The sequence below is a fragment of the Scyliorhinus torazame genome, chromosome 2 (assembly GCF_047496885.1).
Source record: "Scyliorhinus torazame isolate Kashiwa2021f chromosome 2, sScyTor2.1, whole genome shotgun sequence".
Lineage (NCBI taxonomy): Eukaryota > Metazoa > Chordata > Chondrichthyes > Carcharhiniformes > Scyliorhinidae > Scyliorhinus > Scyliorhinus torazame.
This window is the reverse complement of record NC_092708.1, coordinates 177,282,755-177,354,843: the sequence shown is the minus strand read 5'-3', so window position 1 is coordinate 177,354,843 and position 72,089 is coordinate 177,282,755. Positions and strand designations below refer to the sequence as shown.

At 47.2% G+C, this 72,089-nt stretch overlaps 1 protein-coding gene across 1 annotated transcript; it reads left to right on the top strand.

The window, feature by feature from the left end:
• Positions 1 to 18,402: 18,402 nt before the first annotated feature.
• Positions 18,403 to 55,943, top strand: LOC140407812 (uncharacterized). The gene is made up of 6 exons (XM_072495061.1): positions 18,403 to 18,486; positions 18,614 to 18,738; positions 27,418 to 27,540; positions 33,010 to 33,519; positions 42,803 to 42,909; positions 54,843 to 55,943. Exons 1-6 carry the CDS (start codon positions 18,420 to 18,422, stop codon positions 54,847 to 54,849), a joined length of 939 nt encoding a protein of 312 aa, XP_072351162.1. The 5' UTR covers positions 18,403 to 18,419; the 3' UTR covers positions 54,850 to 55,943.
• The last annotated feature ends 16,146 nt before the right edge of the window (positions 55,944 to 72,089 follow it).

Genomic DNA, 72,089 nt, shown 5'->3' with positions numbered 1-72,089 from the left:
ATAGACACGCGTCCACCCGCAACTGTGTGAGCCCGGCCCGTTGTGCCGCAGGTGGATCGGCAATGGGGGGGGGGGGGGGGGGGGGGGTGCATGCGGGTGGGGTTGGGGAGGGGGGTGAGGGTGCTGGGCGGGTGGATGGGTGGGGGGTATGGGTGGTCGGCTGTTGCCATCGTGTGCGGTCTGTGGCCATACTACCCGATTCCCACGCCCATCTAGTCAGTGAAGCGGGCGGCTATCAGTCTGTCCCGTGCCCGCTGGGCCAGCCGGTAACGGTGGACAGCCACCTGCCTGTGTCTACCCCGTCTGCCCTGACCATTACCCCCATCCCCCTCATCTGGGGAGGACTGCGCCTCTTCCTGCTGCTCCTCCACTCCGCCCTCCTCTGCCTGCGGCACATCGCCCCTCTGCTGGGCTATGTTGTGCAGGACGCAGCACACCACAACGATGCGGCCGACCCTATCTGACCGATACTGGAGGGCGTCCCCAGAGAGGTCCAGGCAACTGAAACGCATCTTCAGCACGCCAAAGCACCTCTCTATCACTCCCCTTGTCGCTACATGGGCATCATTGTAGCGGTTCTCCGCCTCATTGCGTGGCCTCCGTGTAGGCGTCATCAACCACGATCGCAATGGGTAGCCCCTGTCGCCCAGCAACCAGCCCCTCAGCCGGGGATGGCGTCCCTCGTACATGCCGGGGATGGATGACCGTGACAACACGTATGAGTCGTGTACACTGCCTGGGTAACGGGCGCAGACGTGCAGGATCATCATGTGGTGGTCGCAGACCACCTGTATGTTCATCGAATAGGTCCCCTTCCTATTGGTGAACACGGCCCTGTTATCTGCAGGTGGCCGCACGGCGACGTGCATCCCATCGATCGTGCCCTGGACCATGGGGAACCCGGCCACGGCAGAGAACCCCCCCAACCTCCACCCCGGCACAGAACCCCCCCAACCTCCACCCCGGCACAGACCTTCCCCATCCCCCTCCCCGGCATGGACCCCCCCATCCCCCTCCCCGGCACGGACCCCCCCCCATCCCCCTTCCCGGCACGGACCCCCCATCCCCCTCCCCGGTACGGACCCCCCCCCAACCTCCACCCTGGCACGGACCCCCCCCCCAACCTCCACCCCGGCACAGACCCCCCCCCCCCAACCTCCACCCCGGCACGGACCCCCCATCCCCCTCCCCGGCACGGACCCCCCCCCCAACCTCCACCCCGGCACGGACCCCCCATCCCCCTCCCCGGCACGGACCCCCCCAACCTCCACCCTGGCACGGACCCCCCCCAACCTCCACCCCGGCACGGACCCCCCCCCACAACCTCCACCCCCGCACAGACCTCCCATCCCCCTCCCCGGCACGGACCCCCCCCCATCCCCCTCCCCGGCACGGACCCCCCATCCCCCTCCCCGGCACGGACCCCCCCCCCCCCCATCCTCCACCCCGGCACGGACCCCCCCCCAACCTCCACCCCGGCACGGACCCCCCCCCCAACCTCCACCCCGGCACGGACCCCCATCCCCCTCCCCGGCACGGAACCCCCCCCAACCTCCACCCCGGCACGGACCCCTCATCCCCCTCCCCAGCACGGACCCCCCCCCAACCTCCACCCCGGCACGGATCCCCCCCCAACCTCCACACCGGCACGGACCCCCCATCCCCCTCCCCAGCACGGACCCCCCCCCCAACCTCCACGCCGGCACGGACCCACCATCCCCCTCCCTGGCACGGACCCCCCCCATCCCCCTCCCCGGCATGGACCCCCCCCATCCCCCTCCCCGGCACGGACCCCCCCCCATCCCCCTCCCCGGCACGGACCCCCTCCCGGCACTCCCCCGGAGCCCAGCCTACTCTAACCACCTCCCCCCCCGCCGCACACACGCACACACAACCCGAGACACACCTCTCCTCACGCATTCAGACTGCGGCCACGCCATCGCCTGCCCAGAGCCAACCCCCCAGGCCGTCACTCACCTCCACGCTGGTCGGCATGAACCTGGAGCACAGGGTCACGCCGATGAAAAGGAGGTTTAATTTACGTCGACGTGAACGGTCATCACGTCGACGGGACTTCGGCCCATCCGGAAGGGAGAATATCGGCAGGCCGAAAATCGGCTGCCTTGCGCAGACCCGTGACATTCTCCGACGGCATCGTAGCCATTAACGCCCCGCCGACTTTTCTCCCTTCGGAGACTTCGGCAACCGGCGGGGGCGGGATTCACGGCGGCCAACGGCCATTCTCCGACCCTCTGGGGGGTCGGAGAATGACGCCCCAGGGGTCACAGTCTGAGGATTCAGGGTAAACCATTTCGGACAGATATAAGGAGACATTTCTTCGCATAAAGAGTGGTGAGCCTGTGGAATTCATTACCACAGGAAGTAGTTGATGCTAAAACATTGACTATATTCAAGAGGCGGCTAGCTATTGCACTTGGGGAGAATGGGATCACAGGCTTTGGGGAGAAAGCAGGATTAGGCTATTGAGTTGCATGATCAGCCATGATCGTGATGAATGGTGGCGCAGGCTCGAAAAGCCAAAAGGCCTCCTCCTGCTCCTATCTTTTATGTGTCTAGTATGCATGTATCAAATTCTTTGCAGTGAGGAATTGGTGCTTCCAGAAATAGTAAGAGGTGAATACTCTGTGATAGTCATCTCTGTACCCAACGCCCCATGAGGTTGGACGTGGACCTCTTAGCTGACAAGGTCTTCTGCCAGAAATTGATTTATTGATTGATTGATATTTATTGTCACATGTACCAAAGTACCGTGAAAAGTATTTTTCTGTGGCCAAGGGAACGTACACAGTACGTACATAGTAGACAAAAGAATAATCAACAGAGTACATTGACAATGTTACATCAACAAATAGTGATTGGTTACAGTACGGAACAAGGGCCAAACAAGAGCAGCATAGGGCGTCGTGAATAGTGTTCTTACAGATAACAGATCAGTTCAAGGGAGAGTCGTTGAGGAGTCTAGTAGCTGTGGGGGAGAAGCTGTTCCTATGTCTGGATGTGCGGGTCTTCGGACTTCTGTATCTTCTGCCTGACAGAAGGGCCTGGAAGAGGGCAAAGCCTGAGTGGGAGGGGAATCTGACAATGCTGTCTGCCTCACAGGCCAAAGGCAAGTACATTACTAACAATCAGGATGGGGAATTCTCACCTTCCACGTTCTGGGAGGCTCTAAAGGCAGTGATTAAGGGACAGGTTATAGCCCAGTAGGCAAGTATTCACCAAAGAGAAGGACTTGGTGTTTCGGGTAGAGTGTGTAGATATTCTGAGTCATGTTGTTATTAATAAAGAGGAGGTGTTGGGCATTTTAAAAAGCATTAAAGTAGATACGTCCCCAGGGCCTGATGGGATCTACCCCAGAATACTGAGGGAGGCAAGGGAGGAACTTCCTGGGGCCTGAACAGCAATCTTTGTATCCTCAGCGGCTACAGGTGATGTTCCAGAGGACTGAAGAGTAGCCAATATTGTTCCATTGTTTAAGAAGGGCAGCAAGGGTAATCCAGGAAATTATAGGCCGGTAAGCCTTACATCAGTGAGAGGGAAATTATTGGAAAAGATTCTTAGAGCTAGGATTTACTCACATTTGGAAACAAATGGACTTATTAGTGATGGACAGTATGGTTTTGTGAAGGGGAGGTCATGCCTCACTAATTTGATCGAGTGTTTCGATGAAGTAACAAAGGTGATACCTGAGAGAAAGGCAGTAGATGTTGTGTACATGGACTTCAGTAAAGCCTTTGACAAGGTACCTCATGGTAGACTGGTACAAGAGGTGAAGTTACATGGGATCAGAGGGAAGCTCGCAAGTTGGATACAGAACTGGCTTGGGCACAGAAGATAGGGTAATGGTGGAAAAGTGCTTTTCTGAATGGAAGGCTATGACGAGCGGTGTTTCACAGGGATCAGCTCTGGGCCCTTTGTTGTTCATGGTGTATATAAATGATTTGGATAAAAATGTAGCTGGTCTGCAGACGACACAAAAATTGGTGCAGATAGCAAAGAGGATTGTCAGAGGATACAGCAGGATATAAACTGGTTGGAGTCTTGGGCAGTGAAATAGCGGATGAAGTTTAATCCGGACAAGTGTGAGGTAATGCACTTTGGAAGGTCCAATGCGTGTAGAAATTACACAATAAATGGTAGAACTCTTGTGAGTACTGACACGCAGAGAGATCTGGGCGTGCATGTTCACCGATCACTGAAAGTGGCAACGCATGTGGATAAGAAGGCATACTGGCCTTCATCGGTCAGGGCATTGAATATAAAAATTGGCAAGTCATGTTGCAGCTGTACAGGACTTTAGTTAGGCCTCATTTTGAATATTGTGCACAATTCTGGTTGCCACATTACCAGAAATATGTGGATGCTTTGGAGAGGGTACAGAAGCGGCTTACTAAGATGTTGCCTGTTATGGAGGGCATTAGCTATGAGGAGCGGTTGAATAAACTCGGCCTGTTCTCACTAGAACGACGGAGGTTGAGTGGTGACCTGATAGAGGTCTACAAGATTATGAGTGGCATGTGTCAAAACATAATTTTCTTTACCCGTCAGTCTGGCCTCAATAAAAGTTGAGATGGATTTGCAGGTATAGCATTAGCTATTTTATTTGACTGGCAAGTCTGTCTCAATTCACAGTGGTACAGAACACATCCTGCTTTCTGCACCCCCGGAATCGAGTGAGTCTGTAGGACAAAGGAATCTCTACTGATACATTCAAATGGCATCAAGTTTCACATACACGATTCCCATAGGTCATCCTATACCCCTCCTGACCTGGCCATACATCCTAATTGGCTCACTTCCAATCCTTTCCTCTGGCCCCCTATTACCCAGCATCCTTTTCTCCTCCGTAGCTGGCCACACCTCCTCCTTACTTTGCCATGCGTTCTGAAATCCTTTGTCTGTGAACTAATAAAATCAGACCGGCCTATCTACATTACAGTAACTAATATCTCTAAACAAATATTTTATATCACATTTGTCACATGGACAGGGTGGATAATCAGGTGTCTTTCCTAGGGTAGCAGATTCAAGAATTAGGGGACATAGGTTTAAAGTGCATGGGGAAAAGTTTAGAACAGATGCGAGGCAAGTTTGTTTACACAGCGTGTGGTAAATATATGGAACGCGCTGCCTGGGGAGGTGGTGAGAGCAGGTACGAAAGCGGCATTTAAGGGGCATCTAGACAAGTATATGAATAGGGTGGGAATAGGAGGATACGGACTCGATAAATGCAGATGATTTTAGTTTAGGCAGTACCATGGTCGGCGCAGGCTTGGAGGGCCGAAAGTCCTGTTCCTGTGCTGTATTGTTCTTTATTCTTTGTTCTTTGTTCACGGGAAGATAGGGAAGAGAGGAGGCTAGGCAGAAACTGATCAACTCCATCCTGGAGTATCATCGACAGATGATCATCGACAGATGATACTCCGAGACCCCGACTGTAGAGCTTTTGGAGCAGAGGAAAAAGCTACAAATGGACTTTAACCCGCTATCCACCAGGAAGGCAGTACACCAACTCCGTCAGATACAGGGGATCTTTTATGAACACGGAGAGAAGGCTAGCCATCTGTTGGTTCACCAGCTGAGAAAGCTGGCAGCCACAAAGTAGATAGCCCAGGTAAAGGACAGCAGAGGTGGACTGGTAGCCAAACCAAAAAAGGTCCAAGCATTTGAGGGCTTCTATCCGAGACTGTATCTCTGAGCCCCCCGAAGAGGGCGGACGACAGACAGAGTGACCTGAAAGCACCAGTAGGACTGGATGAAGTCATGGAGAGCATCAACTCCATGCAGGCGGGGAGGTTGCCGGTACCCAATGGGTTCCTCGCGGACTTCTATAAAAATTTCACACCAGCTTTTGCCCCGCACGTAGGGGTGATGTTTACAGACTCGTTAGCAAGGGGAACTTTGCCTCCTAGGCTAACACAGGTCACCATATCGCTGGTACCAAAAAAAAGACAAAGACCCAATGGAATGCGGATCATATAGACTCATTTCGCTACTTACCGTGGATGCAAAAATACTTGCGAAAGTCCTGGCCAAGAGACTGGAGAACTGTGCACCAGAAGTGGTCACAGAGGACCTGCAGAATGGTTTGAAGGAAATCCTGAACTCCTGGAAAAGTTTGGGGCCTTCTCAGGCTACAAACTCAACCTGGTGAGGGATTCCCGGTGAACCCAAATGGGGGTGGGACAGAGCTGGAGGTTCTACCATACAAAATAGCCACTACCACGATTGGACACAGATACACAAGTGGAATCTGACAAGTCTGGCGGAGGAAGTTAAAAAGGACTTACAGAGATGGGATGCACTCCTGCTTTCCTTGGCAGGGAGGGTACAGACGATCAAGATAAACGTACTGCCAAGGTTCCTCTTCGTTCTTAGATCCCGACCGATCTTCATCCCAAATCCTTTTTCCAAAGAACAGATAAAATGATTGTGGATTTTGTACCGTCGGGGGAGGGGGAGTGGGGGGTGGAGAGAAGTGGGGGTGGGTGGAAGAATCAAATACTACCACTGGATAGCTACAGCGAGAGGGTGAGGGGATGGATAAAGGAACCGCGCACGGAATGAGTGAGGATGGAGGAGTCCTCCCGCACGGGAACGACCCTCCGAGCTATCACCATGACAGCACTCCCATCCCCGCCAGCAAAGCGCACATCCAGACCAGTGGTGGTGGCAACGCTAAACACTTGGGACCAGTGAGACAACACTTAAACTGAACCAAGGTGTCCACCATGACCCCCATCTGCGCTAACCACAGATTCTCACCAGCAGTACGAGAGACCACCTTTACGAGATAGAAACAGAAACAGGATGGGGCGACGGTAGCGATTAGGGACCTCTACACCAGGGGCAGACTTGCAACCTTGGATGAGCTAACGGAGCGACTGGAACTACCGAACGTTTACAAGGCGAAAACTTTCTCTGCAAGGGCTCGGATCGGGAGACGGGAGTCGCCGAGGGACAGGCTTTCTGCTTTTAGAGGAAACAAAAGCATTGACCATGGTGTTGGTAATGGCATGGAAACAGATGTTTTGGTTTTACTACCAGTATCTGTTGGTTACAACACTGCACATTTTCGAGCCCTGGGAAAGGATCATATTCAACTCCCTATTGATATCTATTGTTAGGATGGTTGCATACACTGGTTATGTGTTGATGCCTCAGCACATTATGGCAATATTGCACGACTTTGAGATTAGAACAAAAGAACAAAGAACAAAGAAATGTACAGCACAGGAACAGGCCCTTCGGCCATCCAAGCCCGTGCCGACCATGCTGCCCGAGTAAACTACAATCTTCTACACTTCCTGGGTCCGTATCCCTCTATTCCCATCCTATTCATGTATTTGTCAAGATGCCCCTTAAATGTCACTATCGTCCCTGCTTCCACCACCTCCTCCGGTAGCGAGTTCCAGGCACCCACTACCCTCTGCGTAAAAAACTTGCCTCGTACATCTACTCTAAACCTTGCCCCTCTCACCTTAAACCTATGCCCCCTAGTAATTGACCCCTCTACCCCGGGGAAAAGCCTCTGACTATCCACTCTGTCGATGCCCCGCATAATTTTGTAGACCTCTATCAGGTCGCCCCTCAACCTCCTTCGTTCCAGTGAGAACAAACCGAGTTTATTCAACCGCTCCTCATAGCTAATGCCCTCTATACCAGGCAACATTCTGGTAAATCTCTTCTGCACCCTCTCTAAAGCCTCCACATCCTTCTGGTAGTGCGGCGACCAGAATTGAACACGATACGCCATGTGTGGCCTGACTAAGGTTCTATACAGCTGCAACATGACTTGCCAATTCTTATACTCAATGCCCCGGCCAATGAAGGCAAGCATGCCGTATGCCTTCTTGACTACCTTCTCCACCTGTGTTGCCCCTTTCAATGACCTGTGGACCTGTACTCCTAGATCTCTTTGACTTTCAATACTCTTGAGGGTTCTACCATTCACTGTATATTCCCTACCTGCATTAGACCTTCCAAAATGCATTACCTCACATTTGTCCGGATTAAACTCCATCTGCCATCTCTCCGCCCAAGTCTCCAAACAATCTAAATCCTGCTGTATCCTCTGCCAGTCCTCATCGCTATCTGCAATTCCACCAACCTTTGTGTCGTCTGCAAACTTACTAATCAGACCAGTTACATTTTCCTCCAAATCACTTATATATACTACAAGCAGAAAAGGTCCCAGCACTGATCCCTGTGGAACAACACTGGTCACAGCCCTCCAATTAGAAAAGCATCCTTCCATTGCTACTCTCTGCCTTCTATGACCTAGCCAGTTCTGTATCCACCTTGCCAGCTCACCCCTGATCCCGTGTGACTTCACCTTTTGTACTAGTCTACCATGAGGGACCTTGTCAAAGGCCTTACTGAAGTCCATATAGACAACATCCACTGCCCTACCTGCATCAATCATCTTAGTGACCTCCTCGAAAAACTCTATCAAGTTAGTGAGACACGACCTCCCCTTCACAAAACCATGCTGCCTCTCACTAATACGTCCATTTGCTTCCAAATGGGAGTAGATCCTGTCTCGAAGAATTCTCTCCAGTAATTTCCCTACCACTGAAGTAAGGCTCACCGGCCTGTAGTTCCCTGGTTACTCTTGCTACCCTTCTTAAACAGAGGAACAACATTGGCTATTCTCCAGTCCTCCGGGACATCACCTGAAGACAGTGAGGATCCAAATATTTCAGTCAAGGCCTCAGCAATTTCCTCTCCAGCCTCCTTCACTATTCTGGGGTAGATCCCATCAGGCCCTGGGGAGTTATCTACCTTAATATTTTTTAAGACACCCAACACCTCATCTTTTTGGATCTCAATGTGACCCAGGCTATCTGCACACCCTTCTCCAGACTCAACGTCTACCAATTTCTTCTCTTTGGTGAATACTGATGCAAAGTATTCATTTAGTACCTCGCCCATTTCCTCTGGCTCCACACATAGATTCCCTTGCCTATCCTTCAGTGGGCCAACCCTTTCCCTGGCTACCCTCTTGCTTTTTATGTACGTGTAAAAAGCCTTGGGATTTTCCTTAACCCCATTTGCCAATGACTTTTCGTGACCCCTTCTAGCCCTCCTGACTCCTTGCTTAAGTTCCTTCCTACTTTCCTTATATTCCACACAGGCTTCGTCTGTTCCCAGCCTTTTAGCCCTGACAAATGCCTCCTTTTTCTTTTTGACGAGGCCTACAATATCTCTCGTTATCCAAGGTTCCCGAAAATTGCCGTATTTATCCTTCTTCCTCACAGGAACATGCCGGTCCTGAATTCCTTTCAACTGACACTTGAAAGCCTCCCACATGTCAGATGTTGATTTGCCCTCAAACATCCGCCCCCAAGCTATGTTCTTCAGTTCCCGCCTAATATTGTTATAATTAGCCTTCCCCCAATTTAGCACATTCATCCTAGGACCACTCTTATCCTTGTCCACCAGCACTTTAAAACTTACTGAATTGTGGTCACTGTTCCCGAAATGCTCCCCTACTGAAACATCTACCACCTGGCCGGGCTCATTCCCCAATACCAGGTCCAGTACCGCCCCTTCCCTAGTTGGACTGTCTACATATTGTTTTAAGAAGCCCTCCTGGATGCTCCTTACAAACTCCGCCCCGTCTAAGCCCCTGGCACTAAGTGAGTCCCAGTCAATATTGGGGAAGTTGAAGTCTCCCATCACCACAACCCTGTTGTTTTTACTCTTTTCCAAACTCTGTCTACCTATCTGCTCCTCTATCTCCCGCTGGCTGTTGGGAGGCCTGTAGTAAACCCACAACATTGTGACTGCACCCTTCTTATTCCTGATCTCTACCATATAGCCTCACTGCCCTCTGAGGTGTCCTCCCACAGTAAAGCTGTGATATTCTCCCTAACCAGTAGCGCATCTCCGCCACACCTTTTACATCCCCCTCAAGCTAGAATCACAGACAGGCTCTCGGCGGTTGTGGCAAGGACTAAACAACATAACGGGCTACAAAGCGAAGCCGAACAGTATCTCTGGCAGCAGCGCACCCCTTCCCGATTAACTCAATGCATTCTATGCTCGGTTCGAGCAGGTAACCAACAATCCGCTGGCGAGTGCGCCAGCAGCCCTAATTCACCCATACCCACCATCACAGCTTCCGAAGTCAGATTGGCCTTCCTGAAAGTGAACCCTCGGAAAGCGACGGGCCCAGATGGGATCCCTGGTCGTGCACGCAGAGCCTGCGCGGACCAGCTGGCAGAGGTATTCACGGACATCTTTAACCTGTCCCTACTCCACTCCGAGGTCCCCACCTGCTTCAAGAAGACCACCATCATACCGGTACCAAAGAAGAACCAGGCAACGTGCCTCAATGACTACCGACCAGTGGACCTGACTTCAGTCGTAATGAAGTGCTTCGAGAGGTTGATCATGAAGCGCATCCCCTCCATACTCCCAGAACACCTTGATCCACTGCAATTCACATACCGCTGCAACCGGTCCACATCAGACACCATTTCCCGGGCCCTGCACTCATCCCTAGAGCATCTCGAAAACAAGGACTCCTACATTAGACTCCTATTTATTGACTACAGCTCCGCCTTCAACACCATAATCCCAGCCAAGCTCATAATCAAAGCTCCAAAACCTAGAACTTGGCTCCCCACTCTGTAACTGGATCCTCGATTTTCTGACCAACAGAGCACAATCAGTAAGAATGAACAACAACACCTCCTCCACAATAGTCCTCAATACCGGGGCCCCGCAAGGCTCCGCACTTAGCCCCCTACTCTACTCCCTGTACACACACGACTGCGTGGCAAAAGTTTGCTGACGATACGACCACAGTGGGCCGGATCTCGAATAACGATGAGTCCGAATACAGGAGGGAGATAGAGAACCTAGTGGAGTGGTGTAGCAACAACAATCACGCCCTCAATGCCAGCAAAACTAAAGAGCTGGTAATTGACTTCAGGAAGCAAAGTACTGTACACACCCCTGTCAGCATCAACGGGGCCGAGGTGGAGATGGTTAGCAGTTTCAAATTCTTAGGGGTGCACATCTCCAAAAATCTGTCCTGGTCCACCCACGTCGACGCTACCACCAAGAAAGCACAACAGCGCCTATACTTCCTCAGGAAACTAAGGAAATTCGGCATGTCCACATTGACTCTTACCAACTTTTACAGATGCACCACAGAAAGCATCCTATCGGGCTGCATCACAGCCTGGTATGGCAACTGCTCGGCCCAGGACCGCAAGAAACTTCAGAGAGTCGTGAACACAGCCCACTCCATCACACAAACCTGCCTCCCAGCCATTGACTCCATCTACACCTCCCGCTGCCTGGGGAAAGCGGGCAGTATAATCAAAGATCACTCCCACCCGGCTCACTCACTTTTCCAACTTCTTCCATCGGGCAGGAGATACAGAAGTCTGAGAACACGCACGAACAGACTCAAAAACAGCTTCTTCCCCACTGTCACCAGACTCCTAAATGACCCTCTTATGGACTGATTTCATTAACACTACACCCTGTATGCTTCATCCGATGCCAGTGCCTTTGTAGTTACATTGTATATGTTGTGTTGCCCTATTATGTATTTTCTTTTATTCCCTTTTCTTCTCATGTACTTAATGATCTGTTGAGCTGCTCGCAGAAAAATACTTTTCACTGTATCTCGGTACACGTGACAATAAACAAATCCAATCCAATCCAATCTATCCCGCCTGAAACATCTAAATCCTGGAGGTTTTGCTGCCAATCCTGCCCTTCCCTCAACCAGGTCTCTGTAATGGCAACAACATCATAGTTCCAAGAACTAATCCAAGCTGTAAGTTCATCTGCCTTACCCGTAATACTTCTTGCATTAAAACATATGCACTTCAGGCCACCAGACCCGCTGTGTTCAGCAACTTCTCCCTGTCTGCTCTGCCTCAGAGCCCCACTGTCCCTATTCCCTAGTTCTCCCTCAATGCTCTCACCTTCTGACCTATTGCTCCCGTGCCCACCCCCCTGCTATACTAGTTTAAACCCTCCCGTGTGACACTAACAAACCTCGCGGCCTGGATATTTATGCCTCTCCGATTTAGATGCAACCCGTCCTTCTTATATAGGTCACACCTGCGCCGGAAGAGCTCCCAGTGGTCCAGATAACGGAAACCCTCCCTCCTACACCAGCTGTTTAGCCACGTGTTTAGCTGCTCTATCTTCCTATTTCTAGCCTCACTGGCACTTGGCACAGGGAGTAATCCCGAGATTACAACCCTAGAGGTCCTGTCTTTTAACTTTCTGCCTAGCTCCCTGAACTCCTGCTGCAGGACCTCATGCCCCTTCCTGCCTATGTCGTTAGTAGCAATATGTACAACGACCTCTGCCTGTTTGCCCTCCCCCTTCAGGATGCCCTCTACCCGTTCGGAGACATCCTGGACCCTGGCACCAGGGAGGCAACATACCATCCTGGAGTCTCTTTCACGTCCACAGAAGCACCTATCTGTGCCCCTGACTATAGAGTCCCCTATTACTATTGCTCTTCTGCGCTTTGACCCTCCCTTCTGAACATCAGAGCCAGCCGTGGTGCCACTGCTCTGGCTGCTGCTGGTTTCCCCTGATAGGCTATCCCCCCCGACAGTATCCAAAGGGGTATACCTGTTCGAGAGGAGGACAACCACAGGGGATTCCTGCACTGACTGCCTGCCCTTTCTGGTGGTCACCCATTTCTCTGCCTGCACCTTGGGTGTGACCACATTTATATAACTGCGATCTATGACGCTTTCCGCCACCTGCATGCTCCTAAGTGCATCCAATTGCTGCTTCAACCGAACCATGCGGTCTGTGATGAGCTCCAGTTGGGTGCACTTTCTGCAGATGAAGCCATCCGGGACACTGGAAGCCTCCCGGACCTGCCACATCTCACAGTCAGAGCACTGCACCCCTCTAAATTAAAAGTTTTTAAAACATTTTTATATTAAAAAATTTTTTTTTTAAGTTACTGTTAACTATCTGTTTCCTAGCACTAGATTTCTAATATAAATGCGAAAGCTAAATATAGTACTCTCCGATCTCTGGTTTAGATACCCCTCTAAATTATAATTAAGTAATTATGTTTAATTAGTTACCAATGCTTAATTTGTTAAATTTAGTGTCGATTCCCAACCAGCCACTCAGGTCACAGCTTTTCTGTGATGTCACTTCAGTTTCCCCCCGACACACACAATTTGAAAAAGGTATAAAAGTAAAAATGAGTAAAAATCACTTACTTACCTTCTTACCTTCTGAGTGCCTTAGATGTTCTCAGGTTCTCTCCCTGACAGAGACTGCTCCTCCTCCTCCGAACGGCTCCCTAAACTAGGCCGCGATCTTTTAAAATCTCCGCTCTGACTCGCAGCTCCTGCGCTTTTAAAATCTCCCGCACTTTTTAAATCTCCCGGCTCCCTCTCCTCTCGCGCTGTTTTCAATGTCCCGGCTCTCTTTCCTCCTGCGCTTTTAAAATCTCCTGCGCTTTTTAAATCTCCCGGCTCTCTCTCCTCCCGCGCTTTTTAAATCTCCCGGCTTTCTCTCCACTCGCGCTGTTTTCAATGTCCCGGCTCACTCTCCACTCGCGCCGTTTTCAATGTCCCGACTCACTCGCCACTCGCGCTGCTTTCAATGTCCCGGCTTTCTCTTATCCAATGACTGCCTTAAATCAGAAATGACAACCAAGAAGATTCCTATTCAATGACTGGTTACTTGCCAATAGCCAGCAAGAATGTTGTTGAAGACCAACCCCATTGAATCAGAAGGGAAGCTTGCAGAGTGACAAATCAAAATAGAATGGAATCTATTTCATGGTTTTGTTTTAATTGTTCAATATGCAATATTGCAGCATCAAAAATATCCTTGTTTGTTAATCTAGTTATTATTGTTACTGACATCCCTTTGATAGTGTGCACATTGCATTGTGAGTGCGTTAGTTGTATCTTTTTTTAAAATGTCACTTAGTGTGAAGCATTCCATAGATACATATATATAGGTAATTCAAATTTAACTTAATATTGATTAAATATTTGGTACTATGTCAAAGTATTGAGGAATCAAATTTTTAGCTTTTCTGAATTTTTGGCAATTGAGAATTTTCATGAGATGCATATTTTGAAATATGTTTAATTTTTAATACCATTTGAAAAGTAAGCCTTGTGCAGTTTAAAGTGGTGCACAGAGCGCACCTAACCAGAACCCAAATGAGCAGGTTCTTCCCAGAGATGGAGGACAAGTGTGAATGGTAGCAGGGAGCCCTGGCCAACCAGGTCCACATGTTCTGGGCCTGCCTCAGACTTGTCGGGTTCTGGACAGCCTTCTTCGAGGCAATGTCCAAGGTTGTGGGGGTGAGGGTGAAGACATGCCCGAAAGTGGCCGCGTTTGGGGTATCAAACCAGCCAGAACGTCACATGGGGAAGAGGGCCGACCCACTGGAGAATCCTGCTTGGCTGGCGATCATCAGCACCAGCCACAGCTGCAGACTGGCTGGCAGACCTGTCAGAATTTCTCCATCTGGAGAAGATCAAGTACATCATCCAAGGGTCAGACGAAGGCTTTCACAAAATGTGGGGGCCATTCATCAGCCTGTTCCAAGGCCTGTTCGAAGCCATTAATGGATAGAAAGGGAGATGGGCAAGTGCCCAACAGGAACCAACAGGGCCACACAAAGGATCAAGGGGAGAGGAGCAAGGGAGGAACCCAAGGAAATACCAGGACGGAAAGATCGAAAAGGTGGACCCCACAAAGCCATAGGAACAAAAACAAGATGAACGATTGATTATAATAGTTACGGCGGAGCCCAAAGAGCAGAAAAGGAGAGGGTGGAATGGGGGTGACTAAAATGGAAAAACATGTAAATTGTAAATAATAACCATTTCAATCATCTCCCGTATAGTGTACAAATGTAAAATTCAATAAAAAATATTTATTGAAAAAAATAAAAAAATGTATTCATGCATTTGCAGGTGTGTAATTTCCGGTGTAAGAAATCTCTTAGTATTCCTTGGCCCCATTCATTCTCCCCCCTGAATAGGGTTTTGTCTCTGGCCAAGGTGGGTGATGGAAGGTTTTTCGAAATTTATGGCCCAATCCTGTTGGCGGAGAAGTTGGTTGAGATGAGAAGGAAGTACGAGTGTGAGCTGGGTTTGATTTTTGAAGGAGGGGTGTGGAGGAAGGCTCTTCACAGGGTCAACTCAACCTCCTCCTGTGCTGGCCTCAGCTTGATTGAGTTCATGCTGGTGTGCAGGCTGTATCTGGCCAAGACAAGGATGAGTGTTTTTATCGTGGGGGTGGAGGATAGGTGCGAATATTGTTCTCGACTGTAATCATACCCACATGTTCTGATCATGTCCTGAATTTGTAAACTTCTAGGTCTCCTTCTTCAGCACCATGTCAAGGAATCTAGATATTGAGCTGGAGCCTTGTCCGCTGGTGGCTATTTTGGGGGTTTCAGACCTGCCAGTTCTGCAGACAGGGATAAAGGAGGATGTCCTCTCCTTTGCCTCATTGATAGCCAGGAGGGGGTTCTGCCAGGGTGGAGATCGCCTACTCCACCCAATACCTCAGCCTGGTTGGGTGATCCAATGGAATTCCTATGTCCAGAGAAGGCCAATTACACCATTAGAAAGTTGGTAGAAAGGTTCTACTTGAATTGACACCCAATCATTTCCTTTTTCAGAGTCCGAGTCACCGTCAGCTGTTAGGGGGAGTTATAGGTTTGTGGTTAGTTATGGGGGGGGGGGGGGAGGTTAGTGTGGTTGTTAATTTTTTGAAAGCGATATTCATGTACTGTATCTGTATGTGTTTGTTGATTAGTGTGGATTCATTTTGTAATAATGAAAAATTATTTTTTGCAATAAAAGTATGTTTAAAAAAAAGATGAGTTGGCAAAAGATGGAAGATGGAGTACAATATAGAGGAAAGTGAAATTATTAACTTTTGTCAGAAGAATAAAAATGCATCTCTGCACAGACAGTGACCCCCAAGCCGGGAGTTGAACCTGGGACCCTGGCACTGTGAAGCCATTATGCTAATCACTGTGCTACTGTGCTGCCCAAACAGTACTACTAAATACAATAAATACAATACCCTGAATTACTATCTCTGTTCCCAATTAAACAACAAGAAAGGAAAAAACGTACAGTTCTCAATCCATCCTACAATGGCACAGAGTAATACTTGCTGCCCAGAACATATTTGGGCATTGTTTGAACCCCTGCAGACTCTGGCTGGATAACTTCAAAAAACTGTTTCAACTGGTTTGTTTCAGCTTCTTCTTGTCCTGAGGCAAGTCTGCACTGCTTTAAATACTATTTTTTTAAACTCGCCGACTGTGAGAGCAAAAGACTTTAATTGTGGTCTAAAAGATAGCTCGCTCACAACTCAACTCAAGTTTTCTCAAAAATGTCTGAATGCCTTAGCTCCACCCATAAATGACATCATCTCCCCAGGCTGAAAACACATTGGGCGCGATTCTCTGCTCCCGCGCCATTTCAGCGAATTGCCTGGGTCGCCAAATTTTCCGGCGACGCTGGCCCGACGCCCTCCCACGATTCACGGAAGCGGCCAGATCGTCACAATCGCGTTTTGCCCGGCGCGGTCCAGTGAATTGCCCGAGACAGCCAAAATGGCAATTCACCGGTACCCCCGCGATTCTCAGTGCCGGGTGGGCCGAGCGGCCTGCCTAAAACGGCGGAGTTCCCCCGCGCCGGCCACACCTGGTCGCTGCCGGCGGGAACAGCGCAGGAATGCTGCGGGGGCGGCCCGCGGAGGGGGGGGGAGGGGGGATCCTGCACCGGGGGGGTGCTCAAATTAGGTCTGGCCCACGATCGGTGCCCACGTCAGTCCGGCCTCGCTGAAGGAGGACCTCCTTTGTTCCGCAGCCCCGCAAGATCCGTCGGACATCTTCTTGCGGGGCGGACTCGAGGAGGACGGCAACCACGCATGCGCGGGTTGGCGCCGGCCAACCTGCGCATGCGCGTGTGACGGCAGTTATGCAGCGCCGGCCGCGTCATGTATGCAGCGGCGCCTTTACGCGCCGCCAAGGCCTGGCCCATATTCGGGCTCTGAATCGGTCGGGATAGGGGCCGTTTCACGCTGTCGTGAACCTCGACGGCGTTCACGACGGCGCGAACAGTCTGTCTCCATTTCAGAGAATCGCGCCCAAGATTCTTTTAAAAACTCAACTACCGCATTCAAAGACATTCTGACCCAGACTTTTAAATCCTAAATTGACAAATGTTTATAATCCGATCTAAAATCCTGCATTTGTCACACCTTACAGCTTCTTCTGGCACTTTTTTCTGAATGGCACTTTCTTCTGGATCACATGAGCCTCTTTGTGTGTTACTGCACTTTCTTTTCTGCACAGGAAGAAGCTGAAGATGTTTGCAGCTGAAGATAAAAAAGAAACAAACTGAGAGTGTGCACAGTGCCATTTACCAACCTAAAGACATGAACATGTACAAAGTAAGCATGTGCAAACGTTTTGAGACCCATTGTGAATTGTAGCTCCGAAATTCCAATGACCCGACCTCCGATTCTTGGTAAGGTAGGATACTCTCCTTTCCTTTGGGTTTATCATAGCATGGAGTATGTATGAGGGACATGGAGGAGTATGGGTGTTTGAAGGGAGCATGGGAGATATAAGGAGATGTGGAGGCAGCATTGGAACAAGGAGAGGCATTTTGACTAGGTGGCTGGTGAGAGGGGTAGGAATGTGGGCTCGAGAGCTTAAAAACCAGGACCAGAACTGGATTGATATCCCAGTAAATGGAAGTGGGTCTTCTAAAGTTTTGGCATCCACCTGCCACAGTTGTGACCTTGGCCTGCCTTAGGAGGTAGCAGCTTCATCTCATCCCATACCCAACTCTCGAAGGTTGAAGGAACTGTTGGGAATAGTGAGATGAAGGGAAAGGGTCATAAAGGAAGTGTTGGACGTAGGTTACAGCTGGAAACAGCTAGCTAAGAGGATTTTGGAGTATTGTTGAGCGTGATACCAACAATCTGAGCTGTAAGGTATTGTTGCTACATACTCAAACATCCAGTGACCTCACAGTGACCAGTAAGTTCCATGTATCTGAGTTAATTGATTTAATTAGAATATTTACCACTTCTTTATTCCATTGCATTTAATCATAAATATATCAATAAATTACCAAACTAATTTAGAATCTGGATTATATTGATTATGAAACTGGAAATTGACGCATATCATTCTTTACAAAACAAATTGCAACATCCAATGATACTTTGGACAAGCTGCTAATGAAGGAAGTGAAGTCAGTGCAATGATTGTGGTCAGATGACATCATTGTTCTATAATGTGTGCCATTGCTTAGCATGGTCTGATGTATATAAATATTGAGTAGAAGCAGAGAACAGGCAGCCAGAGGAACAGAATCCAGTGTCCAGCTCCCATGCATGGAGGCAAGATGAAAATCATTCTCTTCATCTTTGCTGCAGCCCAGATCCTCCACTGTTCTGGCAAGTATTATATGTGCTAAGGAATGGTTTTGTTGTACTGTTTGTTGTTCTGATCATTGGGTGTTAACCCAAATGGCTAATGGTCATAAATGTACTCATCCTTAAAACCCTTCGTTTTTCGATTCAGGAATTCCATGTTCAAGTTCTACCTTTTCAGAACTTCAGACAGCAATAGATATTACAATTGCAAAGGTGAATGAAGAATTTGCAACAAGCAACATCTTTGCCATTGTGAAGTGTGAATTGACAAATGTAAGTGCCACCAAGTTTAATTTATTATTTTTTGACTTTTCCCCAGTAATAATACATGAACGCGAATTTATTTTCTTTATGTTATAAGATTTTTCATGTAAAATATCACACTATTGTTCAGAGCTGGACAGAAATAATGACTTGTAGCATTTCAGCATTGTCTGTAATGGAAATATTAGCTCTCTGCACTGTGTTTTCACAATGCTTTTTCATTTTCGGTTTAAGTGAATTACTTCCTGTTGTTACCATTTTTTCATTAATTGCTTCTATGTGAACTATTAACCTTGAAATTCCTTTGGTAAACATTATAATGGGATCTCCCGATGTAAATTCCTGCTGGGCTGCTGTGAGGCTGCAGTTTGACTCCACAAAGAGGTAGTAACGGGCTCGGATCCATAATAGCTCATTGTCACAAGTAGGCTTCAATGGAGTTACTATGAAAAGCCCTTAGTCGCCACATTACGGTGCCTGTTCGGGGAGGCCGGTACAGGAATTGAACCCACGCTGCTGGCCTTGTTCTGCATCACAAGCCAGCTGTTTAGCCCACTGTGCTAAACTAGCCCCTGGTCCAGTTCATTTTCTGGTCAACTCCTGGTTGTTGACCATGATTAGTTGATTCAATCATTCATTCATGGATAAATGATTAGATTCTTTCATGTTGTAACTTCCCATTGCCTGGCACTGTTAGTGCCAATGTTATTTGCTACTTCACAGCCCAAGCCTGAATGTAGCCCTGTTTTTGCTGCATGTAGTCTCAGGGTGCTAACGTATCTGAGGAGTTGCAAAAAATACTTGTCTTGTACTGGAATGTATATTCTGCATTTGAGGCTGCATATCCATGTAGCAGTCGAGGGAGGTTATTCATGAAGGCTCTGCCTTCTCAACATTGCCCCTTGCCTGAACTGTGGTGATTCTCAGGTTAAATCACCACCAGTCAGCTCTCCCCCTCAAAGGGGAAAGCAGCCTGTGGTCATCTGGGACTATGGCAACTTTACTTTACCTTAGAGGTATGGTGTGTCTTCTCTCCACTGGATAGGATGGGCCATTTAAATTGCCATTTACTTTGGCAGGACCATAATATCCCGTCAGACAGGAGGGGCTCTGAAGTCCTGGCCTATGCTTAAACAGCACACAGAACAGTTCTGCTTCTGACTGAATTTTACTGTTCCTTCTCAAGAACTTCACAATGATGACAAAGAGGGTGAAAATATGAAAGGTGTGAAACCTTTAGGTCTTGGTTCATTTCTGCAGACAGTGTTTTAAGTTTGAGATTTGGAGGACATATTGAGCTGTATTCTATTGTTCGACACACGTTGAGATACATTCCAGCTCAGAGATGTCAATGCGGTGTACACAAACACTGATCTTGAAAAGCTAATCATTGAATCAAAAACAAGCTCAGATCATTAGAAAGAGAAATCTTTATTTGGAATGAATGTGACGGAGCATTGACCATGCACTGTCACGGTGTTGCTGATCTAGATGGTGTTGTCCATACCCAATCCACCACCTTTTGACACACATTCAGAGCCATCACATGTATTCCCACATCAGCACACGTGACTGTGAATTTTCAAAGACACAATGGCATGTTTTACAACCACAGATGACAAAAGAGAAGGTGAAGAATTGGAAGATACTTTTATGAAAGTTACCAATGACTGTGTGGAATTTACCAGCTCTTCTGGCTGGCAGGACCTTATCTTCCTGCTGAAGGCGACCCCCCATGACAGCAAGCCATGCCACCAGGTACTTTGCTCGCTGGAACTCCTCACTGCAGGCCGAGATCAGGTCGCCATTTTTAAATGCAAGTTCCCCAGACAAGCGCAGGGCACACTCAGGCCAGATCACTGCTATGCAAACAATGTCAGCTTGGCACCTGGGCTGTGCCAACCTGCCACCCTAGCAGTGCAATCTGTGCACCTTGGCAGTGCCAGGCTGGCACTACCAGGGTGGCAGGCTGGCAGTGTCAAGGTATCTCAAGTGGGTCCATCAGTGCTCGTGTACCACCCTGCCCAGAGGCAAGCACCTGGAGGCCTCCAATCCCCTGAAAGACCCCCAGGAGTGCCATTCCATTTGCTATCCCTTTGAGGACACCAGCATTTGAATGGTGCTCACCCGAGGTCTCCAAGGTGAGGGAGTTAGATCCAACGCCTTAATTAGATCTTGGGAGCTCATATTTTAGTGAGACTAGTGTGGTAGTCACCACTAGCTGTATTATATGTATTATGGTCAGACACATATACTAGAGGTACATGGGTAAATCCCTGCCTGCTGGCTCCGCCCAGTAGGCGGTGTATAAATGTGTGTGCTCGCCGGTGCTGCAGCCATTCTGGAGCAGCTACAGGAGGTACAACATCTTTGCTCAATAAAGCCTCGATTATTCCACTACTCTCGTCTTTGAGTTAATTGATAGTGCATCAACAAGCTGTCTCACTCTTAACATGCAGTATTTGCCCACAATGGGCGGAGTTCACATTGCGACTTCTCACGAGATCAGGTAGATCCTGAAAGTGGGGTCTTCCAGCATTTACCTGTCGCGATGTGCCGTGCTGTTTTTTGGGAGTAACGCGACTGGTAGATCCCGCCTGAACTCAGTCTATTTCACATCAAAATGAACGATATATGAAACAATTGTCTTTCAATGCACTAAGCAATAGAAACTGACTAGTAAAGTAGGCTCTGAGAGACTGTTTCCGCAGGTCGGGAATCCTAAACATGGGGGCACATTTTCAGATAAGGGGCCGATCACTTAAGACTGAGACAAGGAGAGATTTCTTCGCTCAAAGGGTTGTAAATCTTTGGAATTCTCCACCTCAGAGGGGTACCTCAATCCAGGGTGGAATGAAATGTTAGGGCTGAAATAAAATTTTAAAAGTTGTTTGGGGACTGGGATTTGTGTTTAACTATGCTGCCACGACACTTTTTGTATTGTTTTTCCATCGCTATTTATTTTTCATGGGTAAGCAGCCCCTGAGGCAGCAACTCAGTGCCTGCCCCCCTGAGGTAGCGCAATAGACGTGCCAGTCCACACTCTTCCTTTTCTCGATGGCCCTCCTCTACCCACTCTCCCTGGCGGTGCTCAGTCTTTCCCAGCTCACGTTTCATGCCAGCAGCATGAAATTGCATTCCGGGGATGATCAGGACTGGGTGTGCATTGCACTCCTGCTTCCAGGGCCTCTGAGTGCACACACCAGATGCCTTAAATTCAGGTCAAAATCTCAGATATAAACAAGAGTTAAGTAAGATCACACCTGATATCCTTTAATTGATTATATTATGTAGTGAACTATTTTAAGTTGGTGAACAGACCTTTTATCTCATTGACTGAGTGCACTATTAAATTAAGACAAAAATAGGACATATAAAAATGAAATACGGTGGATACTAGAAATCTGAAATAAAAACAGAAAATGCTGTGAAAGTTAATGTGGTGAGAAGCACCAAGGATCAGAGGGACCTTGGAGTGCATGTACACTCACCCTTAAGGTAGCAGAGCAGGTAGTTACAGCGGTTAAGAAGACATATGTTATACTTGCTTTTATTAGCTGAGGCATAGAGTTTAACAGTAAGGTGGTTATGCAGAAACTGTATGAAATGTTGGTTAGGCTACAGCAGTATTGTGTGCAGTTCTGGAATCCACAGCACAGGAGGGATGTGATATCACTGGAAATGGTGCAGAGGAGATTTACCAGGATGTTGTCTGAGCTGGAGAGTTTTAGTTATGAAGAGTGATTGGATAGACTGGGGTTGTTTTCCTTGGAGAAGAGGAGACTGAGTGGGGACATGATTGGGATGGATGGTCAAGGCAGAGATGCTCCTAACATTTAAGAAGTATTTAGATGTGCACTTGCAATGCCAAGGCAAGTGCTGGAAAATGGGATTAGAATAACTAGGTGATGGCTTTTGACTGGCGCTGATGTGATGAGCTGAAGGGCCTTTTCTGTGCTGTAGAATTCTATGACTCTAATTCATCTGCCTAACCATAAGACTGCTTGCATTAAAATAACCCCCCCCCCCCCCACCCCCCCCAGGCTTGCCATGTTTCCTTGTGCTGTAACATGTTTCTCTTCATTCTGCCTTTCAGACTGACCTGTTTTTTCTTCTATATTTGGCTGTGCATCACTCCCTACTGTTCTCTCCCCCCCCCCCCCCCCACCCCCACCCCCCCCCCCCCCTCTCCCAACAGCACTAGCAAACTTTCTCAAAAGATATTGGTCCTATTCCGGTTCAGGTGCAATCCTTCCAACTTGTACAGGTCCCACCTTCCCCAGAAACCATTGCAGCAATCCAGGAAAATAAAGCCTTCCCTCCTGCACCATCTCTTCAGCAACACATTGGTCTGCATTATCCTCCTATTCCTATACTCACTGGCAATGGCACTAGGAGTAAAAAAGAGATTAGAACTTTTGAGGTCCTGCTTTTCAATCTGCTACCAAGCTACCTAAATTCTTGCTGCAGGACCTCAGCCCTCTTTCTACCTGTGTTGTTGGTACCAATGTGAACCACGGCCTCTGACTGTTCACCCTGCCCCTTCAGAAGTCCCTGCAGTTGTTCAGTGATGCCCCTGACCCTGGCATCAGGGAGGAAACACATATCCTGGAGTCACGTGTGTGGCTGCAGAACTGTCTAACTGCACCCCTTACTATTGAGTATCCCACCACTATTGCTCTTCCACTCTTACTCCTCTTCCCCTTGTGCGGCTGAGCCACCCACAGCACCGTCAACTTGGGTCTGGCTGCATTCCCAGAGGAAATCGCCACTCCCACCGTTTTCCGACACAGAAAAATGGTTATTGAGGGAGATGCACCCTGGGGCTTTCCTGGCGCCTGTCTGCCCCCATTCTTCTGACTGGTGGTCACCCCTTTCCTCTCTGACTGCACTTACTTAATCTGTGCGATGACCATGCCTAAAAATGATCTATCTACAAACCTCAAAGCCTCGTGGCTGCATACAGCCGGTGCTCAAGCTCCGAAACCCAAGTCTCAAACTTGTCAAACTGATGGCACTTCCTGCAAATGTGATCACCCAGACTTCATAGTAATTCCCACACACTTCAGGCCATGAAAAACAAGGGACTGAGCTCCACAGTCACACTTTTAGATGAAAGACTCTTACCTTAAATTTATGCCAGTTAGAAAATTATTTAAGTTATTATTTAAAAAACTAGAACTCTTTCCTTTCTTTAATGTCGCTTAAAAGTGGAGAAAACAACTTACCCACTACCAACCAATCAGCTCTCCCCCTTGTAGCCTCTACTCCTGCAGCAGCGCAAGACCACAAATAAAAGAACACCTTTCTCGTCTGTAACAAATTCCCACATTGCTCCCAAGTTCCCATTTTTGGGTTGAGTTTTCAGGATTTTATTGTGAGAAATCATATCAATGTGAGATGAAAAAAAATACTTTGTTGCATTTTAGATTAGTGCTTGTAATGGAGCAATTCTGTGTTATAGACTGATATATGATTGCAATTCTGTCTTAACTCCTGATGCCAACAATTTTTAGTATGCTTTAGTATGAACTAATAACATTGAAATTACCTTTGTAAGGTAGACTGTCGCAGTTGTGGTCTATGCTGTGGGGGAGGTAGCATGTTGCGGTGACAGTCTGTACTGTGTGGGGGGCGGGGGGGGGTAGTGTGTTGCAGTGATAGTCTACACAGTGGGCATGGTAGCGTGTCACAGTGATAATCTGTGCTGTGGGGGTAGTAGCATGTCATGGTGATGGCTATGCTATGGGGGAGGTAGTGGTGATTAGATGGGGAGGAACGGAATGGAGAGATGGGCAGGTTGGGGGTGCTAGGGAGAGTAGAGAGATGCTGCAGGGGTCATGGAATGGGTGATCAGGTATCGAGTGGAGAATGGGGAGGGCCATGCTTGCTTACAGGTGGGGCAGTGGGTAGGAGCATTTTGCAGGTGATAATAGGCATGGGAGGAGTATCTTGAGATGTTGATGGGCATGGGAGGAAAAGGGGAAGGGGTTCAGAGGGAGGGGTCAGTGGATTCAATGGAGGGTCCTAGTGGGCATACTGAGGGTACCAGTGATAGGACGGGATGGTTGTAATTAAAAGCGGCAGTGGGAGCTGGCAGGGTGGGAGAATGGGGCAGGGATGTTGAGTGAAGGGGTGCTGAGGGTTGATGAAGGGTTTGCGAAATGTGATGCAGATTCTGGGGCATTGGCAGGATAAGGATTGTGGGGCATTATAGCAGGGTGGATTGCTCAGAAAGATAGGGGACTTCAACATTAACCTGCATGCAATGGAAGGTGATGGGGAGGGTTGAACGATGACCAAAAGTGATTCCTGTGGCGGTGGGGGCGAGGCGTCAATAATTGTGGGGAGTGGGATAGTGTGCATGACGGGAGGCAGGGAGGGGAAATGCTTTTAGACTCTATTGAAAGCTGACGGTGACTGTCATGGTCCGTAGATTGGCTGAAGTGAATGATGAACTACAGAACATGTACTTTAAAATAATTCATTGTCGAAAAACTGCATGATAGGATAACTGGGATAAATTAAATAATGAACGACTAACACTAAACAACTATTGTGAAACTGCTGCAAATATATCTATCTCCCAACACGACCTACTCCCAACTCCCAGATCACAGGGTCATGTGATGGGTTTATAATGCCACCTAGCGGTCAGTGGTCGTGCACAACGTTATGTGCAATCTTACCTGACGCATATCATCACAGTGACCTTGGCTACAAGCAGCTATGCAAAGCCTTATGATGGAGATTCAAGATACTGCATGGGTGTTGGGTTATTGGCTGGACGGAGATGAAGACCCGCTTAGCTGGACAACTGAAGGGAAAGCCCTGCTTGTATTACTGACAATGCTCGGACCTTGAGACAAGTCAGAGAGTGAAGGGCAAAAAGGTTCAGTGTGTGCAGGAGATTTCTTGAACATGGCTCAGAAGAGGTCTGGCAAAGACCTCGGCCTCCCTGCATATGCCTGATTCTGCGGGTGTCCCTCAGAAAATGGCATTGGGAGGTGGGGGATGGTGCACAGGGTTACGACTATTGCAAATAAATCACATCAGGCAAGACAAAAATGCAAGTGAACTATATTTACAAGTGTGTAATAAGTGTGCAATCATAGTGTACCTGTGCAACCACTTTTGAAACCAGGGGTGGGACTCTCCGGTCGCCGAAGTCGCGTTCGGCCGGAGAATCCCCATTTCTGATGAAATCGGGGGAGGTGCCGCTTTTGCGATGCTCCACCCCCTCCTAAGCGGCGTACTCCAGGAGTACGCCGCATGCTATATCAACGGCCTCAGTACATTGCCTGAGTACCACCCCCGATACTCCGCCCCCGACCGGCTGAGTCCCTGAAGGCGTCAGTCGCGTATGGTCTGATCAGTTTGGAACTTAGACCTGCGCTGCCACAGTCAAAGAACAAAGAACAAAGAAATGTACAGCACAGGAACAGGCCCTTCGGCCCTCCAAGCCCGTGCCGACCAGACTGCCCGACTAAACTACAATCTTCTACACTTCCTGGGTCCGTATCCTTCTATTCCCATCCTATTCATATATTTGTCAAGATGCCCCTTAAATGTCCCTATCGTCCCTGCCTCCACTACCTCCTCCGGTAGTGAGTTCCAGGCACCCACTACCCTCTGCGTAAAAAACTTGCCTCGTACATCTACTCTAAACTTTGCCCCTCTCACCTTAAACCTATGCCCCCTAGTAATTGACCCCTCTACCCTGGGGAAAAGCCTCTGACTATCCACTCTGTCTATGCCCCTCATAATTTTGTATACCTCTATCAGGTCGCCCCTCAACCTCCTTTGTTCCAGTGAGAACAAACCGAGTTTATTCAATCGCTCCTCATAGCTTATGCCCTCCATACCAGGCAACATTCTGGTAAATCTCTTCTGCACCCTCTCTAAAGCCTCCACATCCTTCTGGTAGTGTGGCGACCAGAATTGAACACTATACTCCAAGTGTGGCCTAAAGTCGGGGGAGGGCCGATCCGTGGGCATGGGGCACTTTGGCAGGGGCTGGTGGTACTGTTGGGGGGTGGTCCGGGGTGGTCCGGGGTGCGCTAGCCGGCAAAAGGGGGAGCACTATTTCGCAGGCCGGGTCCACGGGCGGCCGGCGCCATGTTGCACGTCATGGCCGCTGCCGTGCGCATGCGCGGCCACGGACCTGGCAATTCTCCAGCCATATTGGCAGCTAGAGCCGGGTGTTCTACACTGCCGGCATGCTAGCCCCCAGCCAAACGGAGGATCGGTGGCAGTTTTACGCCATTTTGTCTGTCGTAAAACGCCTCCGTTCCCACCCCGGTGTGAGGACATAGCCTCACAGTCTCAGAAACCAGCCCCCGATCTTCTTAATTTTTCTTTCTCTACACTTCTCGGTGCTCCCCCGTCATCCACAGAAGGGGTGGAGACAGCCTGCTGACCAGTTTACCCTATTGTCTTGGATGTGCTTGGCAGCTGTCTTCTGGAGACCCGAGGCTCCGCTTACTTTGGCTGTCCTGCACTGGGTGCATGATTCTATTGACTGAGCACAATGCAACTATTTGAATACTGAATACTAAAATATCGCAGGATATTTCCCAAGTGCTTTATAATGTACTAGAAACAATATTTTTGTCTGAAGCCAATTTATTATTTGTAAGTATGATTTGAAGCATCCTTCATTAATTGTAACTCTAATCCTTTGATTAGAATCCAGTTTTCACAGAAGGTCAAACTCCAGTCAATTTAACGATTGATATCCAGGCAACTGTGTGCAACAAAAGTTCTGGACTGGATCCTGCAAATTGTTCACTGATACCCATCCAGAATGCTGTGAGTATTACAATTTCAGCCATTTGATTCACTGTTGTGAATAATCCTAAAATTGGAAATTTTGGGGTGACAGTAAAAGGACACAATGATCTACCATGGAACATGTACATATATTTTGCAACAAAGATAAAAGGTATGGATGTGCCCACACTCTGGATTCTTGTAAAACATGATGAGAAGTTTGTCAAGAGATGTTGCTCATACAATCAAAGATGCTGATAAGTTGGAACCAGACCTTTATGTAAGCAATAACGGCTTAGGAGAGAAATGTCCCTTTACAATTTTCATTAATTCTCTGAAGGATTTATCTCCTGATTTTGCTGGTGAATAAGATTCTATAGCAACATAAACGTTTACGGCGAACTGAGCTGAGAAATATTGCAACCTTTAGTCCTTCAGTGTTGTCAGTGGCTATTAAAAACATTTGGAATCTTTCTTCAGATGAATTCCATGTTTCATAATCCACATGAAACGTTTCTATGCTGCTGTTTTTCTCTTGGGTCTACACTTCCTCTCTTCTGATTGGTATGGAAAGTATGGCACAAATGATCCCTTGAACAAGCAGCTAGGAAATCTTTCCCTTTTGCCTGACTGCATTTCAACTTTTCACCCGAGTAGTGGACTAAGCAGAGTTGACAGATTACAAAATTCCCCTTTCCCGGCTGCCCTTGTATCTTCGCCATGTGCACGCTGCCTGGAGCCCAGACCCCCACTCACTACAATGCACTTAATTCTTCCCCGACTGTTGGCCTACATTGGTGGCAATGCTTCACTCGACATCTGTGTGCGTTTCAATCCGATCCCGAGAATTTTCCATTGTTCTTGATGCCGTGCCACAGTTAGTCAACAAAATATTCTTCCCAGCAGTTTTTCTGTCTCAATCCTCATCGCCAGTTTTCTCTTCTGTTTTATGTCTTTGTTGCCTCAAAGGGAAAAGTTATGGAGGTGCCACACTCTGGACTCTTATGAAACTTGATGAGAGGTTTATTAAGGGTATTACTTATACAATTAAGATGGTGATCTGCTCAATGCCTGAGCACTCTGTTGACATCACTACCCCTCACGTGACACAGAACCAGCAAGAATGTATCCCCAGATACATGACAGGACATTTGAAAGTTAGTCCCCTGTTGGTTAATATTTCTCATTGGCCCCCCACATAGCAGAAACCAGTAAAGTATCCCGCTGTGTCTCAGCAATGTCAGGAGAGTTTTGGAAGGCAATGCTGTCAATAATGGAACAAGCTTGGGTCAGTGATAGGGTAATTCTACAATAAACTGTAACATCGATTTTGATGTGGTGGGTTTCTTCAATGAACCTCCTCCATTGTCCAGCTGAATGGAACTGTTCATTCTTATTTATCCAATATTAAGCAGACCAACTTGGACACGCGCTACACTTCCTGCCTCCCTCAGTTACCTGTGGAATGTATCCTTTGTTTCCAACATTTCCACATCAATATGCTGCCCCTTGGCAACATCTTCTGAAAACATAGGGTCAGATTCAAACACGTCTGCTGATGACACCCAGCTCTAACTCTTCAGCACCCCTCACAACCCTTCCATTATCTCTGTACTGCAGTCTGCTTGTTCATCATTCAGTCCTGGATGAGCTATTATATCCTTTAGATTACCACTGAAAACTTAAAAAATAGGTTCCACCTCTTTTCCCATCCATTTAAACTTTATGAGACAGCCCACAGTGTCAGAGGCCTATTTGGCTCCAAGCTAATATTCAACTCATTCAAAACTCTGATACCTTTATGCTCTTTTTTCACAAATTCCCCTTGCTCCCTAGTTCTAGATTCTCCACGAGGGGAAACATCCTCTCAACATTCAGGACTGAATGATTAACAAGTAGACTACAGGATAGAGATAATGGAAGGGTTGTGAGGGGGGCTGAAGAGCTAGAACTGGGTGTCAAGGCCACCTCAGAATCTTATACATTTCAATAAGATCTTCCCTCAACCTTCCAAACTCCAATAGATATTGGTCCAACCTTTCCTCATAAAACAATTCCCTCTCCCAGGAATCAAACAAGTGAACCTTCTCGGAACTGCTTCTAACTTAAATATACTTCTCCTAGATAAGATGAGCAAAACTGTACTCCGTCCTCCAACTGCAGTCGTACCGATGCCTTATAGAGCTGTAGCAAGAGTTCTTCACTTTTATACTTTGCAATAAGACCCACTGAGAATTTGGTGTTCTCAATGTCTTGACACTTGTGCGCAACCTACTCTGGAATTTCCTGGAGTAGATGTGTCCTGATGTCTTAATGTATAAGTTATTTATAGACAGTGGGACTTAGTGAAGGTGGGGTCTCATGTTATGAACTCAGTGTTGCTCAGAAACAGTCTTTCTTTCCAATAATAATGGGTGTCTCCATTTCCCTTTCTAATAATAATCTTTCCATATTTCCTCTTCCGTGGACAACAATCTGCAATTCCTGCACCATGTGGGTACTTCAGACTGTTTCATGTGTCCTGGAGGCTGATATTTGCAGGAAGTGTTTCCAGCTGCTCAAACTCCTGTAGGGGGGGTCTCTGAGTTCTTAGACAGCAGGAATCATTGCCGGCATATGTGGCTGTCTGTTTCCTGGATTACAGGTTCCACAAGAGGGTCGCCACAGCTGAATAGAGTTCAGACTGCCCAGAATGAATTGGCAGGTAGTCCAAGAACCCTTTCAAAGTGAGACACACTCAAAATAATATTCAGTCGTGATTCGGAAATGAAAATTACATTTTTAGATGTTCGGAGTCTGGCACCGTGAGCCAAAGGACTGCACGGGAAAGTTACAGTAAAGTGTAGGAACGCATTCATGATTTGAGATAGTTGGGAGATAGAGACACGATCAGGTACTGTTGATGTGGGATCTATTTAGAAGTTGTCTCTCTAATGCCAGGAACATCACCACGAGGGTGCAGCACATTCTGTGGGGGAGGGAGGTGGGATGCCCCGGGGAATCATAGAACAATTATAGAAGACCATTCATCCCATATAATCTAGGCCTAACACCCCCACCCCATCCCCGTAACCCAGTAACCCCACCTTAACATTTTGGTCATTCGGGAGGCATGTGGCGCAGTGATTAGCACTGGGACTGCGGCGCTGAGGACCCGGGTTCGAATCCCAGCCCTGGGTCACTATCTGTGTAGAGTTTGCACATTCTCCCCATGTCTGTGTGGGTTTAACCACACAACCCAAAGATGTGTCCATTAGGTGGATTGGCCACTCTAAATTGCTCCTTAATTGGATAAAATATATATAATTGGGTACTCTAAAGTTATTAAAAAAAAACATTTTGGTCATTAAGGGGAAATTTAGCACAGCCAATCCACCTAACCTGCACATATTTGGACTGTGGGAGGAAGCCACGGCTCCCGGAGGAAACCCATGCAGACACGGGGAAAGAATGTGCAAACTCCACACGGACAGTCACTCAAGGCCGGCATTGAACTCGTGTCTCTGGCAGAATGAAGCAGCAGTGCTAACCACTTGTGCCACCATGCTGCTCCAGAGCCAGGTGTCATGGTCCATGTCAGCACCAAGAACATAAAGAGGAAATGGAAATCCTGTAGTTAGAGTTTAAAAAGCTCAGGAGGAATGTAAAACAGAACCTCAATTGCTGGATTGTCTCCAGTGCTGTGAGTTAGTGCGAGTAGAAAAGAGAGGACATCACAGGACATTGTGTGGTGAGAAGAAGAACTTTCGATCCTGCAACATTGATCTAGCTTTGCAACAGGCGGGACCCGAAACATGTGCTGTGGGGGGGGGTTGGGGGGGGTTGGGGGGGGGGGGGGGTAAACTAATTCAGCAGAGGATTGGACAGCAATTTGCATTATTGCGAGGGAAAAAACTAGATGCACAGGAGAATGGGAGGGACAGTTAGAGATAATATAGTATTAGGTGGGAGCTCAGAAAATACAATGAAGTCTAATGTAGGTTTGAAGTACATGTGTGAAAATGCACAAAGGACAGAATTTTCCAATATTTTTTCGAAGTGTAGGTCCCGGTGAGAAAACCAGGGAGAATAATGCTGGCGCAGGTGTGTTCAGAAGGATTTTCTTGATCAGCATTTTTCCAGATGGATGAGGAAAGGACCTTGCTGGATCCATTTCTAGCGAATGAAATGAGTCAAGTGGAGAATGTAACAATTGGGGAGCATCTCCGTAATAATGATGATGTGGAGATGCCGGCGTTGGACTGGGGTGAGCACAGTAAGAAGTCCTACAACACCAGGTTAAAGTCCAACAGGTTTGTTTCAAATACAAGCTTTCGGAGCACTGCTCCTTCCTCAGGTGAATCCTCTTCATTCCGTAATAGTGATCATAGCATCAGGGAGTTTAGGTTGATTTTGGATATGACATGAGCAAATTAGAACGAAACTATGTAACTGAAGTGGGATTATTTTCAGGTAAATGAAAAAATGTTTCAATCCTGGGTTTAAAGGAGTCAAGAGGGGAGAAGCTGCAAAGTCCCCAATAAAAAGACGAGGTGCTACTCCTCAAGCTATATTGAACTTCACTGGAACAGTATCAGAGGCTGGAGTGGGAGTGAACAGTAGTATTCACATGTCAGATCACCAGGTCACAATGGGTTTGTAATAAGCACTAAGCAAGTTGTCCGCTCCATTCAGCAATAACCTTTGACCTTATTCAACGTACCAAAATCCGCAACTGCTTGAGAAGTGGTATGGAGACAGTGATCTAAAAAGGCGGTTGCTTACTTTATCATTTGCTTCATGAAATTATGAACCAAAAAATAAAGCATTGCAAAATCGAGCAGAAAACAGTATCACATTGTAAACTATTCTGCAATTTTACCTATGAACTCAGATAAAGCATTGGCACCTTAACAAAGAGTGCTTTTCTCATTAACGGTTACCACAGTCTCGGAAGAGGGGGCGGGGGAGCAAGGGGAGAGGCACATTTTAAACAAGTCTTTTGCTTTTTTGATCCAATCAGATCAGTTGTGATCCGTTCCCTGAAGGAGACAGCTCTTTCATTTTTTACACTCTGCCTTCCACTGTTTAATGCTGGATACAGAATGCGACAGCATTCCTGACGCCCAGTGTTGTTAAAGTGTAAACGATGGGATCATGGAAGGTGACAGAGAGCCATCTCTATTCTGCAATCTGCCTTTGGGCAGTCTGACCATCGCTCCCAATGAAAACTCCCACATGTGGCAGCGAAATTCAGGGAGCTGAAAAGGAATAACACGGATTCAGTCTCCCACACTGATCAGTTTGAAAGTTCTCCCTAACTGTAAAACGATCACATTAACGTGCAATGGAACATTTACCCTGGTGATTAAACAATACCCTGCATGAGTAAAACCCTTTGGTGTTTAAAATATCCTGGCACTCAGGTATGATGTTCAATATTCTGCGGTTCATGCTCACACTATTACAAAATTCACTCTGTTTTGGAGCATTGTTACTGAATTGCAATCTCACCCTCTATATCTGTAGAGAACTGCCACTTGCTTCAGCTGGGTCACACTTCAACGTATTGAGAATTCAAGTGTGGTGATACAATGCATGAACACAAACACCACAACTTCAACACCAACACCAACCACAACACCAACATCAACACCTACACCAAACTCAACACCAACACCTACACCAAACTCAACACCCATACCAACCTCAACACCTACACCAAACTCAACACCCATACCAACACCAACTTCAACACCAACACCAACCTCAACACCAACACCAACCTCAACACCAATCTCAACACCAACACCAACCACAACACAAACACCAACACCTACACCAACCTCAACACTAACCTCAACACCAACACCAATCTCAACATCAGCAACAACCTCAACACCAGCACCAACCTCAACATCAGCACCAACCTCAATGCAAACCTCAACAGCAACTTCAACAACATCAACGACAACCAAATCACCACCAACATCATCATCACCTGAAGGCACTAAGTCAACGAAGGATTGCCACAGAAAGGTAAATCACACATTTAAAAAATATATATTGTTAAAAGAAGTGATGGTCTGTAATGTCTTGAAAACCTACATGAAAATAGCAATGTAAGTACAGCAGATATCAGCACAGAAGAATGTGAAAATGTCTTGAGTTATGTTACTAAATTGCCATGATCCTCTCTCTGTTGAAAGCACCCAACTTCAGAACAGAAGAATTGGGAGCAGGGATAGGTCATGGCTTTTCTTCTACTCAAGTCAATTCCCCGTGAATCCCTAAGAGCCACAAACCTGTTAAACGTTCGCCTTGAATTCACTCATCAACAGACAATTCCGGGCTCCCTGTCATAATGAATTCCAAAGGCTCACAACCATTTGAGTGAGAAAAGTTCTCCTTTTCTCAGTCCTAAATGGATAATGCATTAGACTAAGTTTCTGATTCATAGTTCTAGATTCTCCAACCAGATGGAACTTTCCTACAGTGACTGTTTAAACTCCTTTTTATAAAGTTACCACTCACTGAAACCTGCAGTGCACTTTCTCTGTCTAAGGATGTATCTTCACTTGAGCAGAATCATTTGCTTTAACAATTGCATTAATCATTAAAAAGATTATTTTTTTAAATGCTGTGTCATATGTGTATGAAGTATAGTAGTTGGCTTCAAACTTTACCTAACTGTATTAATTTATTGTTTAAGTAGGAGATAAAGAGGGAATGTGATGTCAATTCAGCACATTATTGGAATTCTTGATTATTCACTTTGTTAATCCACTTGCTTAGTGCTGGATTTTGCATTCTGGAATTTTCTAATAATACTGTCAGAGATTCCAAATATAATTCACCAACACGAAGGATCGATTTGGTCTAAACTTGTTGATTGCTCCATTTCAGAAATTCCTATTTAAATCTTTAGGAAATTTGGAAACAAGGGAAGTTACTTAAACAGCTGGGGATTCTGTAGTCCACTGGTCACTAGTACAGCTAGGAATACACTAGTACAGCTAGGAATGCAGTCGTGCACTGGTTACTCGTACAGTTGGGGATGCGATAGAGCACTGGTTACTTGTATGTCCGGGGATGCTGTATTGCACTGTGGTATGACACCCTGTACGGTGAATTCCAGCCCCACGCATCCTGAAATCACAACACAAATTAATTAACCGATAATTTGTATGAAATTAACCATAATCTTTAGCTAGTGGCTGCCCAATAATGACAGTCACCAGGTTTGTAAGTTTAAACTCAATTAATTTTTATTTATAATGTGAACAAATATGAAGTATGCAATGATGGAGTTGGTTAAATATCCTTTAAAATCTATCTGCCCTTTAACTGCCGCACCCTCTACCCAATGCACAAGACAGACAAACAGAGATGGGAAGGAATAGGGTAGAAATATAATAAGGATTATGGTCAAAAGATGAGTACCCTTGCTCCAGGTGACGAGTTCTTCACTGCACTCTCTTCACATTATGAATGCTGCTTAAAGTCTCTGGTCCTCAGCATGTAACCATCTTCTTTGCAGTTAAGTAGTATATCTTACTCACAGCTTTTCCAGGTGAGGCCTCTGGCTTCACATCAGCCTGTTCTGCAAAGTGAGTTATAAGATGCTGGTCTCTGCTTCACATCTTCACAAGTCTCTTTTTTTGCAGAGAGTAATCAGATTCTCACAGCAACCTTTTGATGAGAATTAACTGGATATTCCTGGAGTGAGCTGGTTAGATTCCTCCATCCAGCCTGTAGAATTAAAAGTGAAATGAAAACACAAGCCTTGTGACAGTGAAAAGCACAGCAGTGTGATCAGATCCAATCATCACCTGCCACTGGGCAGAGCGCTGCCCCTTTTGTCTAATTCATTGGCCATCAACCAAATCAATCAAATTGATTCACCACTGATCTCTCCTTCTGCTGCAATGCTCTGCTTGGATTTAAAGGCACAGGTCACCCACAAGCTGCTTTTCCATAAAGTCACAGGTCCATTAATTATCCATTGATCAAAATGGTAACAGCAAAAAGAAAAGGGAAATAAGGGAATGAACAGGGAACAAACAAGAGGGACCGTTACAAATGGTTACTAGTATAGTTGGAGATGCTGTAGTGTGCTCGTTACTGGTATGGCCAATGTGCTGCAATGCACTAGTACTAGTATGGTTGGAGACGCTGTAGTGCACTGGTTACTAGTATGGCCAGGGGTGCAATGATGCACTGGTGACTAGTACGCCGAGGATCGCTGTAGTGCACTGGTTACAAATCCCTCTGGGGGTACTGTAGGTGGCTGGTAAGATAGTTATTGGTGAACAACCTGCAGAATTCCTGCCGATAATGCCAACGGGCAAATTAAAGGAGGCACTGCACCCATGATTTTGCCATCTGCTGCTCATTGAATACGAGAGGTCTAAACAACAATGAGAGGCTTCAGAAACGTAAGATCCATTTCTCAGAAAGACTCTGGATGGATTTGTATACAAAACTGGCAGAGTAACACAATAATCAAATCACAGATGACAGCACCTGAAATCTTCCCAAACCCAATAACTCACAAATAGCGAATGAGATAAATGAGCAATTTTTCTGGCTTTGGCAGTGCTTGTTCAGGGAACAGATGTTGACCAGCAGATCCCCTGCTTTTTCTCATGGGGTCTTGTATATGCACCTATATATGCAGAGAGTCTCTGTTTGACATCTCAGATATGACTCCCCCAAAAAATTATGAAGGGCGTGATTCAGCATCTGCCTTGTGCCTAGAGCAGATCCAGGCACAACAGGGGAATTGTGCGCGAGCCCCAAAGCAGGCATCTGTGCTGGGCCGATTGCAAGACACCCGACACCCTCCGCCAGTGCAATCTAGATCAGGTCCTCACTGGGCGTGATCCTGATCTGCATATTTAAAGAGCCATTCGCCAATTTAAGTACCCATACACTGTAAGCACCTGGCGCCCGGGAGATAACGGCTGCACCTGTGACACCCAGTCAGGGCGCAGTTTAGTCTGGTCCACACAAACGCGAACCAGGCGTGATGGCACTTCGCGGTGGGGGTGGTTTTTGCAGGGTATTAGAAATCCCCGGGTGGTTGGAAAACGGAGGTAGAACATTAGCTGGTGATGTTGCAGATGTAGTGATAGGCTTGGAATTACAGGAGAAGCAAAGTTTAAAAAGTGTCCAGCAAGGGAACGTGGTGGGTTAAAACAGTTTGTACCTCAAGGCAAGAAGTATTACAAACAAGGTAGATGAGCTAAGGGCACAGATAGACCATGGCAGCAGGGTATCATTGCTATAACAGAAACCTGGTTGAAGAGCCTGCAGACAGAATAGAGTGGGGGATAAAAAAGGAGGATTTGCACTAATGGTTAAAGAATCAATTCTAGTCGTGAGAAGGGATGATGTCAACAAATGAGACTTTATGGATTGAACTTGGAAATAAAAAAGGTGTCACACATGGCAGTCACACTACTGGGAATCTACTACAGACCCCCAAATAGTGAAATGGGGATAGAAGATGAAAAATGTTGGAAGATCTCTCGTTGTAACAAAACGGCAATAATTGAAGGTGGACCTTAACTATCCCAATGTCAACTAGTATCCAAACAATATAAGGGAAACTGAGGGAGAAACATTTATGCAGTGTATCCAGGAAAATTCTTTCAACCAATTAATGACAAACCCAACGTGAGGAGATGCATTTCTGGACGTCGTCTTGAGGAATGAAGAAGGGCAAGTGGGTGAAGTTGATGACCATATCAGGAATAATGATCACAATTAATTGGATTCAGTATTATCATGGAAAAGGACAGAGATACAGCAGGAGTAAAAATTTTGAACTGGGAGAAGGCAAATTTTACAGAAATTAGAAGACATGGCTGAGGTGGAGAGGATACATCAGTGTAAAACCTGGAGGAAGCACTAAAGTGAGATCCTAAATGTACAAAGTAGACATGTCGTCTCCAAAATTGAGGGTTACTGCCCAATCTAATAATAATAATCTTTATTGTCACAAGTAGGCTTACATTGCAATGAAGTTACTGTGAAAAGCCCCTAGTCACCACATTCCAGAGGACTGGAGAACAGCTAATGTGATCCCACTATTTAAGAAAGGTTGTAGAGATAAACCAGGGAACTACAGACCAGTGAGTCTCACATCAGTGGTTGGGAAACTATTGGAGAAAATTCCGAAGGAGCAAATCTATCTCCATTTGGAGAGGCAAGGTGAGATCAGAAATAGTCAACATGGCTTTGTCAGAGGGAGGTCATGCCTGACAAATTTTATTGAATGTTTTGAGCCTGTGATGAGATGTGTAGATGAAGGTAGTGCGGTTGATGTAGTTTACATGGATTTTAGCAAAGCCTTTAACAAGGTCCCAGATGGGAGACTTATAAAGAAAGCAAATGCAGATGGGATACTGGGTAATTTAAGGTGGATTCAAAATTGGTTTAGCTGTTGGTAGACAGCATGGTGGCACAGTGCTTAGCACTGCTGCATCACAGCACCAGAGACCCAGGTTCGATCCCAACCTCAGGTAACTGCCTTTGTGGAGTTTGCACGTTCTCCCCGTGTCTGCGCGGGTTTCCTCCAGGTGCTACAGTTTCCTCCGGCAGTCTAAAGACGTGTAAGTTAGGTGAAATGGCCATGCTACTATTACCCAAAGGTTAGGTGGGGTTAAAGGATAGGGGTGGGGGATTGGGCCCAGGTGATGTGCTTTATTGGAGCAAGGGATCACGCAGACTCGATGGGCCAGATGGCCTGCTTCTACACTGGAGAGATGTTTTGATTCTATTACAGAGGGTGATGGCAGACAGCTGCTTTCGAGATTGGAAGCCAGTATCTAGTGGTGTACCACAGGGATCCGTGCTGGGACCCCTATTGTTTCTCATTTATATAAACAACATAGATGACCATGAGGGGGGTAGGATCGGTGAGTTTGCGGATGACACATAGATTGGCCGGGTGGTTAACAGTGAGGTTATGGTAAAATGGACAGAAAAGTGGTAAATGGAATTTAACCCTGAAAAGTGTGAGGTGATACACTTTGGAAGGAGTAATGTGACAAGGAAGTATTTAATGAATGGCGTGATACTGGGAATTTCCAAGGAACAAAGGGACTTTGGCGTGTTTGTAAATAGATCTCTGAAGGCAGAAGGGCAGGTTAATAGGCTGGTTAAAAAGGCATAGGGAACACGTGCCTTTATCAGTGGTTAGCACAGTTGCTTCAGAGCTCCAGGGTTCTAGGTTCGATTCCCGGTTTTGGTCACTGTCTGTGCGGAGTCTGCACGTTCTCCCCGTGTCTGCGTGGGTTTCCTCCGGGTGCTCCGGTTTCCTCCCACAGTCCAAAGATGTGCGGGCTAGGTGGATTGGCCATGCTAAATTGCCCTTAGTGTCCAAAAACGGTTGGGTGGGGTTACTGGGTTACGGGGATAGAGTGGAGGTGTGGGTTTAAGTGGGGGCCCTTTCCAAGGGCCAGTGCAGACTCGATGGGCCGAATGGCCTACTTCTGCACTGTAAATTCTATGATTCTATGATCAATCGAGGCATATATTACAAAAGCAGGGAGGTGATGTTGGAGTTGTATAGAACTTTGGTGAGGCCACATTATAGGAAGGGTGTGATTGGACTGGAGGGGTGCAGAAGCAATTCACCAGGTTGTTGCCTGGGATGGAACATTTAAGTAATGAAGAGAGGTTGGATAGCCTTGGGTTGTTTTTGTTGGAGCAGAGAAGACTGAAGGATGACGTTATCGAGATGTGCAAGGTTATTTGGGGTAGGAACAGGATGGATAGGGAGCAGCTATTCTCCTTAGTTCAAGGGTCAGTTATGAGAGGACACAAGTTCAAGCTGAGGGGCAGGAAGATTTTGAGGAAAAACCCTTTTACCCAGAGGGTGGTGATGGTCCGGAATGCACTGCCTGGGAGGGAGGTAGAGGTGGGTTGCCTCACATCCTTTAAAATGTACCTGAATGAGCACTTGGCATGTCATAACATTCAAGACTATGGGCCAAGTGCTGGCAAATGGGATTAGGTAAGTAGGTCAGGTATTTTTCATGTATTGGTGCAGACATGTAGGGCCTCTTCTGCACTGTATCATTCTGTGATTCTGTTATTCTTCAAAACCCAAAGATGTTTTACCAATATATTAATAGTAAAAGGTGCGTTAAGGAAAAAGTGGCACCTATCAGAGATGAAGAAAGGAACTTGTGCAGAGGCTGTGGGAAGGGTTTTAAATGAATATTTTGTCTCTGTGTTTACAAAGGAAAGGGATAATGCAGATATAGTGATCCAGGAGGAGCACTGTGAGATATTGAATAGGATAATAATAAAGAGAGAGGAAGTACTCAAAGGATTGGAATCCTTGAAAGTTGATAAGTCGCCAGGAGCAGATGAATTGTTTCCGAGGCTACTGAAAGAATTCAGAGAGGAGATAGCAGATGCTCTGAGGATGATTGTCCAATCCGGACAAGATATAGGGGAGGTACTGGAGGATGGAGAAATGCAAACAAGTTTCCATTGTTCAAAAAGGGATCGAAGGAAATGTTCAACAATTATAGGCCAGTTAGTCTTACAGCGGTGGTAGGCAAATTAGTAGAATCAATCATGAGAGATAGGATTAACAATCAGATAGAAAGGTATGGACTAGTGAGGAACAGTCAGCATGGATTTGTTCAAGGAAATCGATCTTGCCTCACAAATTTGATCAAATTATTTGAGGAAGTGACAAGAAGGGTTGATGAAGGTATGTGTAGTGGATGTTGAGTATATGGATTTTAGCAGATGTTTGACAAAGTCCCACATGGCAAATTGGTCAAAGATTAAAAGCTCATGGGGTATAGGGTATTGTGGCAAACTGGATAAAATGTTGGCTGAGTAACAGGAAACAAAGGCTATTGATCGATGGGTGCCCTTGCGAATGGAAAGTTGCTTCGAGTAATGTTTCACAGGGCTTGGTGTTGGGACCCTTACTGTTTGTATTACAAAGAGTAACGATTTGGACGTGAACATGGGAGACATGATGGGAAATTTGCAGAAGACTCAAAGAGTGGCCGAGTGGTGGACAGTGTAGAGGATAGCTATAACCTTCAAAATGATATAGGTGAGTTGGTGGAGTGGGCGATAAAGTGGCAGATGGATTTTAACATAGACAAGTGGGCAGCATGGTAGCACAAGTCGATAGCACTGTGGCTTCACAGTGCCAGGGTCCCAGGTTTGATTCCCCGCTGGGTCACTGTATATGTGGAGTCTGCATGTTTTCCCCAAGGCTGCATGGGTTTCCTCCGGGTGCTCCGGTTTCCTCCCACAGTCCAAAGACGTGCAGGTTAGGTGGATTGGCCTTGATAAATTGCCCTTAGTGACCAAAAAGGTTAGGAGGGATTATTTGGTTAGGGGGATAGGGTAGAAGTGAGGGCTTAAGTTGGTCGGTGCAGACTTGATGGGCCGAATGGCCTCCTTCTGCACTGTATGTTCTAAAAAAAAACAAGCGTGAGGTCATGCATTTAGGGAGGTGAAACAATTATAGGAGCACACAATAAATGGGAATATACTGGGAAGGATAGATGAACTGAGAGATCTTGACGTGCAAGTGCACATGTCCCTAAAAGCAGCAGTTCAATTAGACAATGTTGTAAAGAAGGCATATGGAATTTATTTTAATTCATTTACAGGGTGTGGGTGTCGCTGGTTAGGCCAGCATTTATCGTCCATCCATAGTTTCCCTTCAGAAGCAGGTGGTGAGCAACCTTTTTGAACCACTGCAGTCCTTGTGTAGGTACACCCACTGTGCTGTTGGGGATGGAGTTTCAGGATTTTGCCCCAGCGACAGCAAATAAACGGCAAAATATTTCCAAGGCAGGGTGGTGAGTGACTTGGAGGCGAACCTCCAGGTGGTGGGGTTCCCAGGTATCTGCTGCTCTTATCCATCTAGATGGTAGTGGTCCTGGGTTTGGAAGGTGCTGTCTAAGGAACCTTGGTGAGTTACTGCAGTGCATCTTGTAGATGGTACACACGGCTGCCAGTGTTCGTCAGTGGTGGAGGGTTTGAATATTTGTGGAAGGGGGAGCAATCAAGCGGGCTGCTTTGTCCTGGATGGTGTCAAGCTTCTTGAGTTGTTGTTGGAGCTGCACTCATCCAGGCAAGTGGAGAGTATTCCATTACACTCCTGACTTGTGCCTTGTAGTTGGGGGACAGGCTTTGGGAGCATCAGGAGGTGAGTTACTTGCCACAGTATTACTGTGGCTAGTCCAGTTCAACTTCTGACCAATGGTTTCACCGAGGATGTTGATTATAGGGGATTCAGTGATGGTAATGCCTTGGGGCGGCACGGTGACACAGTGGTTAACTGCTGCCTCACAGTTCCAGGGGCCCGGGTTCAATTCCGGCCTCGGGTGACTAACTGTGTGGAGTTTGCACTTTCTCCCCGTGTCTGCGTGGGTTTCCTCGGGTGTTCCAGTTTCCTCCCACAGTCACAAAGATGTGCAGGTTAGGTGGATTGGCCATGTTAAATTGCCCTTCAGTGTCCAAAAGGTTAGGTGGGGATACTGGTTAATAGAGATAGGGTGGAGGAGTGGGCTTAAGTAGGGTGATCGTTCCAACTGCCAGTGCAGACTCGATATGACAAATGGTTTCCTTCTGCACTGTTAGTCTATGATTCTATGATTCTATGATTCTATGAATGTCAAGGGACAATGGTTAGATCCTCTCTTGCAAGAGATGGTCATTGCCTGGCACTTGTGTGGCGCAAATATGAGTTGCCACTTGTCGGCCCAAGCCTAGATATTGTCCAGGTCTTGCTGCATTTGGACACGGACAACTTCATTATCTGAGGAGTCACGAATGGTGCTGCATTGTACATTCATCTGCGAACATCCCCACTTCTGACCTTATGATGGAAGGGAGGTCATTGATGAAACTGCTGAAGGCGGTTGAACCTAGTACACTACCCTGAGGAACTCCTGCAGTAATGTCCTGGAGTTGAGATGATTGACCTCCAACCACCACAACCATCTTCTTTTGTGCAAGGTATGATTCCAACCAGCAGGAGGTTTTTCCCCCTGATTCCCATTGACTCCAATTTAGCTAGGGTTCCTTGATGCCATAATCGCTCAAATGCTGCCTTGATGTCAAGGGCAGTCACTCTCACCTCACCTCTGACATTCAGCTCTTTTGTCCATGTTTGAACCAAGGCTGTAATGAGGTCAGGAACTGAGTGACCTTGGCGGAACCCAAACTGAGCATTCATAAGCAGGTTATTGCTGAGTAGGTGTCGCTTGATAGCACTGTGTTCTTTTATAAATTTAGAGTACCCAATTATTTTTTTCCAATTAAGGGTAAGAGAAAACATGGTCAAAAAAGAAGATGGTGTTGGGGACGTCGTTGGTGGAGATGTCGCTGGGGCAGAAGAAGACGTTCCAGACGCCGATGGAATCACAGCAGGTACAACACAGGTTCATCCAGCTCTTGGTCTGTAATATTGTAGGTAGCAGATGAGGAACATATCAGCCATGATAGAATGGTGGAGCAGATTCGATTGGCTGAATGGCCGAATTCTGCTCCTATATCTTATGAACTTATTAGCAACATATTCAACAACAGAGGCTATCTATCTGCAGGAGGAAGTAATTCACAAAGCATAAGGAGCCGGAGAGAGTAAAATATAAATGTTGGGCATGATTCAACCGCTGGACGGTGCCCGTCGCGGAACCGGATGCAACGGGTGAGTCCGGTGAGAGCCCAAAATCGGGCTCTGCTGATTGCGAGTCACTCGACTCGCTCTGCCTGGCATGATCTGGAATTCAACCTCACTGGGAGTGATCTAGAGCGGCATATTTAAATGAGACATTCAGCTCACTTAAATATCCGGATGCCGAATTCACCGAGTGCCCGGGAGTCAACAGTTGCGCTTCCGAGTCATTTAGCCCTGTTCCACAAATATAGACTAGGCTTCATCGTGCCTTGGGAAGTCTCGAAGGCCACTAGGTACCCCCAGGTGGTTAGGGATGTGGTGATCTGCATCACTGTAAATATACAAGGGGTTAATGTAAATACACTACGACTAAGTAAATACTAGAGGGAGCACCAGAGACGTCATGATATGCAGACATACAGCTAATGAGCACATAGAATAGGACACGACCAATGGGCAGTCAAGACACCCAGAGGTGACACTACCACAAGGGGGCATTACACAACCCATATATAAGGACAGGGCACACATGCTCTGTCTCTTTCCACAGGCGACACTTAGAGAGTAGGACAGGGACAGATCAGAAGCATCACACCCACCACGTGGCTTAGAGCAGACTGGTTGGTTAGACTGAGTTACTATAGCAAGGTTAGCATGAGAGTCAAACTCATAGAGAACTGTGCTAATCACATTGAACTTACTTCAAAGTCTGGAGTATCTTTTGGTCAAAGCTGCAACAAGTTGCAGCCTGTGTTATCCCAGAGTACATAACACAACAAGGGACAGGGAAGGGTAGTACCCTGGAACCCTGCTAGGGTGCCGAGGGCATTGTCAGGGGGCCATGGATGTCAGATTGGCACTACCAGGAGGTGGGCCTGGGGATGGGGCCATTAGGAGGGGGTGAGGGGGCTTCTTAGGGCTGCTAGAGGGTTGGATGGAGAGTGAAGGGGATCCAGAAAGCAGGAGGGATCTCAAGGTGGGGCGGTCGCAGAGATTGGGGCTGCCTGTCAAAGTGGTTTCTCGATCTGCGAGGGATGGTCCTGCTTGCGAGCTCAGCTCACCAGTGCAGGAAATTGACTAAAGTGTGGTCTTCACGGGGAGAAGCTCCCCGAGGCCCAATAAACAGGCAAAGTGCCCGTGAATAGCGAGGGGCTGAATCTCAGAACTGCAGCTGCCAAGAAACACCCTGCGCCTGAGAACGGACTTTGTTTCATGCCCACCGAATCGCAAGTATTTAGCAAGTATCACCAGAAATTATATTTCACTTTCTAGTTTTATTTAATTTCTGTGGCTGTTGGATCACATACATTTTTAACTGATCAATGTTATGTGAGTAATATCCTATCCAATGTGCCTGCCCAGTTCCTATATCTCTTTATCTCCCTTTCATTCAGCTCCCTATTTAATCTATTAACCTGTCTTTCAATACTGACATGATCTATTACAGTAGTTTCATTCACAGTAATGATGTGGGTTTGATTTTTCTGTATTATTTTGATGTTATCTATTTCTATATGGTCACTTTCCAAATGCTGCCTTTCAAAGTGAAAAACCCCAAAGTTGTTTGCTGTAAATCAGTTTTCTGAGATTTGGGATCAGAATCTCTTTCTGAACCCTTCCCAGGATTTGAATGTCTCCCTTGTGAATAGAACTGGACCCACATTACTCAAACTGTAGTCTATCCAGAGAATGATATGACTTAATCAACACTTCCTCTGACTGAGACTCTGCTTTTTTTACATTCATTCATTGGATGTGGAAATCATTCATAAGGCAGTAAATGTCCATTTGTATTGTCCGTGAGAAAGTGGTGGTGAGCTGTCTTCTTGAACCATTGCAGTCTGTGCGGTGTAGGTACACCCCCAGTGCTGTTGGGGAGGGAGTGGAATTTGCAGGTGGCGGTGTTCGTATGTGCCGGCTGCCCTCGTCTTTCTCGGTGGTGGAGGTTGAAAGTTTGGATGGTGCTGCCGAAGGACCCTTGGTGAGTTGCTGCAGTGTATCTTGCAGATGGTACACACTGCCATGGTGCGTTGGTGGCGGAGGAGTGAATGTTTAAGGTGGTGGATTGGGTGCCAGTCAAGTGGACTGCTTTGTCCTGGATGGTGTCGAGCGTTATGCGTGTTGTTGGAGCTGCACTCATCCAGGCAAGTAGAGAGTTTTCCAATTGACTCCTGACTTGGGCCTTGTAGGTGGTGGACAGGCTTTGGAGAGTTAGGAGGTAAGTTACTCACTGCAGAATTTCATTCCTCTGACTGTCTCGTCCAACCATGATATTTATGTGAGTTGGTTCAGTTAAGATTTTAGCCAATGGCAACCCCCAGGATGTTGATGGTGGGTAATTTAGCAATGGTAATATCATTGCATTCTTCAAAGAAGATGGGCAGATTTCCTTTCGTTACAAATGTCAATTGTCTGCTGCTTGTGTCGTGTAAAGATTACTTTCCACATATCAGCATAAGATAAGACTGACGACTGGCCAGACATGCCAGGTTGCATGTGGGCATGGGCTTCTTATTAACTAAGGTGTTACTAAGGTGGAAATAAGTATTACAATCTTCAGTGAAGAATCCGATAATTTTGTGGTTACTCAGTTTAACTTTTCAATCCCAGATTTATTTAATTAAACTGTATTTTATTTTCCTGGTGGGATGAATCAAGATCATTAGTCCAGGCATTGTGATCACTGGTCCAGTAACAAAATCTGTATGGTTCCTGTTTTGGCTGTATCGTTCAGCACTCCATTTGTTTTTTGATCATTGCGCTGCAATAATTAGACATATTCAGCATGTTCCCTGGAAGCAGTTGTGGACACAACTCTGGTTTAGTTGGTTGCACATACTCTCCAGACTTAATAATTAATATTTAGACTGATATTCCTGAGACTAAGTGTTGTCCCTGGTGGGAAAGGTGGTGGGATTCCTGTCTGGTGGGTCAGCACGATCCAGATCGCAATCCATTAACATTCTTTTTGGAACTTGGGGAGATTCCTGCCAGGAAAGCTCCTCGGAGATTGGGGCACCCTTTCTAAAGGGCACCACGATCACCAGACAACCCGACAGCCAACCCCCCTCCTACTTGCCAGAAGATAACCTTCTGCTTCCCCACTCACAGGCATCAGACTGTCCACTTTCACTGGTAGCAGTGCCTCCCCCATCAAGTGATCAACACCTGCGATGGAGTCACCAAAGGCTCTCCTTTCAGATGCCGCTCCTCAGGCCACCCCTCATGCCACCTCAGTTACCTGCCCTTCATGACCATGCCTGCTTTCAGGCCCTATCCTTTGACTGTACCCCATGGCACCCTGGTAATGCCGGACCTGTGGCGCCTCACCGCCGCAGAGCCGAGGGCATTGGACCAGGTCGGTGGGGTCGAACAGTGAGCAGTTGCCGAGGAAGAGGTCGGCATCGGGAACCAAGTGAGCCCGCAGTGAATACCGATGTCAAACAAAGAACAAAGAACAAAGAAATGTACAGCACAGGAACAGGCCCTTCGGCCCTCCAAGCCCGTGCCGACCATACTGCCCGACTAAACTACAATCTTCTACACTTCCTGGGTCCGTATCCTTCTATTCCCATCCTATTCATATATTTGTCAAGATGCCCCTTAAATGTCCCTATCGTCCCTGCTTCCACTACCTCCTCCGGTAGTGAGTTCCAGGCACCCACTACCCTCTGCGTAAAAAACTTGCCTCGTACATCTACTCTAAACTTTGCCCCTCTCACCTTAAACCTATGCCCCCTAGTAATTGACCCCTCTACCCTGGGGAAAAGCCTCTGACTATCCACTCTGTCTATGCCCCTCATAATTTTGTATACCTCTATCAGGTCGCCCCTCAACCTCCTTCGTTCCAGTGAGAACAAACCGAGTTTATTCAATCGCTCCTCATAGCTTATGCCCTCCATACCAGGCAACATTCTGGTAAATCTCTTCTGCACCCTCTCTAAAGCCTCCACATCCTTCTGGTAGTGTGGCGACCAGAATTGAACACTATACGCCAAGTGTGGCCTAACTAAGGTTCTATACAGCTGCAACATGACTTGCCAATTCTTATACTCAATGCCCCGGCCAATGAAGGCAAGCATGCCGTATGCCTTCTTGACTACCTTCTCCACCTGTGTAGCCCCTTTCAGTGATCTGTGGACCTGTACTCCTAGATCTCTTTGACTTTCAATACTCTTGAGGGTTCTACCATTCACTGTATATTCCCTACCTGCATTAGCCCTTTCAAAATGCATTACCTCACATTTGTCCAGGTTAAACTCCATCTGCCATCTCTCCGCCCAAGTCTCCAGACAATCTAAATCCTGCTGTATCCTCAGACAGTCCTCATCGCTATCCGCAATTCCACCAACCTTTGTGTCGTCTGCAAACTTACTAATCAGACCAGTTACATTTTCCTCCAAATCATTTATATATACTACAAAGAGCAAAGGTCCCAGCACTGATCCCTGTGGAACACCACTGGTCACAGCCCTCCAATTAGAAAAGCATCCCTCCATTGCTACCCTCTGCCTTCTATGGCCTAGCCAGTTCTGTATCCACCTTGCCAGTTCACCCCTGATCCCGTGTGACTTCACCTTTTGTACTAGTCTACCATGAGGGACCTTGTCAAAGGCCTTACTGAAGTCCATATAGACAACATCTACTGCCCTACCTGCATCAATCATCTTAGTGACCTCCTCGAAAAACTCTATCAAGTTAGTGAGACACGACCTCCCCTTCACAAAACCGTGCTGCCTCTCACTAATACGTCCATTTGCTTCCAAATGGGAGTAGATCCTGTCTCGAAGAATTCTCTCCAGTAATTTCCCTACCACTGAAGTAAGGCTCACCGGCCTGTAGTTCCCGGGATTATCCCTGCCACCCTTCTTAAACAGAGGAACAACATTGGCTATTCTCCAGTCCTCCGGGACATCCCCTGAAGACAGCGAGGATCCAAAGATTTCTGTCAAGGCCTCAGCAATTTCCTCTCCAGCCTCCTTCAGTATTCTGGGGTAGATCCCATCCGGCCCTGGGGACTTATCTACCTTAATATTTTTTAAGACACCCAACACCTCGTCTTTTTGGATCACAATGTGACCCAGGCTATCTACACCCCCTTCTCCAGACTCCACATCTACCAATTCCTTCTCTTTGGTGAATACTGAAGCAAAGTATTCATTTAGTACCTCGCCCATTTCCTCTGGCTCCACACATAGATTCCCTTGCCTATCCTTCAGTGGGCCAACCCTTTCCCTGGCTACCCTCTTGCTTTTTATGTACGTGTAAAAAGCCTTGGGATTTTCCTTAACCCTATTTGCCAATGACTTTTCATGACCCCTTCTAGCCCTCCTGACTCCTTGCTTAAGTTCCTTCCTACTTTCCTTATATGCCACACAGGCTTTGTCTGTTCCCAGCCTTTTAGCCCTGACAAATGCCTCCTTTTTCTTTTTGACGAGGCCTACAATATCACTCGTCATCCAAGGTTCCCGAAAATTGCCGTATTTATCTTTCTTCCTCACAGGAACATGCCTGTCCTGTATTCCTTTCAACTGACACTTGAAAGCCTCCCACATGTCAGATGTTGATTTGCCCTCAAACATCCGCCCCCAATCTATGTTCTTCAGTTCCCGCCTAATATTGTTATAATTAGCCTTCCCCCAATTTAGCACATTCATCCTCGGACCACTCTTATCCTTGTCCACCAGTACTTTAAAACTTACTGAATTGTGGTCACTGTGACCGAAATGCTCCCCTACTGAAACATCTACCACCTGGCCGGGCTCATCCCCAATACCAGGTCCAGTACCGCCCCTTCCCTAGTTGGACTGTTTACATATTGTTTTAAGAAGCCCTCCTGGATGCTCCTTACAAACTCTGCCCCGTCTAAGCCCCTGGCACTAAGTGAGTCCCAGTCAATATTGGGGAAGTTGAAGTCTCCCATCACCACAACCCTGTTGCTTTTACTCTTTTCCAAAATCTGTCTACCTACCTGCTCCTCTATCTCCCGCTGGCTGTTGGGAGGCCTGTAGTATACCCCCAACATTGTGACTGCACCCTTCTTATTCCTGATCTCTACCCATATAGCCTCACTGCCCTCTGAGGTGTCCTCTCGCTGTATAGCTGTGATACTCTCCCGAACAAGTAGCGCAACTCCGCCTCCCCTTTTACATCCCCCTCTATCCCGCCTGAAACATCTAAATCCTGGAACGTTTAGCTGCCAATCCTGCCCTTCCCTCAACCAGGTCTCTGTAATGGCAACAACATCATAGTTCCAAGTAGTAATCCAAGCTCTAAGTTCATCTGCCTTACCCGTAATGCTCCTTGCATTAAAACATATGCACTTCAGGCCACCAGACCCGCTGTGTTCAGCAACTTCTCCCCGTCTGCTCTGCCTCAGAGCCACACTGTCCCTATTCCCTAGTTCTCCCTCAATGCTCTCACCTTCTGACCTATTGCTCCCGTGCCCACCCCCCTGCCATACTAGTTTAAACCCTCCCGTGTGACACTAGCAAACCTCGCGGCCAGGATATTTATGCCTCTCCGGTTTAGATACAACCCGTCCATCTTATACAGGTCACACCTGTCCCTATGACACGTGTGGTACCACCACCCACCCCACTAGCCCCACCCACGATCTAACCATGAGTCTTTGCCTTATGTCTTGCAGGATCACCTGCTGATGAGTCGGGTCCACCTGGGGTCCCTCACTCCCGCCGCAACTCCGAGACACATCCAGCGACGAGGTGGGACCTGCTGGTGACTGGCCTCCCCAGCCATAATCCTGCAACACCCCGGAGGACGTTTCTGGGGATGATGCTGATGTCTTGGCACAACTGTCACAGGCACCCTCCACCATTGCAGAGACACTCACCTCAGTTGCTGCCTGCAGGGGCAGGAGGTGGTGCCGTGCGTGCTACCCAGGCCAACACCGTACAGGTGGCGTTCGCGGTGAAGGCCTTGTGTGCAACAGTAATGGCCATGGCTCAGGATGTCCAAGGCCTAGGGCACTCTGTGTGGGCGGTGGCTGAGGCACAGGACAGGGAGGCCCTGTCACAGGCTGCTGTGTACCAAGGCCACATGGACATTGCTGTGACACTCCAGAGTGTGGGCCAGTCACAATGGGTCATGGCTGCGAGCATTGCATCTATTGGCATGACTCTGGCTGATCTCAACCAGACACAGAGGGATTTGGCACGGTCCCTGAGTGATGTGGCACTGTCCCAGAGGGACGTCCCTGTACTCCATGGCGGTGAGCATTGAGACCGTGGTCGAAATGAGAGTGGGCCTCCAGGATTGGCAGCGCCAGGTGGCAGGGAAGTCCCTGGAGCTTGCACCAGCTGCACCTCCATCCCAAAGAGTAGCCCTGAGGCCATCTGGCACCCTGAGACAGGAGGAGGTGATGGGGCCCATGCTGGCAACTCCTGCAGGGGAGATGCTGGAAAACCGCAGCACTACTGAATCCCTCCACCTCTCGCTGGCGCATCCGATGGGCAGCGAGCAGAACAGGCAGCACCATGCCACCTTTGACACCTGGTGGATAGTAAGGCCCATCCGGGCCCAATTTCTCCAGAGAACAGCTACCAAAAGGGACCCAGGTCGCAAGGCAGGGATCGCAGCTGGCCATCTCCTCTTCCGATGTACCACCTGGGGACCCACCTAGATGGAGCATTAGAGTCCGTAATGGCTACAAAGTTGGACGCCAGAGGGATGCAGGTGGGGTTGGTACTGGGGCAGTGAGTGGTGGCTGAACTGGAGTCCCTGGCCTGAGCCCAGCCCCAACATCCGCCCTGGTTGGACACCAGTTAAGTTGGCACGGGTGAAGCGCAAAGGTTAGCTTTAGGGACTATGGCACAAATCAGGACAAAAATATTCACCGTCTCACAATATACACCTGTTCATAACATTGCAACCAGTTTTGGCACTCTGTCAGAAGGGTGTGAAGTACGGGCTGGGCTGGGCTGGCTGCAGAGGGGGCATTGATGGGTGGGGGAGATGGGCGGATGTTGGGGCTGTGCTCAGGCCAGGGACTCCAGTTCAGCCACCGCTCACTGCCCCGGTACCAACCCCACCCGCATCCCTCTCGACCCCAAATGCCCCCCACCCCACCGACACCACTTCCACCATCTCAAGGGTCAGATAGGAACGTATGATGGAATGGCCAACTCGCAATTATAGTGAACCACGCAGCCGGGGCATCCTGATGGGTATGGCCCTATTGAATTTATATTTTGTGCCGACCAGGCATATAGGGCCTCTGTTTCGGCGCAGATACACCTGTGCACCGAAGTCTGCGAGATCCCAGACAGGTCCCCACTCAGCACCTGGAAGTACCCCGTGGTGTATAGGTTTAGGGCGACCGTCACCTTGACGGCCACCGGGGACGGGTGTCCTCCTCCATACCATCGCGGTTCCTTATGCGCCATGATTTGGCTGATATGCCATCCGGTCCCCTGCTCAGCTGGATTCTTCAGCGGCATTTCTGATCCAGCAGGACCTTGAAAGACAGGTACTACCGCGACACATGAGGCTTCATGGGATGCCTCCTTCCCACCTCCTCCTCAGACAGCTCTCCAACCTCACCGGGTGCCTCCTGATCCTCTGGGTCAGGCTCCGCCGCTGCAGGGTACCCCTTGAGCAGCTCAAGCGAATCCCTCAGGGCTGCGGCGGCCAGGATGAAGGCCACCATTTCTGGTTGGATTGTGATAGCCATAGTCTGCAGGCGGTGAAAGTCAGACATGTTAGCATTGTGCGTAACACCGTGCCCAACCAGGTCCAGCAGGCTACATGGTACCCCGGTGTTCACTGCAGACCCTCCCCTGCATACCCTCTTCTCCTACTTCCCAATTCCCCCACCCACCCACTGCCATTTCCACCTGGCACTCTGCCCTCCGCACCCCTGGCCCCATCGGTATCCAGTACTACGGGGGCCTCTAGCCCTGGCACCAGTCCTGCTGTTAGGACTACCATTGGCTGGCACTACCCATGCTAGTAGTATCCTCAGCGCCCCTGTCCCCACCCTCCTGCAGAGACTACTGTGAGCATTGTCCTTTGGCGGGCCATGTCCGGCCCCGCCGGCGGGTGACAGCTGGTTGGGGGGGGACCCATATGGCCAGTGTCACTCTGCACAACCACAGGCCATGATGGGCAGTCAGTGCGGAGCGCAGCAAGGTGCCTCCTTGCAGGCCATGGCAATGGCGGTCCATGCCTGGACACCCTAGTCACTCAACGGGTCACCGCGATGCCACAGCCCATTTCCTGATCACTCCCCGTCATGCCACACTGCACATCCCGGGCCTGGCAGAGGCCCCCTCACCTGCAGCAAGCCCTGCCAGTGGCAGGTCTGGCAGTCCACGGTATTTCCCTCTGCATGCCCTACCTCCTCTCTCTCCCTCGTCAGCCACAGTGCTTGTTTCCCCATTTTTGAAACCACAAGTGAAACTTGGCGTCGGTAATTCCTTCTGACGGAAGTGGAGCATCGCGGAGCCCCCGGGTCAGCCCCGCTAATGATATGCGGATGGTATTTACTGTACGTGTGGAGTAGAATGTATTGACGCCACTGTTGAGGCCCCGGAACATGGCATTCTGGCGGGCGCCCGCCGCCGGCCATGATTGTGACTTCACGGCCGATTCTCCGTCCAATTGCCTTTCCTGATTCTGGCGTTGGCTGCCGGAGAATCCCGCCCATGGTCTTTTGAATGAGAAGTTGAAGAGAGCACTCGAGTGTCCTCTCAGGTGCTGTATAAGATCCCATGGCCTAATTTGCAGATGAGCAGGTGGGTTCCCTCAGTGCCCTGGCAAATATATATCCCTCAGTCAACATCAGGAAGACAGATTTTATTGGTTATTATCATATTGCTCTTCATGGGAGATGGCTGAGCTCAAATTGACAAATTTAACAGTGACTACACTTCAAAAGAACTTCATTTAACTTTAAATAGCTCCACGATGTGCTGCAATGAGGAAAAGAGCGATCTGAATGAAAATCTTTCTTTCATATTTCATATCAGTAGCAAATTTTGCAACATTTTGAAATCCTTCATAGTAACACCACAAAACGCAGGAAAAAAACAGTGGAATCCACTGGTCAGTGATTCTCAGAGTTGTTTCAGCTTATGGTAAGTTTATACATTGAGTCTATAAGCTTTCAGTATCATTGGCTGGGATGTACTGGTCCCTCCATGGGACCACCCACTGCAGGGGTGCAGTGGGGGAAGGAATGCACCGTGGGGGTGGGGAGGAAGTGTGGGGGATGAAGTGGGGGACGAGAGGCACCGTGAGGGAGGGGATGCGCCACAGGGGACACAGTGGCGGAGGGGAAAAGCCGTGGGGATAGGGAGGCACTGCGGGAATGCAGTGGAGGGGAGGAGGCGCTGCGGGGAGGGGAGGTGCTAGGGGGATGTAGTGGGGGAGGGGAGGCGCTATGGAGGGTGCAGTATAAAAGCATCCCATGTATCTGTGCTTGGTTATTACAAGACGAGCAAATGATACTCTCAGAATTAAACAATTAAATCAATACTTCACCATAACTTACCCTGAGGGAACTACACAAAGTCACTGCCTTTCTACACATGTATCCAAAACAAAATGGATAGAAAACTGTTTGGTAGAGAGGAAACAAAGATTAGGAATTAATGGGTCCTTTTCAGATTGGCAGGCAGTATCTAGTGGGGTGCCACAGGGATTGGTGCTGGGACCCCAGCTATTCACAATATATATATTAATGATTTGGATGAAGGAACAAAATGTAACATCTTAAAGTTTGCAGATGATGCCAAGTTGGGTGGGAGGGTGAACTGTGATGAGGATGCTGAGATCCTACAGCATGATCTGGACAGGTTGGGTGAGTGGGCAAATCAATGGCAGATGCAGTATAATTTGGATAAGTGTGAGATTATTCATTTTGGAAGCAAAAACAGGAAGGCAGATTATTACCTGAACGGTTGTAAATTGGGAGAGGGGAGTGTGCAGCAGGACCTGGGTGTCCTTGTGCACCATTCGCTGAAGGCGGTAAAGAAGGCTAATGGGATGTTGTCCTTCATTGCGAGAGGTTTCGAGTACAGAAGCAGGGATGTGTTGCTGCAATTATACAGGGCCTTGGTGAGGCCTCACCTGGAGTATTGTGTGCAGTTTTGGTCTCCTTTTCTGAGGAAGGATGTTCTTGCTCTAGAGGGAGTGCAGCAAAGGTTTACCAGGCTGATTCCAGGGATGGTAGGACTGTCATATGAGGGGAGATTGACTAGGTTAGGATTGTTCTCGCTGGAGTTCAGAAGAATGAAGGGATATCATAGAGACTTAGAAAATTCTAACAGGACTAGATGAGTCTGTGAAATTCATTACTACAGGAAGTAGTTGATGCTAAAACATTGAATATATTCAAGAGGCGGCTAGATATAGCACTTGGAGCGAAAGGGATCAAAGTTTATGGCGTGAAAGCAGGATTAGGCTATTGAGTTGGGTGATCAGCCATGACTGCGATAAATGGTGGAGCACACTCAAAGGGCGGAGCACACTCGAAGGGCCAAACGGCTCCTCCTGCTCCTATCTTCTTTATATCTGTGAAAAGTCACTTTTTTTATTACCAAAAAGATTTTTCAGCTCATTAATTAACTGAAAACATTCACCTTTCTTAAAATTATTAACTAATATTCATCTGAAACTGTTGGAAATTCTCACTGAATGAACTCTTCTGCTTAAATTATAGAATTTAGAAGAAATCTGAACCTTGAACGAAGACATCAGAGAAAAGGGAAGAATAAATGGGAAGAAAATTCCACATGGATTAAACTGTTTAACTTTAAAGCCTTGTTTCACATTTAATTACAGTTCATTTACTGTTTAATTGCTAATATTTCATTCTGTAGTTTATTATCCTGCTGTCCATGATATTCTCATTGCTCAGTAATGTGTCAACAAATTAAATCGCATGATATATTCCATAACAAGTGTCAATGTGAAGCTGAATCATAAACAGGATATTGATTCTTTCTATCGCTGAGACTCCTTCAATTCTTTAAGACAGCTCAGGAAAGAACTCATACACATTGGAATGCATTTTCCCCTTAGATTTGGCAACCAGAAGCTGGATAGTTTCCTGACATCACCTTCCCAAGCTCTAATATTCAGGGACCTTCCACAAGATGCTCCTTTAACACATGGAAGAGGAGGAATTTCTTTAGCTGGAGTGTGGTGGAATTAATTGCTGCTGAAGGCTGTGGAGGCCAAATCACTGAGTGTCTTTAAGACAGAGATAGATAGGTTCTGGATGAATAAGGGGGCCAGGGTATACGGGGAGAAAGTGGGAAAATGTGGATGAGAAACACATCAGCCACAATTGATTGGCGGAACAGACTGGATGAACCAAATGGCCGAATTCTGCCCCTATAACTCATGGTCTGTCGTCTAAGATTTTGATGCCCGGGAGTAGGGGGTAGGGCTGGAGTCATGAATGAAAAGGCCCAAGGGAACTTGGAAGGCATGCTAGTAGCGAGGCTGGCAGGTTGGAAGACTTGCCTCGGTTCACTGGGACATCATTGCGTTCTGTATATGGATTTTAGATCTCATAGCCCTTCACCCCTCATGGCAATCTCTTCATAAATTTGCCAGGTGGCTTCATTGTGAATGCATGGCTGAACTCCAAGACTGACCAATGGACTCAAACCTATAGGAATTGTTGAAAAAGCTTGAAGGGAGCATTAGAAATGCTATATTAATATTTTTTGATGTAATACGGTATTCTTTCTTTGTTGTGGGATTTCAGTTGCAACTTGTAACATTATGAGGATTAAAGCTTTGTTCAGAGATACCATGAATGGCTGTGGTTGATTGACACTTTTATGAGACTTTAAGACAAACAATTTCTTTTCCAAAGAGATATGCAAAGCTTCTTTTCTCTGTCCCAGAAGCATTACGAAAACTTGTCACTGTTATGGCACAGACAGGAAGGGGGTCAATTGAAACTATCCCGATTCGTCCACTGCGCCCATCTGTAAAGAGAACGGTGTTTTTTCAATTCTGATTTCCCCATTTATAAATGATGGTGTATTTTTCCCAACCCTTAAATTTGGATATTTCCAATCTTTTTGAATAACTTGCACAGCAAACTGGAGGTAGGATGAAATGAAAAGAGTTGGTTTATTTTTACACACACACAAGAGGGTTTTCTCCATGTCCACTCCATTTACACTCGCAAAATAAATGGGGGGTTAAGAATAAAGGAAGAGGGTTCAGGGCACAATATGTGTCCTGAGTCCTGAATCTGAAGTCAACTGGAAAATTCCTTCGGAGGGGAGGTTGACTGATTGTGGGGTGCTCCTTCTTTCCAGAGCAAAATTCCCATGACAGGAGAAGCCATGTGGGGCATAATCCAATGGCTGCGTCACACTGGAGGTGAATGCGAGTAAGCCGGTTAGATCACGGGAGAATCCAAATCCAGGAACTGCGCCAGGCGCCGATTGGTTTCCAATCTAACCAGCCCGCTCACTTTGGCGAGATCCAGATCCCAAGTTGGCGTGACGAGAAACTAATAATCATCAGTTAAGGCCAGTCTCCATCCCATTAATGGAAAGGACCGCTAATCTAACAGCCTCCCATCATCTAACCGGCTCCCCAGTGAGCGAGCGGTATGTGGGTGCCAATTAGTATTGGTCCACACAAACATCACAGCACCTGGGAAATCTCCCTGGATGGCCAGGGATAGGGCAGTGTGGCCCCAAGCATTCCCCATGGGTAGGGGGGGGGGGGGAGACCCACAAGCCCAATTGGAGATTGGGGCACCCTTTCAAAATGGTGGTCTGATCTCTCAGGAGCCGGCCTGACCAGCGAGTTCAGCTTCCCATGATGAAAATAATTCTAAATGTGAGCTAAGTGTGGTTCGACAGGGGTGTGGAACGGTCCAACAGAGCCGACGGGAAGCTCCCAGAAAATCCCTTAGAAATCACTGAGAAACCTTTCCATTAGATCGTTCCTGTGGATTGAGTCGGTCGGAAGGCACGAGTCCCAAGGTTCATGCAGTTGGCAGGTTAGATGAGGGTCAGAGTTCTTCCTGCTGCCACCAGCTTAATGGAGGTCAAACAGTATCTGCTGGAATTCAGTTCCATTGGGTGACATGACCATGCAGTGTGGGAGAGGTCATGTGGCATACCTCCTCAATGTTGGACACAGGATATACATTCCCAAGGCTGGACGTTTGAGGTGTTTAATTGTACTCAGAGCACCTTTGTTCTCGCAGACACTGGTTTTGGTTTGGGAAACTGAAACTTTCTTGTCAAAACCATTGTGTTGGGACTGATAATGCTTCAGCCATTAGCACTGTTATGGGTGATTAAGAACTGCACAGTTTTGCCTTTGATCAAAGGTGCCTAGGGTGGCCTCACCGTTCACGTGGTCAATATACTTTGACACTGCTGCAAGGCATCAGGTGAGTGGCTGCAGACATTTGGTCAGCTCAGCAATTTTGAAAAGCACATAAGAAAATGAATTTCTAAAGAAGTTCAGCAGATGATTCACGTCTTGGCCATAACAGTTATTATATGATTGATTGCTTCTGTCCATAATGGTTATTTGAAGATTATATATGATGAATGTATGGTTACGGATGAGGCCTGGGACTGGAGCAGACATGCAGCACGACAGAGATCCAGCATGGACGGATTATGGGGATAAGAGGGAGTGTGGAGGAGGCATAGGGAATATGAGGGCAAATTGACAAAGGGTGCAACTTAATGGCCTGCAAACGTTCAGATTTAAAGCCCAGTAATATCTCAGGGAGGCAGAAGCTCCACTTGGTGGTAGGGGAGTGGAAGCGTAGGACCTGGGGTGGGATTCCCCCAACGGGCGGCTAAGGGCCGATGCCGGAGCAAAACGGGAATGTTTTACTCCAGCATTGGCGCCCGTTCCAGGACCCTATTCTGCAGTCCACAGGGGGCTAGGACAGCGCTGGAGCGGCCTCTGCTGCTGCAGCTGCCGATCCCGTCCTGAACCCGGCGCCGTGGGCGCAGTTCGGCCGGCGCCAACTACCACCACCACCACACCACCCCCACCAACACCACCTCCACCTCCCCCAACATCCCAAGTCCACCATCCCTACTGCCCCCCCCTCCCCCACCCTGCCCCCCCAACTCCACCATCCCTACTCTCCCCCGCCGCCCCCCCCCCCTTCCCCGGGCCACAATACAATTATGAGTCTTGTCTTGTGTTTTGCCGGAGCTGCTGGAGATGAGGTGGACCCTCTGGTGTCCCTGCCCCAGATCCCAACCACAACCACAACCCCAGAAATGCCAGGCATCGAGCAGCAACGATAATGACACTGAAATGGACGGAAGCTCTTGACCCGCATCCCGAGACACCCCGGAGCTCTTGCCAGGGAAGACAGCGACCTCCCGTCACAGCTGCTTCCAACACCCTCCACCATCCCAGAGGCATTCACCTCAGTTGGGCACTTCAGTGAAGAGGATCTTGGGGCACTCTCTGGTGTGCACCACACCCATGATCCGGTACAGCAGGTGGCGGTAGGAACTCCCGAGGGGGCGGATGGTCGGAGAGCAGGCCGACTCCAGAGACTAGCTGCTGTCCAGGTGGGCAGTCTCATCAATCGTGGAGATGCAGGCATAGAGCTCGGGACTACATGAGGGGTTGTCGGCGAGCATCCAGCATCTGCAGGCGCAGGTGGAGGAGACCAACCGCGTGCAGGAGCAGGAGGTGGTGCCGACCATGCCTGCCGCCCAGGCCAACACTGCACGGTTGGCATCCGCAATGGAGGCCTTTGGGGTGAGGGTTTCGGCTATGTATCAGCATGTCCAAAGCCTGGAGCAATCTGTGCAGGCAGTGGCCCAGGCCCAGTACAGGGCTGCCCTCTCACAGGCAGCCATGTGACAGAGCCACTTGAACATTGCAGTAGCGCTCTTGAGCTTGACCCAGTCACTGCAGGCCGTAGCTGGGAATGTCGGCGACATTGTCCTGGCGCTTGCCGACGTGGCACAGATACAGATGGAGGTGGCCGAGTCCCAGAGGGAGATGGCGCAGTCACTGGCTGATGAGGCACAGTCCCAGACAGAGGTGGTATACTCCCTGTGCCCATGGCCGGGAGCATGCAGAGATGGCCGAGATGGCAGCGGAAGGCAGCAGACCTCCAGGTTTGGCAGTGCCAGGTGGCGAGGGAAACTCAGGGATAGCTCAGCTCGCTCCCCTGCCCAATGGAAAACCCGGGTGCCATCTGGCTTTCCAATGGAGGAGGAGGTGATGAAGCCCGTGCCTCCCGCAGGAGACGTGCCGGAACACTGCAGCTGCTCAGACACCCCGTCCCCGGCGCACCTGTTGGGCAGCTGGCAGAACTAGGTGGCACCAGGACACCCGAGCAGCAAATGGGCCCATCCAGGCCTGGTCGCCCCAGAAGATGCCCGCCAAAGGGGACCCAGGCCGCAGGGTGGGAATCACAGCAGGCCGTCTCCATTCCTGATGCACCATCTGGGGATCCACCTAGACGTAGCATAATGCCAGAAAACTAGACACCAGTTAAGTTGGCATGGGTGCAGGGCACAGTTTAGTGATAGGAGCGAGGGCACAAATCTGTAGATATGTTTTCACATTAAATCCCTATGCACAATGTTACAACCTGCCTCGGTGCTCTTTAGGTGGGTGTGAGGGGTAGGCTGGTCTGGGTTGGCTTCAGTGGGGCGGGGGTGTGGTGGTCGGCTGGGGGAAGGGGGTGGTGTGGGACGCGGTGTCCGTGTCTCTGGCCAGGCCGTGCCCCCTCCCCAGTCGGTGAACCTAGAGGTGATCAGAGTGTCCCGTGTGCATTGGCCCTGGCGCACATGTTATGAGGCCTCCTGCGCTTACTGGGTCCCATTTCCTGCCCATCCTCATCCTCCCTTGCATCCCCTTTGTTGGACGAGGCCTGCCGTTCACCCTCCTCCTCCAGCAAGCCGCTCCTCTGCTGTGCGATGTTGTGGGGGATGCAGCGGGGTGACTCTCTCAGCGCCATACTGGAGGGCCCCTCCAGAGCGGTCCAACCCCCTGAACGGCATCTTCAGGATGCTGAAGCACCGTCCAATCATGCCCCTGAAGGCCATTAGGGTGTCGTTGCAGCGGGTCTCTGCATCAGTCTGTGGCCTCCGGAGAGGTGTCATCAGCCACCACCGCAGCGGGTAACCCCTGTCACCCAAGAGCCAATCCCCCAGCCAGGGGTGCGCCTCAAAGAGGCTGGGAATCGTCGAGTGTGCCAGGATGAAGTCGGTACACGACCTGGGCATCAGGCACAGACATGCATGATGCACATCTGGTGGTCACACACCACTGCACGTTTATCGAATGGAAACCCTTTCAGTTTGTGAACATCAGCCTGTCATCTGCAGGCGCTTGTAGGTCGATCACCCCCTGGACTCGGCGATGGCGATGGCCTGGAATCTTCGGTCCACATTGAAATGGATGTATTGTGCCAATTGGGCATGTAGGGTCTCCGTGATGGCACAGATGCTCCTGTGCACCAAGCTCTGTGAGATTCCAGACAGGTCCCCACTGGCGCCTGGAAGGAGTCTGTGGGCGTAAACGTTCAGGGCGACCGTCACCTTAATGGGAACCGGGAGCGGATGTCCTCCCCCATGAGCTGGCAGATATGCTGCACTGTCCCGCTGCTCAGCCGGAGTCTTCGGCGGCATGCCTGGTCCGACAGGTCCTCGAAGGATAGGTGCTGCCGGTACACCTAAAGCCTCATGCGGCGCCTCCTTTGCACCACTCTGGCCTGTTAGGCGGCCGGCTCTCCATGCTCAGTGGCTGCCTCTTCTTCCTGTGGGACAGGTTCCGCTGCTGCAGCTTCCTCCTCCTTAAGCAGCTCCAGCTCGTACAGCTGCGGTGCATCCCCCAGAGGTGCGGCAACTAGGAGGAAGGCCACCGTTGCTCGTTGTCTTCATTGTCTGCAGGGGGTGAAAGGCTGACATGTTAGAATGGTGCATATGCCCATGCCCAACCAGATCAAACGGGCTACACAGTGGCCCCAGTTTGCACCGTGGGCCCTGCCCCCACATGTCACCACTTCCCCCAGCACCTCTCGCCCTGTCGGTGCTTGCCATCATGGAAGCCTCTGGCCCTGTCGCCCGTTCCTTTTGCCAGGGTTACAATCAGCTGGCACTGCCCTTGCCAGCAGTACACTCCATGGCCCCGTCTGTCGTCTCCCTGTATGGGCTACTGTGGGCGTTGCCCTATGTTGGGCCCCGTGATGCCCCGCCGGTAATGGCAGCCGGTTGGGGTGGGGGTGGAGGGGGGGGGGTGGCTGTGGCTGAGGGTGGGTGCAGGGGTGATGGGGTGGGAGAGTGGAGCTGTGGTGTGGGGGTGGTGGGGAGGGAGAGTGGGAGCTGGGGTGTGAGGGTGGGAGCACGCATACAGCCGGTGTTGCACTGCAGAAGAGGAGGTCTACAAGACAGGAGAATTATGCTGAAGCTCAGTTAGCTGAAACTATTTTTGAAAAGATTGCCCAGGAGGAGAAAATTGCAGAGAATAAGGCTGCGGGGGTTATCGAAGTTTCACATTTAATTACAATTCATTTACTGTTTAATTGCTAGTTTATCGAAGTGAAATTGTTGAGTGACAGCAGAGAGATCCACAAATAAAGCAGTCATACCAGACAGCTTATTCAGAGACGGAGGCAGAATATATTCCAGAGTATTTGTACCTGAAGAATAATGTATTAATGAGGAACTGGAAACCTTCTCATTTTCCGGTCTTATATCAGACAGCAATGCAGAAAGGAGATACTAAGAGGAGATCATAAGGTTCCAGTAGCAGATCATTTAGGAATCAGGAAAACCCAGATTAAAATACAAAAACTATTGGCCTGGATTGCATACATATGTAGCTAGGTTCTGGCAACTATGTCAGACATGTCAGGTGATGGGGAAATCTCAAGAAGTAATTAAACCTGTACTTTTATTCCATTTCCAACATTTGAGGAACATTTTATGAGGGTCCCAATTGATTGTGTCGGGCCCATCCCTGAGACAAAGAGTTGAAATCAGCACTTGCTGAAAATCATGGATGTATCTATGAGATTCCCGGAAGTGATTTTGTTAAGAAATAGGTTGACTGAATTCTTTACAAGATGTTATTTACCAAAGGAAATACAGCCGAACCAAAGTTTGAATTTCACGTCATAGTTGTTTAGTGAAGTTATGAACAGCTTAGTGGGTAAAGCAGTTTATATCATTAGCTTTTCATCCTCAATCATAAAGTGCATTAATATTATATATAACAAAGAGATGGTGTCAATGTCTAAAGCCTATGAGGAGGGCCGATAGACAAGATTAACCACAGGACTGGCATTGAGGAATTCCATTCCTGTTATTTGCTCTTCGGGATGCCCTGAATGACTCAACAGAGTTTGGTCCTTTCAAACTAGTCTTTGATCATGAGGTGAGATGACCGTTCAAACTAACTCACAAAAAGTTAGGAAGTCAAAGTTTAGAAAATTCTTTCCTGGGCTATATGACCAAATTCAGAGAATGGTTAAACAGAGCATGTGAGTTAGCGAAGGAAGGATTAAAGATATCACAGTAGGTGAGGAAGTTAGGAACAGTGTCAGATGCAAAGGCGTCCGGCTGGCATTCCGTGATAGCCACTTGGCTGTAATCGATGGCACCTGAGATGTGGGGGAACCCAGCAAGAGCTGCAAACCCTCTGGGCTGCTCATCCTGGCTTTATTGGTTCTCCTGAAACGGATGAAGATGTTACCCACCAGAACAGATTACCCACCTGAAAAGCTCACTCACTGACCCAAGGAAATATCAGGGGCATAATGGTTAAGGGCTGCAACGACTTTCGGAGCCATGGGCATGGGGTGTCCACCGATACAGTTGGGGGCTGTCGGCAGAACCAATTATCGAGTATATGGAACTGATGGCTTCCCTTGCGAGGTGGCACTTGACCTCTGTCATGTTCAGGTAGTTGGTTCACTGCATGTACACCCTGGCAACAAGATAGTGGCATCTTCCGCACCCCCATCCTTCATGTTCTCCTTGCCTTCCCTGCCAGCCCTGGATGCCTGTGCCGGCGCCTCTCCTCTGTGGCGATGCCTGTGGCTAGCTGGCCTCCTCCCTCTTGGGTCTCTCTCTTCCTCCTGTTAGAGGCCAGGGTTTAGAGAACCCTGACCCACAACTTTTAATAGATTGTGGTATGAGGAGCACTCTACAGATGTGCTCCAGCAGTAATGGAAAAGTATTTTTTTAAGCAAAACAATGTTTATTCTATGAACTCAAGGTAACCTTTTTAAAACATACAGTGAACATCTTAGCAACCATTAATTCAAATACAACCCTAAAGAATACAACACTAAGTAATCCTTACTTTCCTTTTGACATCCATAAGACTTAAAACAAAACCTTTTAACAGAAGCACTTAGGTTTAAATTCACTACTGAGAACAGTTACCACGTTGAAATCAGCAAATGAACATTCATAAGCTTGCAGAGATTCACACACATCCTGCTGTGATTGCAGCTTCTCCAAAACTAAAATGAAACCAAACCCACCCTGCAGCAAAAAGCCTAAAGCAAAAGTAAAAAGCTGACAGACAGCCCAGCTCCACCCACTCTCTGACACCACTGCAGTAATAAACACCCATTTCTTAAAGGTACACCCACTACAGATATGTATATAGATACCCATTTATAAACACCCATTTCTTAAAGGTACTCTCACATGACACCTCCCCCCAAGAAAAAAAAATAAACCTTCAACTTCAAGATGGTTTCATTTTTCACCTTTTCACCATCCTTTAAGAAATGCACACAGTAAATATACTTTATTGTTTCAAAAAAAAACACACACAAACAGGTATAATAATATAGTCCATTTTTGTTCTTCTTCCTCCAACTGAAATCCTTCTCGATTGACATCTCTTTGAACAAGAAGGTCCTTGCACGATCCGTCCATTTCTCTACGCCTCAGCATTTCTCTTTAAAGTCAGATACTTTAGTTCAATCTGATCACAGAGTCCCTTGTAATTCTCCATCACAGGAGCATTGGTTATCACAGCTTTCAGGCATGTATACCGTACAATTGAGTAATCCTGAAACGACTTTGTTAGTTAAGCGTTGAAATGTGGCTGGGGCGTTTTTCATGCCAAATGGCATAACTTTGAATTGGTATATACAATCTGGAGTCACAAAAGCTGAAATATCCTTCACCCTTTTGGATAAAGGTACCTGCCACTAACCTTTAAATAAATCCAGTTTGGAAAAAAAAGCTGATTGTTCCACTTTCTCAATGCAATCCTCTAAACGTGTGATAGGATAAGAGTCCATTCTTGTAACTGCATTAACCTTTCTATAGTCCACACACAATCGTTGGGTACCATCTGGTTTTGGTACCATCACTATGGGTGAGCTCCATTAGCTGCAACCCATTTCAATTATGCCATTTGAAAGCATACTCTCAATCTCTTTGTTAGCCTGTGCCAATTTTGAAGGGTTAAGTATGTATGGATGTTGTTTGATTGGAACAGCATTTCCCACATCTACATCATGTATAGCCATTTTAGTACTTCCCAATTTATCTCCACAAACTTGCCCACGTGATATCAATAACACTTTCAGGTCAGTTCGTTTTTCCTCTGGAAGGTAACTCAACAATTTATCCCAATTTTTAAGAACATACTCATTTTCCAATTTAATTTGCGGCATGTCAAATTCAAAGTCATCTGGATTTGGTTCATCACTTTGAGTTAGAATCATTAAAACCTCCTCCTTTTTCTCTCCTTCCCTTTCAAAGTACCTTTTAAGCATATTCACATGACACACTCAATGAGTTTTCCTTCTATCTGGTATTTTTACCACATAATTTACCTCACTTAATTTCCTTTCAATCTGATAAGGTCCACAAAACCTTGCTTTTGAAGGTTCACCTACCACTGGTAACAATACTAAAACTTTATCTCCACTGGCAAAACTACGAACTTTGGATTTCTTGTCCGCTACCCGTTTCATCACATTTTGTGCAACTTTTAAATGTTGTCTTGCCAATTCACCTGCTCTATTTAATCGTTCCCTAAAATTTGACACGTAATCCAATAATGTAATTTCCGATTTCTCACTTACCAATTTTTCCTTAATCAATTTAAGTGGTCCTCTTACCTCATGACCAAAAATTAGTTCAAAAGAACTAAATTTGGTTGAATCATTAGGTGCATCCCTAATTGCAAACATTACGAATGGAATTCCTTTATCCCAATCCTCTGGATAATCATGAAAATAAGCCCTCAACATTGTCTTTAATGTTTGATGCCACCTTTCTAACGCTCCCTGTGATGCTGTATGGTATGCAGTTGATTTAAATTGTTTTATTCCTAAGCTATCCATAACTTCTTTGAATAACCTTGAGGTAAAATTCGATCCTTGATCCAATTGTATTTCTGTGGGTAGTACATATCTAGTAAAGAATTTTTAGCTGTAATATTACGTACTGGAATGGCCTCTGGAAACCTAGTAGACACATCCATTATAGTCAAACGGTATTGATTCCCACTTTTTGTCTTCGGAAGCGGTCCTATACAATTAATTAGGACCCTTGTAAAAGGTTCATCAAATGCTGGAATGGGTATTAAGGGCGCTGGTTTTATCACTACTTGAGGTTTCCCTATCACTTGACATGTGTTACATGATTGACAAAATGTAACTACATCTTTGTGTAGTCCAGGCCAATAAAAATGTTTTTGTATTTTAGCTTGAGTTTTCCTTATTCCCAAATTACCTCCCATTGGTACCTCATGTGCAACTCGCAACACCTCCTTTCTACACCCTACTGGCAATACTACTTGATGAACTTCTGCCCACTTTTTATCCACCTGCATATGTAAAGGTCTCCATTTTCTCATCAAGACATCACTTGATGCAGGCAAGTTTTTTACACAGAGAGTAATGGGTGCCTGGAACCCGCTGCCGGAGGAGGTGGTGGAAGCAGGGACAATAGTGACATTTCAGGGGCATCTTGACAAATACATGAATAGGATGGGAATAGAGGGATACGGACCCAGGAAGTGTAGAAGATTTTAGTTTAAACGGGCAGCATGGTCAGCGCGGGCTTGGAGGGCCGAAGGGCCTGTTCCTGTGCTGTACTTTTATTTGTTCTTTATTTGTTCTTTGTATTTATTTGTTCACTTTTACGGTAATAACACTCTGGTATACACTCAGATTCCTCTTCTGCGTATGCTTTCTGATACATCCATTTTATTTCTATATCTTTTTGTTGTAACTCCGCCAATTTTCCTGAACTAAAAATATCCGTCTCATCCTCCACCTGTTCTTGTTCTTTTTCAACCATCTGATCAAAAATTGTTTCTGATGATTGCACCTCAACTTCATCTTCGTTCTTTAATTTCTCCTCTTGTCTTAACCTGTGACTTTGCGACCTTGTTACAATCCAGAAAAATCCCAGGATATTTGTTCTTCAACACTTCAGTTGTCTGATTCTCCACTGGCTTATCAACCACAGTGGGCATCACTCCCACCTGCGATCCAGCTATATCATTACCCAAGATAAACTGTATTCTTGGACAAGATAGTTTCTCTATGACTCCTACTACCACTTCACCACTCTTCACTGGACTTTCCAACCTGACCTTATATAATGGAACACTACTCCTCTCACTCTGAATTCCACATATTACCACCTTTTCTGGAAATATTCTTCCCAAACTACATAACTCATCTCTTACCATTAAAGATTGACTAGCTCCCATATCTCTTAAAATTGTGACTTCTTTACCTGCTCCTCCTGATACACATGAGTAAACGTTACCCACACAAGTAAATTCTTTAAAGAGATCTGGCACCTTCTTATCAATCACCTCTTGATTAGGCTGTACGATCTTTTGCACCTCTTTCACTTCACTTGGGCTTTCCTTTCCCACTTTAACAAACCCCACTGTCTTATCCTGTTTTACCACATCAGCCTTCCCAGTGCTTTTCTCAACCACCAACACTGTGACTTTACATGGCCTAGTTTATTACAGTGAAAATATTTGAAACTTTTCATTTCTTTTCCACCCTACTGGAGTTATTTTTTAATCTGAGGTACACTCTCCTTATTATCTCCCATCAGATCACCTTTACCATTACCACTTGAGTATTTTTCATGTCCCCAGTTTCTATCCCTCACAGGCTGAAACTGATGTCGGAAACCAAACTTTGATTTATGAACTAATTCATAATCATCTGCCATTTCTGCTGCTAATCTCGCAGTTCTGCTCTTCCACATGAGTTCTCACTACATCAGGAATTGAATTTTTAAACTGCTCCAAAAGCATAATTTCTCTGAGAGCTTCATACGTTTGGTCTATTTTCAAAGCCCTTATCCACCTATCAAAATTACTCTGTTTGATCCTTTCAAACTCCATGTATGTTTGACCAAATTCTTTCCTTAAATTTCTAAACCTTTGTAGGCTTCAGGCACTAGTTCATATGCACCTCAGTTGGATTTTTTCACCTCCTCTATTGTCCCAGATACCTCCTCCGGTCGTGATGCAAACACTTCACTAGCCCTATCTGCCAGCTTTGTTTGAATCAGTAATACCCACATGTCCTGTGGCCATTTCATTTGTTTAGCCACCTTCTCAAATGAAATGAAAAAGGCTTCTACCTCCTTCTCGTCAAACCTTAGCAATGCTTCGACATATTTAAATAGAACCCCACCAAGCCTTTGACTTTGACGATCTTTCTCACTATCCTCATCACTATCAACCAACTGTACGTTTCCCTTTACATCTGCCAATTTTAACTGACTGTCATGCTTCATGGCCATTTTCTGAAGTTCAAACTCTCTCTCTTTATCTTTTTCCCTGATCTGTATCTCCCTTTCTCTTTCTTTTTGTTCTGCTAGGGCTATTCTTTCTGTTTTCCTCTCTCTCTCTTTCGTATTCAAGCTGCTTTAATTCTTTCTCATGTTCCATTTATTTAATTTGTAACTGAATTTTTGCCATTTCCAATGAGCCAAACTGTATCTCAGGCAACTTTAAATGCTTAGCCACCGCCATAATAACCTCATCTTTTCGCATTTTGTCAGGTCATGTTAACTGCAATGTTTTTGCCAAATCTAACAGTCTGCTTTTAGTCTCTGTCCGTAAGGTACTGCGTGTGACCGTCTCCACCCCCAAAAACTTCAGAGCCTCTGAAAGAGCCATTGTCCACAACACACTCGCTACTCAAACTGAAATACCACACCTGAAAAGCAATCACAATATGCTCACCCCTCACTGTCTTTAAGTTCACTAAGCCAATCCAATAGATTGACTTTTATCCCGGACGAGCCCCCAATTTGTTATGTGCCAGGGTTTAGAGAACCCCAAAGTGTATCATGGAGTTCACCTGGCCCACAACTTTTAATAGATTGTGGTATGGGGAGCACACAGCTCACTCTACAGGTGTGGTACAGCAGAAATGGAAAAATATTTTTTTAAGCAAAACAATGTTTATTCTATGAACTCAAGTTAACCTTTTTACACATATAGTGAACATCTTAGCAACCATTAATTCAAATACAACCCCCAAAGAACACAACACTAAGTAATCCTTACTTTTCTTTTAACATCCATAAGACTTAAAAAAACACCTTTTAACAGAAGCACATCAGGGTTATATTCACTACTGAGAACAGTTCCAAGTGGAAAACAGCAACTGAACATTCATAAGCTTGCAGCGATTCATACACATCCTGCTGTGATTTCAGCTTCTCCAAAACTAAAATGAAACCAAACCCACACTGCAGCAAAAAGCCTAAAGCGAAAGTAAAAAGCTGACAGACAGCCCAGCTCCACCCACTCTCTGACATCACTGCAGTAATAAACACCCATTTCTTAAAGGTACACCCACTACAGATATTTATATACACACCCATTTATAAACACCCATTTCTTAAAGGTACTCTCACATGACACTCCTCAGAGGACGTACACCCGCTGAATCAACTATAACCACCTGCTGATATGCAAATGAGGCTGACCCATGCGCTGTAAGTGTCAAAAGTTTGAAATTCTCAGAGAGATCTTACAACACTCAAATATCCTGAAAAATCCAGGAAGTACGCAAACCAAACTTCAGAAGAAAGCACTGAAAATGGCCAAAAATCTCCAGTTTATCCCCACACCAAACTTTCACTAACTCCTAACAATTCACCCTGTCTGTGTTCCTGCCTGCTTTTATTCTGGGCTTGGGAATAATCTATGAGGACGGTTACCTAAAATGGATATTTAGCTTTGAGTTAATTAAACAGAAATCTTTTGGAGAGATGTTTGTAGAAGTACTGTTTTTAAAAAAATGTAGAGTACCCAATTCATTTTTTTTTCCAATTATGGGACAATTTATCATGGCCAATCCACCCACCCTGCACATTTTTGGATTGTGGGGGCGAAACCCACGCAAACGGGGAGAATGTGCAATCTCCACACGGACAGTGACCCAGAGTTGGGATCGAACCTGGTACCTCGGCGCCGTGAGGCTGAGGGCTAACCACTTGCGCCACCGTGCTGCCCGTAGAAGCACTGTTAGTGTACAAGTGTAATCTTGTGTCATTAACGTTAATTAATTTCCTTTTTTAACATAAATGCCTAAATTAAGTTTGTAAAATCTCGACAAGTGGTTTGAAATTCTTTCTCCTCAATTTGGATACCTTCTCATTAAATAGCAAACTGCAAATTGTTGTGATAGCTCGTTCAAGTTTCCTTTAGGGTTTGGGCAGCCTGGCACTTACTACCTGTCATATCATAACACAGGTGATTTAAGGTGACTTAAGGAAACGGGGGTGGAGATTGCGGAATGTCTTGCCTTGATCTTAATCTTCCCTAGTTCACGGGAGGTGCGAAAGGATTGAAGAGTGACAAATGTGACATTCTTATTCAAAGAAGTCTGCAAGGATATTTCTCGCAACTACTGGAGGAACTAGGGGAAGTTTCAGAAATAATAATCAGGGAAACCATCTTTAGGCTCTTGACAAGGTTTGAGTTAATCAAGGGGAAACAGCATTGATTTGTGAAAAATAGATCATTCTTAACTCATGTAATTGCATTTTTTGATAAAGTAACAGAGAAGGTTAATTAAGCGAATATAGTGGATGCTGTGAGTAGGGATTTTAAGAAAGAGTTTGCCAAAGTGGTACATAAAAAGCTAAGTAAAACATTGAGCCACATGGGCCGGTGTCAGCTCAGATGAAAAAGTGGCTACAGGGTGTAAAAAGCAAGTTGGAGCAAATGATTGTTTTTCAGACGAGAGGATAGTAGACAGTGGTGTTATTTAAGACTCAATGCTAGGACCATTGATTGGGATACAGAGTAAAATTTCAACATGTGCCAATGATACCTGTCATAATACGCTGCATGGGACATATGGGGTGGGAACGATTGTCTTCCCACGTCCCTTGCGGAGTATGATCTCCCTTGTTAAGGGGGCTGCGGAAACTCAATCTATGTTGTCCATAAGGTCGGGCAGTTTGGTACCGACCGTTAGACCCAACTGGGAACTATCAGGAACTGTGCGTTATAACCTTGTAAATTAACCTACCTTTCTCTGATACAACTCAGTGTGGACTTTCCGTGACTTCATAAAAATACCAAACTTGCAGGACTGGCAAACAGTAAAGAATGTACCAATCAACTGCAACTAGGAACAGCAGATTGGGCAGGCAAGTATTGTATGGAATTTACGACAGAGAAATCTGATATGGTGCATTTTGGCAGAAGGGTGAAGGAGAAATAATAATGGCTGAATGGATAGATCTCAATGCCATCCCCCTGATGTGGTTTGGGAGGGGATTTGAAATTCAACCAGGCTAGAGAATGCGGGATTTGGATTTGGATTTGATTTATTGTCACATGTACCGAGGTAGAGTAAAAAGTATTGTTCTGCGTACAGTCCAGACAGGTCATTCCATACATGAAAAAAAAACATAGCACATATATAATGTGCTGTCAATGTAAATACATAGACACAAGGCTTCGGGTAAAGCTTACGGAGTGCAGTACTACTCAGTACAGAAGATGTGTAAAGAGATCAGTTCAGTCGATAAGAGAGTCATTCGGGAAGAAGCTGTTTTTGAGCGTGTTAGTGCGAGTTCTCAGACTTTTGTACCTGCTGCCTAATGGGAGAAGTTGGAAGAATGAATAATCTGGGTGGGAGGGGTTTTTGATTGTGCTGCTCACTTTCTCAAGGCACCTGGAGGTGTAGACAGAGTCAATGGATGGGGGGCAGGTTCATGTGATGGTTTGGGGTTCACGACTCTCTGAAGTTTCTTACTGACTTGGGCTGAGCAGTTGCCATACCAGGCTGTGATGCACATCTAGGAATTTGAAGCTGTCAACCTTCTCCACCTCGGCCCCGTTGATGCAGACAGGGGTGTGTGTGATACTTTGTTTCCTGAAGTCAATGATTAGCTCTTTAGTTTAGCTGACATTGAGGGAGAGTTTGAGATTGAGGGAGGTATTGAGAGTTGGGGACCCCCACCAACTTTCTGCCTCTGCCCTGATTAAGTCTGAGTCATGAAGACCCATAGGCAATGAAATCCTTAAGTGAGCAATTAATGGCCACTTTAAGGGTCACATCCCACTGCTGCTGGCATTCAACCAATGGCGGAGAGGAGCCTTACCATGCAAGAAGCCAAAACATGGATTAGCGTGCAGAATCTGGAAGGGACAGATGGTGGGGAGGGGATATGGAAGCTGTGGGTCAAATCGTCTCTCTCTGTGCTGTAATAACTCTATGGTTATTCTCTGAGCAGAGAAATGGATGAATGGATGTTTACCGTTCTCATCTACATAACTAGATAGTATTCCTGCTTGCTCCTGATTGGGGCTCCCAGACCTATACATGCTAAGTTGCAAGATAACAATGCCAGAATTTCTGTATCATTCTGCTTCATTAGCTGCATGCTTTGAGCTAGTCCATTGTACACTCTTTCTAACAAGGAAATCTCCTCCCCTGAGA

Excerpts from the sequence above, each read along its gene's own strand:
- LOC140407812 (XM_072495061.1), top strand. The coding sequence starts at position 18,420 with ATGCATGGAGGCAAGATGAAAATCATTCTCTTCATCTTTGCTGCAGCC. Across the intron at positions 18,487-18,613 it reads CCAGATCCTCCACTGTTCTG|GAATTCCATGTTCAAGTTCT; the intron begins GCAAGTATTATA and ends TTTTCGATTCAG. Across the intron at positions 27,541-33,009 it reads TGATACCCATCCAGAATGCT|AGAACTGCCACTTGCTTCAG; the intron begins GTGAGTATTACA and ends CTATATCTGTAG.